The 72,089-nt window shown below is 36.5% G+C and overlaps 1 long non-coding RNA gene across 1 annotated transcript; it reads left to right on the top strand.

The window, feature by feature from the left end:
• Window positions 1-18,300: 18,300 nt before the first annotated feature.
• Window positions 18,301-24,357, top strand: LOC145677226 (uncharacterized). The gene is made up of 3 exons (XR_014129704.1): window positions 18,301-18,452; window positions 19,607-19,746; window positions 23,262-24,357. It is a non-coding gene; the product is annotated as an uncharacterized LOC145677226 (long non-coding RNA).
• Window positions 24,358-72,089: the final 47,732 nt, after the last annotated feature.

Here is a 72,089-nt window from a genome sequence, read left to right as displayed (position 1 = left end):
CATTGTCTTACATACAGAACAATACATTAGTTATTAATGCATGTCTGAAATAATAGTGCTTCGTATAGAATTTTACTTCATTCAAACGTAATAGCACGAAGATAAAAAAATATTGCGAAAGATAATTTTCTTATTACAGAGAAAAAGAGTTGAAATGACTTAACAGTAACAAACATTTTCTTTAAACAGAGACAATATTTTATTCTAATTTATGGAAGAAAGAAATAATTTGTAGTACAGTATCTTTATTAGGGTTATATGTTCGTACAAAAGAATGTAAGTACAATTGGGTCTGTCTTCAGAAAGGACGTACTTTTAGCCACAACCTACACTGCTTCTTTTCACTGTCTTTCAAGCAGAATCCTGGTTTGATGCACGAAATACCTGAAACAAAAATCAGAAAACATTTAAAATGTTACATTCAGTGTGCTCAACTTGGTTGTACTTAACAATACAAAGTATCTTAACATTTTTGAGATTAAATGGACAAAATCTGTTCGGTCAAGTATGGACTTTTAGGTTGCACATAGAAAAATTACGAAGTGTTTATTGATGCTGAATAACAACTCAAAATGTATTACTATTCAAAAGTAAGTGGGTACCCCAATGGTGTTCGGGGTACCATGGGGTATCTAATGTCTGTATTTTTTTAGATATATGGAAATGTATGTCTCTAAAATGTAAGGAACTGACATCTGTTTACCGAAAACCTCAACTCGGTAAGCCTTATGGATATTGAGATATGGTAAAATAAAGAGCGACACCATAGAAGTGTGGGGTTTGAGTACTAGATGGTGCAGTTTCGGAAATGTAATTACGAGGGCTTACAACAACCTCAAAAGTAATTTCAATTAAATACACTACACACACGCCCTGATGGGGCTTTTCGGGTACCATGATATTCGCAGAACTCTCATTTCTAAATATTCTAAAATATGTCTTAATAACGTTTTAAAGAACGTTAGAGGTGTGTGTTTGCCGAAACTGCAAGTCGGTACGCCTAACAGTTACCGAAATATGGTGAAATAAAAAGCGACACCATAGGTACGTGGAGCTTGCATATTAGACAGTACAATTTAGAAAATTAATTAAAATATGACTATCAAGATATTGTCAAATAAAGGGAGGATCCATACAGTTATGGGATTTTCGTGTTAGGTGGTAAAGTTTCCGAAACCGGTCATGGAAAGTTAATAAGCATCAGTAGCAATTTCATCTTAAAGTAATTAGGTACTTCCATGGAGTTTAAGAACATCATGGGGTCTACCAAGGTTAAATTTTAAAAGCTTTGGAAAATATATTTTGACATTTGTAAAGAGTATTAGAAATATGTATTTACCTAAAATTTCCAGCTAGTACATCTAGCAGCTAGAGAGACACCATACAATAAAAGCGTATTAGATCTTGAAATTTCAGAAAACAATTATTGATCCTAACAAAAGTTAAATAAGATGGTACTTCTATGGGTTAAGTGACTACCTCAGACTTGTCAGTACAATTTCGATCGAAAGATTAATTCAGCTCTAAATTTTCTTTGGACAATTCCAAGCGTTCATCGGGCTCTGAAATAAGTGAACATTTTTTGTCAATATCTAATATAGCAAGCGAGATATAAGAAATTATTTTATGACGTCGTAAAAATAGAGACCCACATGGATTTGTACTTTTGAGTCTTTGCTGTAAGAAGAAATTTCAGAAAACAACCGTATATACCTTAATAGAAAATTAAATGGGCGGGAGCACGGTGGCTTAGTGGTAGAGTGCTTACCTCTGGTGTATTGGGTTCGTGGTTCGATCCGCGGCCGTCAGTTTGTAGTGGACATCGTATTCGTGGGTTTTCTAGGGGTACTACCTCTCCTCCCACCTTTGCATTCCATCAATTCTGTCAACAACATTCACTTGCTTTAATCGTAATCTCCCTGAGACTAAAATGCATAATCGTGGGTCGCTACACTGAAATATTTCCTTTTATTTAATTTTAAAATGAAATAGGGAGTTAAGTATGATCGTATCTCTATGGGATAAGTGAAAACTCCAATAGTTTCTGCAAAAGAAGACTAGTTAAAAACCCTACCACTAAGCTACTGTATCCCCGTCCATTGAATTGTCTATTAAGGTATATACAGTAGTTTCCTGATTTTTTTTCTTATGGGAAAGACCCAAAAGTACAAATCCATAAAGATCTATTTTTACGTCATAAAATATATAATTCCTTATATCTTCTCGACTATCTTAGATATTGACAGCGACTTTTCATTCTTTTGCACAGCTCGATGAACCCTTGGAATTGCCTGAAGAAAACCTAGGACTGAACTAAATTTTCGATCGAAATTGTACTAAGGTACTCATTTAACCCATAGAAGTACCCATCTGATTTAATTTTGTTGCGACCAATAATTGTTTCCGAAATTTCAAGATCTCATACGCTTTTATTTCAGTGTTTCTCCAGATGTTAGATGTACTAGCTGGAAGTTTTGGGTAAACACATATTTCAAATATTGTTTACAAATGTCAGATTATATTTTCAAAAGCTTTTAAAATTTAATTTTGGTAGACTCCATGATGTTCTAACACCCCCTGAAGATATCTAATTACTTCAAGATGAAATTGCTACTGGTGTTTATTAACTTTCTATGACCGATTTCGGAAATTTTAGTATCTAACACTAAAACCCCTTAACTGTGTTGGTCCTCCCTTTATTTGACAACATCTTGATAGCCGTTAGTCATATTTTAATTCAATTTCCGAATTCTAGCGTCAAGTATGCAAGTCCCACATACCTATAGTATCGCTCTTTATTTTCCCATATCTCGGTATCCATAAGGCTTACCGAGTTGCAGTTTTCAGTTTAAAAAAAAAATCAGTTGTTTACATTTTAGAGACATGTATTTCCAAATATCTAAAATGCAGAAATTAGGTACCGCATTGGAACCCCATTGGAGTACTCACTTACTTTTGCATAGCAGGGTAAAAACGCCAATGGTTCTCACTTTAAGGTTGAAAACATACTATTTTGTCTCTTCTCTGAGCATCGTGAATCTGTCGGAGCTGTACCATAGTTGGAAGGACTCACTGATCCTTCCTATAATGACCATATAGTCAGAATTCAAAAAGGAGTAGCCGTTGAAGGAAAAACAATATTTTAAAATCCTTGCACCAGTAGTCGTCACCTTAAAATCAAAATGTTCCAGTAGTAGTCAGGATTTTCTACCAGTATTCGTCACTCAAATAACTTGATATAATTTATTCAAAAACGCACTGTGTATCAGTTTAGGGTTAAGAATACAATATAAAGTAGTAAGCTTAATAACTTTGCATCACTTTTAGCACTCAAAGAAAATAGAAACGTTTTTACATACTTTTTAAAGCAATTTCAGAAAGAAAAATGTTAACTGAATTCAAAAGTTAACTGTATATCACTTTCACGTTAAGAGTACAATATTAAATACTATGTTTAATAACTATACATCACTTTAAACACTCAAGAATGAAAATAAACGTTTGTACATTCATTTTAAAAACAATCTGAGAAATAAAATAAGTTAACTGAATTCAAAATTTAATTATACATCACCTTAAGCTTAAGAATACACTATAAAATACTGAGATTAATAAAAAATGAAATCTTTAACGTCCCACGGTATTGCTGGTTAGGCTAAAGGAGACGGTGATAATGAGAAATGACTGAAATGGTGGAATAAAGAAAGTGGCAGGAAATGGGAGAACCCCGAGAAAACCCACGAGCACGGTGTTTGTCCACCACAAAGTCCACACGGCGCGAGCTGGGATCGAACCAGGGACCCCCTGCACCGGAGGTGAACGCTCTACCACTGAGCCACCGAAGAGTAGACGACTGAAGGCGCAAGTAGCATACAAATTTATGATGCTGAAGGCGTTATTTTTCACAGCTATGGAGGAAAGAGATAGAAACAAAAAAAAAAATAACAGGAAATCTTTGTTTTACGTCCTACGAATATGCTATGTAGGTTGACGGTCAGAATTGAGTAATGAAAATTGATGATCTTGGAATACGATTTGGCCGAATAACGAGGGAGAAAATAATCATTGATTAAATATTAAATTGAAAAGAATTAAGAACCTAACGCTTAAATACTTATCTATCCGGCACCCATCTTGATCCCCATAAAATATCATGAAGTGCTTGATTGATTCTAAACCCAATAATAGTAATAGTAATTTAACAAGAAACACAGAATATATAATTTACGCACCTTGAAATGTAGAAATTAATGATTGTAATCCCCAGCTTTCCAATAGACCTTTGATTTCTTCAAATGAAGATTCGGATATCTTGTTTCTTCTCAAGCAATAATGGGTTACAATAATCAGTTGCAGTCCAAAGCCAAGTCACTAAGTGAAGCATGAATATAAAAGAATTCATTAGTTAGATGCATACAAAATCCTACGCATGTAAATCCGAATCTACTTGTATTAAATTGTAAATTTAAACAAACTAAATTATACTACAGTTATAGTGACATAAAACATACATTAAATAAGGTATACAGGGTGTCTCAAAAGTCCCCTGACATAGGGTAACTCTGTTATTATCAGAGTTACAACAAAATGTAGGAGAGGAAAGCATCTCCAAATATGATGTGTTCAATCTAAAGTGAAGGAATTTTTAAAATCGGATGACTCGTTTGCGCTGTACACTCTTTATGCGCCTAATGTGAAATGAAAATGCAACGTTGCCATTTACCTGGACCTACAACATAAGTGAATGAAGTTACTTTCTTTTGCGCTAACATTTCGATGGCCAGCCCCCGTTTCAAACAGGAACTTCATTCACTTATGTTGTGGGTCCAGGTAAATGACAACGTTGCATTTTCATTTAAATTTGGGTGCATAAAGAGTATACAGCACAAATATCTCGTCCGATTTTTTTTGAAAAAAAAAAAGTGTTCACTTTAGATTGAAAACGTCATATTTCGATATGATTTTTCCTCTTACATTTTGCTGTAACTCTGATAATAACAGAGTTACCCTATGTCAGGGAACTTTTGAGACATACTGTATACATCATAAGAAGTTCCTTTCTAAATTCTACACGGATGTGGTTTCATTGAATGTGAGGTGGGTGATACACATTAGGCCTTTTGGGAGTACATCACACGGACAACCGTAATTTTGTGTTCAAAATTTTTATTATGAACTGGTGGGATATGTGATACATATGGCCACGGGCTAGAATTTTCTCAGTATGTCAAAAATGCAATCAGATTTCATGCAGCTTAATTTGGTGAAAAGCTATTGCCAATTGAACGTTACATTTACCTCTTTCTTGCAGATGTTAAACCATGCCGTTAGCACGTGAGGAATGGATCGAAATAATAAAACTGTGGGACTGGAGGAGTATATGTGCAGTGGTTGCCGATTGCAGAGTCATCCACAATGTGACTCTGTGTCACATGTTTCAGTGCTACAGTAATTAACTAAATTTGAGAAGACGAGCACATTCGTGAACATACATCGTAACGGTTCAAACTCGCGGGCCCTTTTTCCTTCCCCATTTTGAACCGGTACATGAAAATGCCATTTTCTCTATGTTTGCCTGCGCCGATTTTGAAAATTCCTTCACTAATCGATTTCTCTCGACGAGTACTACAAGAATCAGTTAAAATCGCACGGGCCCTTTTTTCTTCCCCATTTTGAACCGGTACATGAAAATGCGTTTTTCTTCATGCTTGCCTGCGCCGATTTTGAAAATTTCTTCACTAGTCGATTTCTCTCGTTGAGTACTACAAGAATCAGTTAAAATTTCGCGGCCCTTTTTCTTCCCCATTTTGATCCGGTACATGAAAATGGGTTTTTCTTCATGCTTGCCTGCGCCGATTTTGAAAATTCCCTCACTAGTCGATTTCTCTCGTTGAGTACTACAAGAATCAGTTAAAATCTCGCGGGCCCTTTTTCCTTCCCCATTTTGAACAGGTACATGAAAATATGATTTTCTCCATATTTGCCTGCGCCGATTTTGAAAATTCTTTCAGTAATCGATTTCTGTCGTCGAGTACTACAAGAATCAGTTAAAATCTCGCGGGCCCTTTTTTCTTTCCCAACCCAATATTTTTATATATTTTGAATGTATTCAAGTATGGAACAAAAGTGTTTAATTAATTCCCTTAGTAGGCTTCTCAACTTAATATTTTTCAACTTAAATTTTATTTGTTTTGATTATTTATTTTCTTGTGACTCAATATTTAATTGCAATCGTTCATTGGGGAGAAGGGTGGCCATTCTCAAATATATAAATATAGTATTCTTAAAATTTATGTCTTCTCGTATTATTAGTTTCTTCCACTAGACCTGGAAATTGCAAAATTAATACCTGGAAAACCTGGAAAATTCAGGGAAATTGAGTTCCATATTTATGTATGAACCCTGCTATTTACATTTTTTTTCGAATAGGGAGAATTGTACAAAAGGGTGTTTTGGGAATGGTATAACAGTAGGTTTCTGGGGGTGTTGTTCGAAATGAAATAAAATCTTTAAGTTTTACGTCCCACTATTATGCTTGCTAGGCTACAGATGACTTGGTGTTGTTCGGTGGGGGTCAATGTTGCCAATTTTGGGAAAAGTCACTAAATCAGGGGAATTCGACCTCAACGATAGCGTAGGGTGACCATAAAATTTTCAGTTAATAACGGGATAGGTTCTGGCTTTTAGATCTACCTTTGTTCTTACCAGTGCCTTGGGGCCGCGGTGGCTCAGTGGTAGAGCGTTCACCTCTGGTGCTTGGGGTTCCGGGTTCAAACCCTGCTCCCGCCAAGTGAACTTTGTGGTGTACAAACACCGTGTGCGTGGGTTTTCTCGGGGTTCTCCCGTTTCCTCCCACTTTCTTCATTCCACCATTTCATTCATCTCTCATCATCACCGTCTCCTTTAGCCTAATCGGCATAACCGTGGGACGTAAAACTCAAAAATTTCATTTCATTTCATTTATCAGTGCCTTGATATCAGAGTTCCCCCTCTCTCTCTCTTTGTTACTGAGCGGGTACTTATGAAAAAGGAAAGACACGTTGAAGTTTGTTCAACACACAACCAACTGCTAAATCTCTGCTGTCTTTCGAGCAGTACTACGAACTATAGAGTATGTTTAATATAGGGAATTTCAGTTCAATTTTTGCCTCTTTGTTGTTATTAATACTTTTAAAAGGAGTAAAGGTACTGGGTTTGTTATTTACTTCTTTCATTTACATAAAATGGGACGAATACTACTTTTTTCCATCTACTGACGGGAAGGCCGGGAAACGCCCCTAAAACGGGACTGTCCCGGTCAAAACGGGACGTATGGTCGCCCTACGAATAATTTTTCCGATTGGAGACTTTTATGGGTGATTTTTAAATGACGATTCAGCTACTTATACATTTAGCGACTTTTTGCTGCAAACAAAATTTTCATCTGTAGAGAAGCATTATTAGTTCAAAACAGTTTTTGAACTAATAATGCTTCTGTTTGTTCTTTTTTCTGTTTGTTTGTTTTAATCAGCGCAAGTGATGAAGAGTTTGGAAATACAGCGTACCCACTGGCCCACAATCCTGCATTGTTATGTTGCCCTTGTCCTCTAACGAAGAAGAACTACAAACTTGATGTCCTTTAGTTCGCAGTTTCCGTTGAGAGACACACGTAATACATCTTTACCGATAGCAAAAAGATTAGCTATAGATGCGTGAATAAAGGCGATGTGGATGTTTGTTATATTTGTTCTTTGGGGTCTTTTAATTATTCTGCAGTTTTTCTTTTACAAAAAATTGCTTAACGTAAGTACTGTAGTGTTAATTATTTCGGAACTATTTTGACTCCACAATATGAACAAAAGTACCCGAAACAATCTGAAATGATCCCTGAATTCAAGGATTGGTTGCGCCCTGTTTACAAAGATGTGAGTAGAGCCAGCGGCGCAAATCTGTCTTCAACATTGGGGGGGAAGGGTAAGACCGTTACCATACTTTTTATTTTGCGATGTCCAAAATAGTTATGAAGTTGAAAAACAATGTTGTGGAGTATCAGAGTTGTCTTCAGCATTGGGAAGCTGCAGATTTGAGGCTTATTCTGGGAGACGTCTATTTTATCTCACGTTCCTTTGTAGCAATTGGACAAAAATCATCAAATTTCTCCCAAAAAACACATTTCAAATCGGATTATTGGGGAAAACTCCCCCTCAGTTCCAAGATTGGAGGGGACATGTATCCGTCATCCCCCCCCCGGGATTTGCGGCAGTGAGTAGAACATATTGTTTAGTTTACATCTACAACTTAAAACAATGCTTATAGACAATGAATTTCTCGATTATTTTTTATAGCGACTTTTCACCCAAAATTCGAGTCGCCACCTCTCGTTTCGCAAACTTATTGTCAACATTTTGGCAACACTGGTTGCGGGGAGAGCTACAATGGAAATGAAAATGAAATGAAATCTTTGAGTTTTATGTCTCACGGTTATGCCGGTTAGGCTAAAGGAGACGGTGATGATGAGCAATGAATGAAATGGTGGAATGAAGAAAGTGGGAGGAAACGGGAAAATCCCGAGGAAACCCACGCACGCAGTGTTTGATCACCACAAAGTTCATTTGGCGGGAGCTGGGATCGAACCCGGGACCCCAAGCACCAGAGGTGAACGCTCTACCATTGAGCCACCGCGGCCCTAAGAGATTGAGAGTCATAAACTTAGTCACTTTCAATTTTGTAATATATATATATATACTGTATATATATATTACAGTATATATTACTGTATATATATATTACATCACTGACTGATAACTAAAATGCTTGGATTGTATATATAAAAGTCACCCCCTGCCCGTAAAAAGCTCCATTCAAACTCGGAATCGAACAATTGCATCTGTAAAGCAGTGCTGAGTTGATTTTAACGTTCCTTTCAGCAGCAAGGCTGTATGAGACATGGACTTACAGATTAACGTGAAATCCGAACCACATAAGCTCCGGCCGGGAATCGAACCCGGGTGTCCCACGCCAAAGGCGTGTACACTAACCACTTAGCCACGAGGGAACCCATCTGGGTAATAGTTAAGAACAGGTACTTCTCATCTCCCGTGCACGAGGATACATCTTATTGTTGCACTACCTAAACACCCTAAGTACAAGGGCAAGAACTCAGTCTATTACCTGCTTTTTAACATCCTAGATCAGCGTTTCCTAACCTTTTTCAACTTGCGGCACACTACGGATGTAACTTGAATTCTCGCGGCGCACTCATAGATATTATTATTTGTAAATATAAAACTACTATTTTTTCTGCGATTATTGATCTCCTTCTCACAGAGAAGAAAGCTCAATCACTGTTTTTTTCCCCGTGGTAAATTATTATGCTTATTTTTCATTCTAATTTAAAAATATAAAACAATTGCAATGAAATATTGGACTCAGGTTTTTAAAACTAAGCTTTCTTGTTCGAAAACTGTATCCAACCTTTCACTAAGAAGTAAGATCACTAAATAACGAACGAACAAACAAATCTTTTTTACTTTTAAAATACAAATGTATTTAATTTGTCGAAAGGATTGAATGTTATTTTAAATTTTCAAGTTACAAAATAGTCTGCAACAATAAAGAAGCAATAATAGTTACAACAATGATAACCAATATATATTTTCAACATTAAAAATGTACAGAAAAGTAACACGGTATGAAACTTAAAGTTGTAGATTCATAGTAGAGGTTCATAGTAATGTGAAATAAAAATATACATTTTTCCTTCGTCTTGCAATTTGATTGCTATAGAATTAATAATTTGCTTCGACTTCCTCGCGGCACACTAGCGGCCCATTCACGGCACACCAGTGTGCCGCGGCGCACCGGTTGGGAAACGCTGTCCTAGATAGTCAATGAATAATTCCTGAAAGTATGGCGTTTCTCGTCCTTCCCTAAATGGGAAGTACGGCTCCTTAACTATAACCCTCATCTGTAAGGCAGTGTAAGCAACAAAAAAATTAAAAAAAAAAAAAAAACGCACACTGGATGTTTGCGCAACTGAGGATCAAAACATCCTCAATGGAGTATGAGAAATCGTAAACGTCAATCAAAGTGTGTTTTTGCTTATTCATTACTTCGTTAATAGTTAATTCCTTCTAGAAATAGTGAAACAATACTATGAAGAAACACTAATTAAACTAATAACTATTACGTTGTGTTTCTTACCATACCGTTTTTACCAGCCATAGAATTTGAACCTAGTACTATACTGCATTAGTCACGCCGGAACGAAGGGTGAAATTCAAACGCCTGGCACTCGTAGGTGTTGAAGCTGTGTTGTAGTTACGCGGCCTGCGTTGGTACTCCTCAACATAAATACGTCACTGCCCAAAACCAGGAAACATCACAGACAGAAGACAGGGGCACAATCAGTGCCTGACACTTCACGAACTCAAACCCGCCAAGACTCAACTCAACATGACCTTCAATTACGTTCTACAGTAGAAACCAAACCAATGCTAAGGCACAAACTTACCAACTTCCTATATGAAAACACAAGAAAAAAAAATTCAAACTTTTTGGTTCCAAAGTGATGCCATAACAATAATACTAAAAAGGTTTTAATTCTCAGTAACCCAAACATTAATTAACTAGGGAACATAACAAGCAAAAATAAATAAATAGAAATCAAATCAAATTAAATTTAAAAAATAAAAACCTGACAAGTAAGCTCTCCCTGACTACTTTTTTTTAAAATTTCAGTGAGGCTGTAAAATATATCAATATCTTCGTCAAATATATATATATTTCAATGTAAACAAGTTCTTTAAACAAAAGAAAGCTCTGTAGTAGAGCGCTTACCTCTGACCTGTTAGGTCCCTGGTTCGATTCCTGCTCCCGACAAATAGCCTTTTGGTGAACACTGTAGGTGTGGTTATTCTTAAGACTTTCCAGTTTCCTTACATTTTCTTGATTCCACCATTATCATGTATCTCATCGTCACCTTCTCACTTACGTTTATGTACAATCATGGGGCGTTAAACTAAAAGTAAAAAAAAAAAGGCAAATATCCTAATAAAAATGAGTTTTCTAGACTACACAAGTGGCCCCGCGTAGCGTAGTTGCTAAAGCTCTCGCCTTCGGTGCGAACGGTCCCGGGTTCGATCCCGTTGGGGATCGATTTCCTCAGTCGAAAAAGTATCAAAAGATTTTAAGTCCAGCCATCCTGAATGAGATTTCCTTGGGTTTTCCTCATTCACAGCAGGAAAATGCCGGAGTGGTACCTAACATATAGGTCCCAGGCCGTTTTCTTCCTTCCCCAATCCTTTCTTCCCTTCCTTTACCCGGATAGTGTGCTCATCGAGGGACGTCATCCCTCATATGTGACGGGCTAACAAGGCCATTGATGCCGAAAGCCCAGAGACCTAAAGCCTAAATCTTCACTACACAAGAGAATTTTCGCGCTGAAAACGGTTTCTTAGCAATTATGTTAAGCAGTCCTGTAGTAACTCTGCACCACGTAATAAATCGTCACATATAAAACGGAATGAATAAACACATAACATTCATTTTGCTACCTTGTAACGTAAAATGTTTCAAAACATTAATATTCAAAGATTTCTCAAAATTCAGATTCACTCATTCCATTCTCCTCAATCATTAACGAGTTGTAGTCATAAACTATATTACTTACTTAGTACTATACTAAAGCAAGTTACACTAAAAGAATATATAATTAATGGAATATTTAACTAAAGTAATAGTTAACTAGTGCACTTACCCAGGTTTTTGTTTCCTTCCTGTCTTCTTTTCAGATTGTAACAACCTCGTTTCGCAAGCAAAAGACGGTAGTTCAATGACGCCAGGCCAAAGAAAGAGTGTCTATAGGCGGTCTGGATCTCACGTACAGATGGACGTATATAACGTATAACTGAAGTACTTAACATACGTATATGTATGTAAAATACAGAAGATTGTTAGATATCAGACATCCTGCAGCGAAATGATGTAATATCTAAGCGGGTAAAAGGCAGTACCTGTGTAGTATATGGATAAAGTACGCTCCGTACAGATTTCCTTAGTAAACATAACGAATCCTTGTATTTGTACAATATACCGCTGTCCGGATAATGGATTTTTCTCAGTGTACATTAAAAAAATCCTTTAATTGCCTACTACATAATGTCAGCAGACAAAGGGCGAAATGTAAGGCACACCACAATTTCGATTACACCCGTTATTAGTGCGTCGTTAGTACTCGTTAGTCCCAATATTCCATCGTTAGTGCTCTACAGATAACGGCCACATTTTTAAGAAGGCATTATTGGCCTGCTCACTTCATGCCAGAAGATCACGAACGAAAACTACGACAGACCACAATTTCGATTACACTCGTCATTAGTGCTTCGTTACTGCTCGTTAGTGCTGCATATCGCATTGCTAGTGCTCAAGAGATAATGGCTACATTATTTCAAAAAAATCCATTTTCCACTCCTAATTTCATACCAACACGCAAGGAACGAAACCTACAGCAGACCACCATTTTGATTACACCGGACATTAGTGCTTCGTTAGTGCTTGTTAGAGCTGCATACCCAACCATCTGTGCTTCACAGATAACGGCTACATTCTTGAAGAAAACCATTAAGGCCTGGTAACTTCATGCCAACCGTCGAGGGATGAAAGAGACTTCAACCCACAAGTTTGATTACATCTGTCACTAGTACTTCGTTAGTGCTTGTTAGTGCAACACATCCCATCCTTAATTTTCGTTTGTGCTGCACATCCCATCGTTAGTACTGCACAAATAACTCATTGTTAGTCCTTCACAAATAGTTCTAGGCCTACATTTCTTAAGAAGCCAGTATTGTCCTGCTAACTTGATGCCGGCAGACCAGTTACGAAATCTACGACCAGAAGATCACGAACGAAATCTACGACAGACCACAATTTCGATTACACTCGTCATTAGTGCTTCGTTACTGCTCGTTAGTGCTGCATATCACATTGCTAGTGCTCAAGAGATAATGGCTACATTATTTCAAAAAATCCATTTTCGACTCCTAATTTCATACCAACACGCAAGGAACGAAACCTACAGCAGACCACCATTTTGATTACACCGAACATTAGTGCTTCGTTAGTGCTTGTTAGAGATGCATACCCAACCATCTGTGCTTCACAGATAACGGCTACATTCTTGAAGAAAACCATTAAGGTCTGGTAACTTCATGCCAACCGTCGAGGGATGAAAGAGACTTCAACCCACAAGTTTGATTATATCTATCACTAGTCCTTCTTTAGTGCTTGTTAGTGCAACACATCCCATCGGTAGTGTTCGCTAGTGCTGCATATCCCATCGTTGGTACTGCACACATAACGGCTACATTTTTTAAGACAGCCATTATTGGCCTTCTAACTTCATTAAAGCATACCAGAGACGAAATCTACTGCAGAAAATTCAATTTTTATTACATAATTCATGAGTGCCTTGTTAGTGCTGCATATCCCATCCTTAGTGCACAATAAATAACATTTACATTTTAAAATAAAATCCATTTTCGCCTTCTAATTTCATGCCAACTCACAATAGAAGAAACCATCATCAGACCCCAATTTTGATTACACCCGACATTAACGCTTAGTTAGTGCTTGTAAGTACCGCATATCCCACCGCTAGTGCTTCACATATAACGTATACATTCTTAAAGAGAGACATTATTGGCTTTTTAATTTCATGCCAGCAGACCGGGGACGAAATATAGGTCAGATCACTACTTTTATTACATCCTTTATTAGTGCTTCGCTAGTGCTCGTTAGTCCTGTGGTTGGTGCTTCAGAGATAACGGCTACATTTCTAAAAAAAAAAGAGTCCAATTTCACCCAATTTCATGCCAAGAATCCATGCACGAATCCTACAGCAGACCACAATTTTGATTACACCGGTCATTAGTTCTTCGCCAGTGCTCGTTAGTGCCGCATATTTCATTGCTAGTACTGACAAGAGTAACAGCTACATTTTTGAAGAAGGAAGTATTGGCCCGGTAACTTCATGCCATCAGAACAAGGACGAAATTTACGACAAGGCTACAATTTAGATTACACTCGTCCTTACTGCCTCATTAGTGCTCGCTAGTGTCGCATATCAGACGGTTGCGACACAGATAACCTCACAGATGCCTCACAGATAACGGTTACATATTTCAAGAAAGACATATTTTGCCTACTAAATTCTTGCCAGCACATCAGGGACGAAATCGACGGCTGACCAGAATTTTGATGACATGTCATTAGTGCTTCCTTAGTGATCTTTAGTGCCGCACATCCAACCGTTAGTATCTGTTAGTACTCCATATCTGATAATAAGTACTCCACATACATTGGCTACGTTTTTAAGATAGATGTTATTGCCCTGCTAACTTTATGGCAGAAGACCAGTTTCGAAATCTACGGCAGGCCATAATTTACATTACATTTTTAATTAGTACTTAGTTAGTGCCCGTTAGTGTTGTATATCCCACCGTTTGTGCTTCAAAGATAACGGGCACATTTTTCAAGAAAGCCATTCTTGTCCTGCTAACATCATGACAGCAGACCAGGGACGAAATATAAGGTAGACCACAATTTTTATTTCACCCGTCATTAGTGCTCGTTAGTGCTGCATATCTTATCGTTAATGCTAAACAGATAACACCTACATATTCAAAACATCTATTTTCCCCTCCTAACTTCGTGCCAACACGCCATGCACAAGAGCTACAGGAGACCACAATTTTGATTTTATCTATCATTAGTGTTTCATTAGTACTCGTTAATGCTGTTTATCATATCGTTAGTGCTCACACATAACGGACTCATTTTTTAAGAAACCATTGTTTACCTGGTAACTTCGTTACAACAGACCAGGGACAAACCTGCTTTTAATCACAATTTCATTTACAGCCGTCGTTAATACTTCGTTAGTGCTTGTTAGTGCAGAATATTACATCGTTACTGCTCCATACATAACAGCTACGACTAGATCGTTCCGGCCTTGATAAGCAGCGTACAGCATCATTAGTGCTCACATATAATGCCTATGTTTTTTAAAAAATCCATTATTGGCCTTCTAACTTCCTGCCAACAGACCTGGCACGACACTTACTTCAAAACATAATTTCAATTTCACACATCATTAGTGGCTCGTTAGTGCTCGTTAGTTCCTCAAATTTCATCGTTAATGCACCAGTGAGAAAACCTGTATATTTTTTAAAAAAATCATCATTGGCCTACTAACTTCTAGTCAAAGGGCAGGCAGGCATTACACCTAATTCAGAGCACGATTTCGATTTCACACGTCGTTAATGCTTCATTAGTACTCGTTGGTGATGCATCTCATTGCAAGTGCTACACAGATGACGCCTACATTTTTTTTAAATATCATTATATGCTTTAAACTTCATTTGGACGGATCTGACATTCTACCTACATCGGATATTTTTTATCTTACACACCGTTAGTATTTGGTTACTGCTCCTTAGTGTCTCAAATTGCAGTGTTAGTGCTTCACCTATTACGTCAACTAACCAATAATTAACAATATGTGAAACCAGAATTGTGATCCGCTGTAGGTGGTTTGCCAATCCTGTTGGTACAAAGCTAGAAAGCCGATAATGATGTTTTAAAAAGTGAGTGTTACTTGTGGAGGACTAACAATGAGATTTGCGGCAAGAACGATGTATAATGAAGCACTAACGATATATGCATTCGAAATCGAGGTGTGCTGTAGATGGCTTGCCAGAAATCGCCATAAAAGTAGCCGGTAAATAGATTCTGTTAACAAGTTGGGAGTTATCCCCGGAAAACTAACGATGGAATTTGTGACACAAACGAGCAATAACCAAGCATTAACAGTGTGAAATCAAAATTGCGGTGGTCGTCTGCAGAAATTAGTATCAACTTGGCCCCAACACTTTTGCATGAAAAAATAATACCATTCTGTTGTGATACGTTAGTGCAGGTTAGTGCCCAAATAAAAATGCTAGTGCTATCAAAATAACAATGTTATGAACAATTTAAACTTTGTATCCAACTTGACGTCAAGTTGGCCCCGGATTATTCCCTAATTGAGAAACAATTGATATTCTAATTCCAAACGTTTGTGCTACGTTAGTGCTGGTTAGTGCCCAAATTTCTGCCATAACCGTTATAACGGAATTAATTAACGTAAAGCTGGCCCCGCTTTTCTCCTTAATTGAATTAGAATTGATTTGCTAACGTCAAACCTTTGTGGTACGTTAGTGCTCAAATTTCAGCGTTAGTGTATTCAAATAACGCCGTTATAATAAAATTAATTTCCATCTATTCGTTTTTTCACGAAGCTTTGCAGCTCTTGTAAACAACGCAGACGGCAGTGTGTAAATGTTGCCAACTAACAGACTAAAAAGTTTATAGAAAACCTCGAGCTAACAAATTAAGAAACAAACCGAAGACCGAGAGATTGAAAATGAAATGGCATGGACTTCTGATAGATTACCAAGATACATTTTCTCTCTCCAAGATTACCAAGATACACTGTTGTTTTACTTGATGTATTATGTGCCCTCGTGTATCAAAATATTGTGTATTCGCGACTGAGTTTGTGTGTCGGTCTTTTGCCCTCCCCCCCCCCCCATGGAATCAGTATTTTACCTCCTTGAAAAAGTCCTGCGGACGTCCATGCCTGGAAGTCGGGCTGGACAATCTCTTAAATTTTTCCTGTAACTGCAAATCATGGCTAATTGTGGTTGACCATAAATCTTCGTCCTCTGTATATCAGGGAGTTCGCATTAATGGTTCAAAATATTCAATCTATCACTACTAAATTTTATTTAGCCTGCCCATAGCGTCAAGGGATAACATGGAAAATTAGAATCAGAACTATTGGATCTTACTATGTTCTCTAGTCTTTGTTGTCTTACTATAGTTATTAGCTTGACTAGCAGATGTACTAAAACATGTGCTCTTTTACCCCCATCCATTTCAAAACTGAGTTTCGGATCACTACGTGACTCTCAAGTAGAGCCAAGAGAACATGTGGATCAAGTAATTGTTCATTTTTTTTTAAATAAAGATATTAATTATTGAATAGATTACAATTTTAGTATCCCTTGAAGATTTTTTAAAGATATTTAGTTACTCCTGAGAACGGACAATCATTCTTGCGATTCTTAAATGTTCATGTAACCCTTAACGTACCAAGTCTAACTCGTCAAGGTTGTTTACCAAGTTGGGGTCTTCTGCGGACCCCAAGTATTATTTTAATTTCTCAACATAGTATTGCAACTCAAAATTATTATTTTTTGGGTGTCTAAAAGCATACCTAAGTTAAATGAGCATTGTTGACATCAAATATTATGTTTACTTGAGCAATATTCAGTTTTTCGTACAATTTTATACTTTTGTGTTCGTAAATCTGAAATACAAATTTAACAATGGAGCTTTTACATTTTCAAGTGTGTTTTTATTTTTTGTATTTTTTTTAACGAACGCATCGTTGATATATTTATGTAATAGATAGTATATTCCAAACGGATGCAGTACACACATAAACATCCAGAATAAATTGATTATTATAGTTGCAGGAGTATCACCAAATATCGCCCTCTGGGGTTCCTAGAGGACCCCGCTTGGTATGTTAAGAGTTAAACCCGATCGTTTCTTTTAATCGATATGCGAATTATAACCAGGGGTAAAAGTGGGAGAACGAGGAAGAACGCCATCCCCGACCTTGGAAAAATATGTACGACGTCCCCCAGTTCTTCAGAAATTAAAATGGGCAAGGATAGGCGGGGGAACGGCGTGACTTCATGCCGCTTGCTACCGTCCCCCTACCTTTTCAGATCCACTTTTACCCCTGATTATAACATACAGAATTAACATCAGACGTTACGCTACTTCGAATCGGTGAAATTGCTTTTATCTTTATTTCTTACTTATCTTTAGAATAATAGGCCTACAACTTTTTATATACAATGAAAGGCTCTCCAATTATCTGAAGTATAATGCATTTAATATTTTAAATACACTCTTAAAAATTCAGGTGGTTTCGCAGAAAATTCACTGTAAAGTTTACAGGTCTTTTAGCAGAATTGACATTTCAGGTGAAATTTCCGTAAATTTTGAACAGTGTATCCAGCAATTGACCAAAGTTCTTTCGAGTTGTTTGAAGTTGTTATCATATTTCGAATAATAGAATGAAAATTAAGTTATACGAAAGAAAATAACTTTCAAAGATGTTTTTCATTATTTCTTCTGGTTTAATTGCAAAATAATTTGAAGAATTATTAAATACTTTTAGCCTTATATTTAGTGGTTGCAGACACTGTCGTAAGATACCTTTATGACAAATGAAAGTTGTTTCCGCAACTGAAGCATTTAAGACAGAAAAAAATCTTGCCAGTAATGAGATTGTTTGTGTTGTGTGTATTCCAATGTTAGAAACTGTTGATCATACGTTTTCTTCATTTACATTATAGGTGAGTACATTTGTTATTATTATTTTAAGTATATTTATAAGGTTCTTATTGCTCATATTTTACGGATTGGAGTTCAAATTTCTTTTAGTATTTCATGATCGTCTTCTATGTAAAGTTTTAACCGGTGAAGCACCTCGGTTTTTTGCATCCAAAGTTTGAGCGCATGTTCAGTGTACAAATAACGCACTGACGTTCAAGTCGCATATTATGCAACATTACATAAGGAAAAGTACGTTCGGAACTGTCTAGTGCATGTAGTAATGTGTGCCGTCAATTTAAGTGCAAGGAAAAAATTGGGCCTTTGTGCCGTAGAGTAGATCCAGTATTTTCAGGCCTATAAACGTTAAAATTTTATTATTTATCAAGAAATTCAGTGTCACTACCTTAGAAATTGTTTCTTGGTGCGCATTCAATTTAAGAGGACCTCACCGTTTGTGTGTAAATACTGCGTCCGGATATATGTTATAAAACTGCAGTAACCTGTGCTGGGTGGCCACTAAACGGACGAATGCCATGTAATAGAGTCAGGACAGGGCAGCCCGAGTGATAGCAAGGGGTGCGTGCGTAGGTAGCAGGCGTGTCAGCGATGGTAGGTATTCGCGTAAACAAGGATGTCGTTGAAAACACTTAGATAAATTTGGTTATTATCTTAACACGCGATTACTTACCTTTGCGATTTGTACAATGCCGACACTGCATTTAGGAAACTATAAACAACTAACTGGTTTGTGGTAGAGGACTTGAATTCCTCTGATAACCTTTCATGTGCTTACTTTTCTCACATCATTAACACATTTGAATATACGTATGACTGTTTCTACATTTCTTTATTTTCAATGTTTTTCTACATTGGTCATATTTTCTGCTCAATTTCAATAATACGTACCGGTCCACAACATATAATAACTCTTTTCTTCACAACACACATTCTTATAACACTCAAAATCGAAATTGAACACCGAGTTGCCATCTTTGAATACGCCGAACTAATTTCCTCATTATACCCTAATGTCTCATGTCAGCATGCATCCACTGAAAATAGTACCAGCAGCACGCAGATTTTCACGTCTGAAAATATTACATTAAACTATCTAGCGTGAATTTAAAAAATACTATGTCTTTCCTTGAAAATTTACGTATTTTTCATATTTCAGGTTCTACTCTCACGCACTTAACTCGAAATTCTCTGTGGATGCTTCGTTATACATTTTAACCAGTTAATGAAAATAGTGGAGATCGGAATATGACTTCGCTTTCGTGCCTTTCTCCAACAGTTGATTGCAAGGAAAAAAAGGTGAGTAAGGCTAGGGAAATTAAGGTTACAAATTTTACAGTAGCCCTGTAAACATACTTTTTTTTGGTAAGAAGTTTTCAATTTAATACACTGCTTTGCTGAACATTCAAAATTTATCGGACATATTAATCAGCATATTGAGTTGCTGGCTAAGACACACCAACTTCATTTGCTTTATACAATAATTATTGCTTTTTATAATTATCGTTGTTATTTAGCAACAGTTAAACTCTCTTTAACGTAAAGTGTTTCATGCTTATTTTCAATGTTCCGATGTATAGTTATCTCATAAATTTTGCATGGCACAACTTATCAATAACTATTACTCTTCAATCCTTATTCTTAATATAAGCTTAAATTATTGCATGGTAGTGTGCATTTTGAATACAACTCTTGAACTTTAACAAATAATTTTCTATGAGTTGAGTATATTTTTCTATGAAATGCGAGATTTTTTTAAAAATATGATTGTCTTTAGGTATTTATAAAGGAATAATTTTTAAAATCATGAAAGACTGAAAATTTCAAATAATATGGAAAGATTGGCAATTTATCCATAAAAATGAACACATTATTTAAAATATTTACAGCTCATACTGAACTGAACTACATCTTTGATAACTTTTTTTTTCTTTCCTTATTATGAAACAATGGTATGGTGTGGCTACTTGGCAGTTGTTACCATTTGCTCTGCATCAACATAAAACCTCGGTTTACTAATTGCTACATTATGATCCTCTTGTTTTCATTACTGTCTGTACGCTGTAAGTTGAAATCATTCCTAATGCTGTAGCGATATTTTCTTACATTCTTTTTTTATATATAATTATTTTGCTCACCAAATACCACACATCCATACCATATATTAATGATTTACTTTTTTTTGCACTTATTCAAGGGTTTCATTATAAACAACTTTTCGCTGAAGATAGAGTTAATATGTGCCGAAATATTAGAGATCATCTATCTTGAATCTACAGTATAACGTTGCTTAGTGCTTTTATATAATTGACCCTGATTCAGTAGTGAGATGATTCGCTTTTATAAGAACAATGTCTTAACATTAGTAGATCTCACTTCAATTTTTTTAAGATTAAAATAAATAAATATGGCAGGGCTTCCGGTTAGCCGAATAATCAGCACGCGTGCCTTCTGCAAAATACGTATGCAATAATTTCTCCATACTTCTGCCTATAATTTTATGAAATAAAAGGTTTTTTAAAACGAAGTCATTTGCTGATATTTGAACAAAGAAGTCAACAAATAAATAAAAGTAAATGAAATGAAATCTTTGAGTTTTACATCCCATGGTTATGCCGGCTAGGCTAAAGAAAACGGTAATGAGGAGAAATGAAAGAAATTGTGGAATGAAGAAAGTGGAAGAAAACGGGAGAATCCCGAGAAAACCCACTCACACGGTGTTTGTCTAACACAAAGCTCACTTTCCGCGAGCTGGAATCGATCTAAGGACCCCATGCACTAGATGTGAACGCTCTACCACTAAGCCACCGCGACACCCTAAAGAAATGAAGACTACAAACTAACCAATTACATTTTTTAACCAGTAGGTTGAAATTTTATTAAGTTGTTGCACGTTCAGTTTAGTAAGTTATTGCATCGAAATTGAACTAAAGTGATGTGAAAATAAACCTGTATTGTACCATTCAACCCATACACTTCATAGTTGAAGTTCCGGAAAACAATTATTCATAATGTACATGTATTAACAGAGTTCTTCATAGATATGACAAAAAAAGCCTATAGCCACTAAGGTCAAAGAGTATTCCAGATTCGATAAAGAGGATGATAAGGTACTTTCAGACTTGTCACAACATTTTCATGCGTTCAAACACAGGTCAATGATATTAAAGTGCTACACAGAACAAATTCGTTCATTAAGAGGAATGTTTATGAATAGTTTTATACAAGAATGAACAACCTAGTTTGAATCTTGACAAAGACCACTTGAACAACAAACGAGTTAAAATAATCAACTGTCATCTGGCGCACAAACTTTAAAGTTTGAAGATTGTATGGCACAAAACAGGTTTATTTTCACACAGCTTTATTTCCGGGCATATTTATAATTTGGTTAAGTGGTTGGTGTTTTAATGAAGACGGGAGTTCCTATCGAAAATTTCGGCAGTTACTTATATGACTGACGTATACAAGATTAGTTCAAGTTAACAACGATTCTCTCTTGTTGCGTGATCCAGTGACGTCGCTCCATACACCAAGTAAAGTGTCTTCACAACATTTGTCGGAGTAAAATTACTTATGGGTAGCTACTTGGCCATAAGACCTAAGTTTTCACATCATGTGCCGAACACTTACGGTGAATAGAACCTGATACACTGTGAGCGTGGCGATAGATGATTGCAATTCCACAGAACAATCCATTTAAACGCTCTACAGTTCTGGAGGCCAAAATGCGAGGTCGTCCTCGCTGCTTTTGTGTTCAGGAACGTCGCACCACTTTTTTTCTTCACTGCAACAACATAAGTAAGTCTCTGGGTTATATATATATATATATAAAGAGCTTAAGTATCCTGAACCAGTTACACATTGGATTTGGCATGCAACCATCTCACCACGTTGGACGTTCGTGAAATGCACAGTTTTACTCATTCGGTTCTCTCACCCATTTAGTACGATTATGAATATTGTCCATATCTATGTATCCCAGACACTAAAGGCGGATTTTCATGCCCGCGTTAGAACGGAAGCATCACATGTAGCGTATTCACCGTAAATTATTTTCGTTTTCATACATCCGTGCGTGTATTGCGCCAAATTACTACTCCCTAGCTAATGCGCATGCGTAAAATAGAAAGTTTGCGACTTCCGCCATGTTAGTCAGTGAATACAATAGTGTACGCGCGCTACTTCCGTCAGAATTGAACAAATTTCTACTCTGACGCGAGTGTAGCGCGCCATCTCCGATGCGTGATTTCATTGGCTGTTTAGCACAATCGCTCGCAACTCACGGAGGTAAAGGACACATGAAAATCCGCCTATATGGTTTCCCTTTGTAACTGAAAAACACACTTCTTGTGTTTGATACCACTATTAGGTGAAATCTGTAATACTGATGATAATACACTACTTTTTGTTACCTTTTATGGTGCGAAATTGTTAATCGTTTTCCACAAATACAAACCTGTTTTCGAGACTTCTATATATCTTAATCCACAGTTCTTATGCCAGCTTCACGGATGTGAAATAGTGCAAAATGAGAATGGTTAGTGTTAATCAAAACTTAAGTAAATTTATAGAATAGTTAATGCAAATGTATATGAATAATTCATAGTATTGTTTATGAAACAGAGAAGAGTTTGTCTTAAAAAAAATCGTACAGGAAAGGAAAATGTAATGGTATGAGAGACATAAGAGAAACACCATTAAGCATGATATTGCGCTCAGAGTTACATAAGTCAATTTACAACTTGAAAGAAATAAAAATAGGTTTTGCCTATTTTTCTCTAGCTTCGAAATATATTTGTTTCTGATTTCAGGTGTTTTGTTGGAATTAATCCAGAAATTGAATCCATTCCGCGGAAAGCGAGGGAAGATACGGCAACATGATACTTCTAAGGATTATCCGTAGCAAATTTTTGATTTCCATGAAATAACTCATTGTCAGTTTATAAACGGAATATTGACTAGACTGATCATTTCTTTTTTATTTCATGTACTATCATTTGAGAATTAAATATGATGAGATATTTAAGAATATATTGTTTTCATTTGGTTTTTACTACATCCTGTTAATTTATGTTTAAATCTTTAAGTATTTTTTTTTTCAGTAGCGTCATTTCAGACTTTGCCAGATAGGAGTAAGTTAGTCCATCAACATGAGAGTTTTACCTTTTGAATTAGTATTTTAGTATACAATTTATTGAAGAGCATGTGATTCTCAAACCCAGGGGGGTAATTATCCTCCTTGCCCTTCCCAAATGATTCCCTGCTTCTCTCTCTCTGAAAACCTTCTTCTGATTTCTGTACATGTAGACTTAATTCTGGTTGTATTACTGTTACAAAGAAAAAGTGTCGTGAATACATACACGTTTTTGTATACAAACTACTGTATATTCCTGAATGCAAGACTAGGTATTTTGCCGCAATTTTGTAACCGAAAATATGGAGTAGTCTTGCTTTTGCGACATATCATGTAGAGTTTTTCTTCACTGAACAGAATCACGAGATTCCATTAAACGATAAATTTACCCATTTCCTTGACTACCGCTTTAGCCTTCAATGTTTGCAGATTCACTGCAGAGGCATCATGTGGGAAGGGTAGGGGCAATTGCACCCCACTTAGCACTTAGTTTGACAAATAGACGCTTTTTAATAAATTGTGTACTAATATTGTAATGAAAAAACGTGAAACTCTTATGTCAGTGAACAGTTTTGTTCCTCCTGCCCAAACCTGAAATAACGCTATTGATCCAGTGGACCCTTCTAATGAGAAAGAGTAAGTGAGGTTTCTATTTGATTTGATTTTTAATGTAGTTTTGAAAATATGTCCTGTATGTGCTATAGATGTATTTGTGTAATCCTTTGTTAAAAATATGGTGGCTCGTCTTAGTAATTATGTGTGAATTTGCAGGAGGAAATAAAATTTAAAGTAATCCTAACATACTTGTGAAAAATGTTCTTATTTGTACCTCTATCAGTAAATACTCTACAATATCTACAATATCCTTACCTACAATATCCTATCTTGTACCTACAATATTCTTACTTGTAACTCTATCAGTAATAGTCACAATAATTGATTATTTATTAATATTATTTTTTCCCTTTTCCTGCTCGCAAAGTTGAATCTTGTACTTCAGTTATCGAAGACATTAGAGAAAGTGTTGTCTAAAGAATGTGAATATTGGTTTGCTGTCTTGTGAAAATGCAGATGATAGGAAAAGAAAGAGCGTAAACGCATTGTTCATTGTATTACATTGTCCAGAAAGAAAACCAAGTTGTTAGTAGTAGGGGCCGATCTGGATAAATGGATGTTTAGATCGTTAGCGATGTCAAACATGTCAGTCTTGCTCGAATTTTGCCATAATGTAATCCATTTTGGCTGCGAGAAGCATCTTGGACATTGAAATTTCCTGATTGATAGTAACTGAACTATATTTCAGTTCTTGCTTTTGATAACGTATCTTGCCCGCATTTTCGGCCAAGGAACAAGAGTTGATTCTATATTTCACTTTATAATTTATGGAAGAACTCGCCTAAGCCTATTCACTGTAAAATTGTTTTCTTGAGGTGCTTTCTTGAATTTGATGTTGAAAAATCTCAACTTAAGTCTATAAGAATTTAAGCGATTAATTCATATTGCGTCGCATTTAACTTCTCCGATGTAGTTTTTTTTTTTTTTTTTTTTTGCCAGATAATAGTTACACAACCTTTTTACATCGTAGCTGCTCCGGTAAGTTGGCAAACTTGACGAGGAAGAATGTGTCTTAAGGCCATCAGTGTAATTGGTCTCTTAAGCAGTACCGATAAAAAATATTTCTTTGTTAAATGAACGCACCAATAACTTCAAAGCTTGTTGAAGAGTACCGCAAATAAATACATTAAATCATCACTGTGCAAACTACTCTCATGCTGATTTGTTGCTCTAAACTGAACACGAAATCACATAAATATATCTAGTTTTTAACCATAATGATTTCCAATCAATCTGTGTGGCAGTTTCAAATGGCTGTGGAAAACAGATGTCCAACGTTTTGGTGAAATTACGGAACTTTTCAGGAGAAGTTTCTGTAAATTGTTAAATGAAATTCATGCAACATATCCGTTGAAATATCTGTAAATTTTTGTGTGAAATATCTAGCACTTGAGGTTATGTATATGCTATAATTCCCGTAAATTCTATAATACACAAAGAGTGAAAAAGTGATCAACTGGACAGAGACTCGACCCGGGGACCTCCGACATACCGTGTCGATGCGTTAACCACTATGTCATCCAGTTCGTCTCCCAGAACAGTCACTCACTCTCGAGGTCGATGGTCTACACCCAGACCATGGATTGTACCAGAGAACCATTGCTGTTCTCGGACAATACCTGTATCCGTACATTGAGCACCTATGACGGTTATGATTTCATATAGATGTTAATGAAAGAGGAAAAAACATATTTTTTAACACACCAGTTCCTCTGTAGATGTGAATTCTACAATGCACAAAGAATGAAAAACTGACCCACTAGGCCAAGACTCAAACCCGGGATCTCCGGCATGTCGTGCCGATGCGTTAAGCACTATGCTACCCCGGCCGCCTCCCAAAACAGCTACTCACTCTCGAGATCGGTGGTTCCCACTCGGACTCCGTATAACCCACGTGCTTCGAGTGGAGAGCACTGACTTCGAGAGTGAGTGGCTGTTATGGAAGGCGGACTGGGTGGTATAATGGTTAACGCATCGATACGGTATGCCAGAGGTCCCGGGTCCGAGTTTCGATCCAGTCGGTCATTTTTCCACTTTTTGTGGGGTATAGAATTCACATCTACATAGGATGTGGTATGTTAAAAAAAGTGGTTGTTTCCTCTTTCATTAATATCTATATTCCGGCAAAATTACCAGAAAATTTCCGTTAAAATATTTGAAAGTCCAGGCGAAATTTATGGAATTATTCCGGTGAAATTACTGTAAATGTTTCAGTAAGATATCTACAGGTCAGGTGAAATTCATGGAATTATCCAGGTGAAGTTACTGCAAATTTTCCGGTGAAATGTCTGAAGATGAGGGGAAATTCATGCAAATATTCCGGTGAAATTACTAAAATTTTCCGGTGAAATGTCTAAAGCTCAGGTGAAATTCCTGGAATATTCCGGTGAAATTACTGCAAAATTTCCGGTGAAAATATGGCATCCCCGATTGCCATATATTTCACCGTAAAAATTCCGGTATTTTTTTAAGAGTGTAGAAATTTAGCACAAGGGCTCAGTTTTTCCTTTGGGTAACATAATGAACATTTGCATCCCAGTTCTGTGAAACTGACTAAACAGTCTGACTACGATTCTTCAAAAAAAAAAAAAAAAAAAATATATATATATATATAATCAGAAGTGAGCAACACTTGCAATGAGCCAAATGCCCATTATTCTTCCATAAGAAAATAGACCCCAAGAAATTCCACTTGTTCAACCTAAGCAGCAATTATTGTATTTTTAGATCACACTAAGAACATTTTAGTTTCAATTAAAAGCACATCTCTATATGTGGGTTGACATCTTACACAAAAATTTAAATTTAACAGAAAACAGTTACACCCACTGACAAATACGCAGAGCGCGCGCTATATTTGATGATGGCCATGCAGGCAGGAAGGTTACCAGTGAAGGATTACATGCACGTGCAGAAGCAGAAATATTGCGGGAAACAGACGAAGCATTTTCTCCTGCAACAATCGCTGTATACTCGTGTGCGGAGTGATACAAATTGAGTTACGCGGTTTGTTTTTGAAGAGTGCAAAGGTTTGTGAAAAAGCGAGTAGTTAGCCCTGCTTTTTCCCCTAATTGAAGTAGAATTAATTTTGTAATGCCAAGCGTTTGTGCTACTTTAGTGCTTGGTTTTGCATGCATTTTTCCGATAGTTGTGTTGAAATTACACATCGGTGAACATGGCCCCCACTTGAAGCACTAACGATAAAATTAGTGTCATTACTTTCTGCATCTTTAGTGCTTTTAGCAAACACTAATAGTTTTGTTATTCATTCACTATTGGTGTAGTTATGGCAAATTACATGTCACGAAACTCCCATAAGAAATACATATGACATTTTTGATTGCGTCAATCTTCCGCCAAATTTAAAAGCACTAATGATATCTTCTAGTGCAATCTTTAGTACACAATTGTGCCTCTTAGTGCAACATCCAACGTTAGTGTTTCATTAGTGTAGGTGCTACAAATAAAATATCTTTGGAGGGCCAACGTGAACTTGGATTCCATTTTAAGCACTAACGAAAAATTCATTGTCATTCGTTAGTGCATTGCTAGTGCTTCTAGAAATCACTAATAGTTTCGTTAGTGTTTCATTGTTAGTGTAGTTATGGGTAATTTATTGTTGCGAAAATTTCCCGCCAAATTCAAGAGCGCTAATGATCTCTTCTAGTGTAATTGGTAGTGCTACTTAATACATCAACCTCTAACGTTTGTGCTTCATTAATGTAGGCGCTACAAGTAAAAAAAACTTTTGGGGATCAAGTTCATGCTTCTCCCACTTCTAGCACTAACGAAAATATTGCCGTTTGTTATTGCATTGTTAGTGTTTCTTAATGCACCAACCACTAACGTAAATGCTTATTAGTGTAGGTTCTAGAGCCAAGAAATGGTAAAGGTTAAGTACAGGCTGCCCCCACTTCTAGCACTAACGAAAAAAGTAGTGTCATTTGTTAGTCGATTGTTAGTGCTTCTTAGTGCAATAACTCCTAATGTTAGTGTTTCATTAGTGTAGTCTCTAAAGCCAAAACATGATAGTGTGTAATTACACTCTGGCCCCCACTTTAAACACTAACGAAAAAATTATTTCCATTCGTTATTTCGTCGTTGGTGCTTCTAGAAAACACTAATATTTTTCTTAGTACTTCACTAATAGTGTAGATATGTCCAATTACATGTCACGAAACTTCCGTAAAAATAAATTGATAATTTTTCATTGGCTCAAATTTTGGTCATATTCAAAACACTAATGATCTCTTTTAATGCAATCGTTATTGCTTCGTTAGTGTTTCTTAGAGCACCAACTCAAAACATTAGTGCTTGAATAGGCTGGACGGTAGAAGCAAAAATCTTTAGCACCCAAGAAAGTGATAACAACGAAACTTAGTGAAATCTATAGTGCATCATTAGTGTTTCTAAAAGAAACTAATAGTTTCGTTAGTGCTTCACCATTATTGTAGATATGGCCAATTACGTGTCACGGAACTTCCATAAGAAAGACAAGGGGAATTTTCATTGTCTCAAATTTCCAGCAAATTCAAAAGCACTAATATTCTCTTCTAGTGCATACGTTAGTGCTTCATGGAGCATTAACTCCCAACATTAATGGTTCAATTGTTTGAATGCCAGAAGAAAAAAAACTTTGGTAGGAATAACTGCATGTTAGCCTCTCGAGAAAGCACCAACGGTGGAACCTAGTGCATCGGTCGTTCTTCTAGAGTACGGTAATACTTTCGTTACTGCTTCACTAGTAGTGCAGATATAATCAATTATATTACGAAATTACCATAAGAAATACATCGGGAATTTTTTACTGTGTCAAATTCCCACCAAATTCAAAAGTGGTAATGATCTCTTCTAGTGCAAACGTTAGTATTTGCTAGTGCACCAACTCCAAACATTAGTGCTTCTTGTCGTGAATAATTTTGTGGTGACGGGCTAGCGTGTAATTAGCTTCCCCTAAGTTTCATCTTTTACCGTCCACACAATTGCAGCACTAATATTTGGAGTTCTGCAATAATACCCACTAATGTAAGTTACCATTACATTACATATGTTCATTAGTGCTTTTAAATTTGGCGTAAATTTTACAAAATGGAAATTGCCACTTGTCTAAATTTAGCCCCGCACACATCTGAATTACTACCAAACCATTTCGCATGGTTAGTGCTTCATTAGTGCACATTAGTTCACTAAACACTAAAATTAGTGCTATGACTGTTTAGGAGTTATTAGTGGATAGCTCTCGTGGGTCTAAATTGAAATTTATTGAATTCTACAATAATTGTCTTACAAAGGTGGGATAAACTTCAAAAGTTAGTGCATCGTTATTGCTTGCCGAAACCTCCAGCACTGATGCTAGTGCTATCATAGTTTAGGAGTTATTGGTGAATAACTCGGACGAAACTCAATTAAGATTTATTGAATTTTATACTAACTATGTAAAAGTTAAAAAAGAAAACTGATTTTAGCCCCGCCGAGATATTTATTAATAGCTCCTAAACAGTGATGGCAGTGACGTTAGTGTTTAGCGTTTTATGGAGCACCAAGAGTGCACTAAGATTTGTCGGTTATTCCACTTCTGTGGGACAATTAGTGTAAAATTGCATAATTGAAAAATCTAATGTGAATCTAATGTAAAATGAATAGCCCTGCTTGAGGTATTCATTAACAACCCCTAAAATGTGATAATACTAACGTTAGTTCCTAGTATTTTTTTGAATGCTAAGGATGCACAAACCTTTAGCATTTATCCTACCTTTGTGAAAGAATTAGACTAAAATTCGATAATTCTAAATTCAGTCCCGTCCGAGTTATTCATTAATAACTCGTAAACTATGATAGCAGTAACGTTAGTGTGTGTTACATGTAGCACTAACGATGCACTAATCTTTAGCATTTGTCCTAAATTTATGCAGAATTAGTGTAAAATTTAACAAGTTTCAATTCTGTACCGTCAGCGTAATTTAATAATAAATCCTAAATTATGATAACACTAACGTTATTGCCTAGTGTTTAATGGAGGCCTAACAATATAAGTATATTCCGCAGACCTTACGATCAAGGCTGAGACCTGCAAGGTGGATTTTTTTTTAGCCCAATCCGAGTAGTGTTGTCAACCGGCTCTTATTGATTCAACTGAGTGAAGAGCTCTAGCCGGCTCTGTTATGATGGGATATCGACTCGGTTCAACTGAGCCAGTGCCTCGAGCCAGGTCAGTTAGGGTGAGCCATCAGCTCGGTTCGGTTCGGCTTGGGTCAGGCATCGGATCGCACCCGGCTCAGTTGGGTGAGCAATTTGGTCGGTTAACTTCTCGGTTCGGCTCGATAGTGAATGAACTATGAGCCGAGCCACTCGAGCCGTTGACAACCCTAAACCCGGGCCGAGCAGTTTTGAACATGTTTGGCCGGCGTCCTATAACATTTAACAATTTTTGGCATGAGCCCGAATACTTGCTCATCCGGAATTCAAACCCAGAACCTCCTAACGATGTCCTTGCCTCCTGAAGATTTCTCGACGACCGAGATCGGCTGTCAACTAGCTTTTAGTATTTAGATTCAAACCGCCTATCTTTCATGGTTATACACGGTGTTATATAATAATAATAATAATAATAATAATAATAATAATAATAATAATAATAATAATAATAATAATAATAATAATAATAATCTGTATGTCTGTGTGTGTATCTGTTATTTGCGATATTTTCAATTTTGAACCTTACATTCGATAGAGCATCAAAAACTATCTAAGAAAGTGATTGAATTTTTCGCGTCACTCTTACCGTTCTTGAAATATTGGCCAAAAAGTGGCCGATTTCCGGAGATTAATATCTCGGTAATCATTAGTTATAGAGAGATGATATTGGTGTTGGTCAATACGTAAGAGAATGGTAAACATTTTGGAACCAAAGAGTAACCGGTGGACACTGGTATGACAAGTGGCCACTTGGCTAGTGGCCACCAGTTAATATCTGTACCAAAATGTTTACCATCCTCTTAGGCATTAATCAACACGAATATCATCTCTCTATGACTTACCGTTCCCCTGATATTGGCCAAAAATTGTTCTAATTTCGGGAGATTTAAGACGCCATTTCTGGGAAAATTTAAGTTATAGAGAGATGATATTTGGCGAGAAACAGAACAAGGTGTGGATAAAAAGATTTACTTTTACTTATAAGAACAATCACAGTTATCCTTCCCGTTCCATCTCTCCATTATTTTTAAGATCGTTCTGGCAATGTTCTTGGAGCATTCTCAACTGGTTTTATCTGAAGTTCTCTTCAAATCTTGATACTTTGTGATTAGTATTACTGCTCCTATTTTCTTTGTTCGACAGACGAAATTATTACGACTCATTTTCACTCCAATTTTTACTTTCAATCAAGCAGAGAAGGACGGTAATCGTAAAAATAAATAAATAAATAAATAAATAAATAGATTAAATAATCGAATTCGAGAGTTTTAACGAATTTACAAGTTTCGTGGGCCATAGATACACGAGAAGGGATTTTTCGACATCAGTCCGTCTGTTCGTTTGTTCGTCTATTCGTTCTAATGTACAGTCCCCTAGAGGCTATACCGTCTAATATATCTCAAGCAAAGAGCATGGAGGAAAACACATTAAAATTTTTATACGAAAGGGAAACAATGTTAGACATGGAGTTGGTGGTCGCTGGTGGTGACGTTGGAAAGCTGGTCCCTTAAGCACAGCGGTAATGAAAAATTGGTCCCTGGCCTTGAAGTTCCAGAAATTTTGGGCTGAAGTCCAATCTATTTCTCCTTAAGCATGGAGTTGTTGGATGCGGATTGTAGCGTTGGATAGGGTCCTCTTACCACATTGGTGATGTCAGGGATAGGATCTGGAGGAATACGGACAAAACCTCGCGGCCGAAACATCGCCGCCCAAAATCTCGCCGGCCAAAACCTCGCGGGACAAAATCTCGCCGGGCCAAAACCTCGCAGGACAAAATCTCGCCGGACCAAAACCTCTGTATATATATATATATATATATATATATATATATATATATATATATATATATATATATATATATCCCACTCCCCCTCCCTTTTGTTGTGCCGAAAAAAGTGAAATTATAAAAGACATCCTAGGCTCAAACCTCATCTATGTTGAAAATTTGATTGAAATCGGTAGTATGGCTCAAGAGGTATAATGTAACAAACATAGTCATTTAATTTTTATATATATAGATTTCCAAAGCATGCATTAGAATTTTTCTTGTCATTATTTTAATGTAATTATGTGTTATTACTAAATATATACATATAGTAAAATATAGAACATTCTACATTGAAGAAATCGTCATGAAGAAGTTTTATCGTGACGACATTTCTTCCCAGGCGACACTACGTCTCGCTTAATTTAGACCAGGCGAGATTCTGTGTCGCGAGATCATTACAACGAGGTTTTGATCAGGCGAGCTTTTGGGTATGGCGATATTTTGGGGCGCGAGGTTTTGGCAAGGCGAGGTTTTGGCAAGGCGAGGTTTTGGGAGGCGAGGTTTTGGCCCCGCGAGATTTTTGCCCGCGACGTTTTGGGTGGCGAGGTTTGGCCAGGCGGGGTTTTGGCCAGGCGAGATTTTGTCCCGCGAGGTTTTGGGCGGCGAGGTTTTCGCCAGGCGAGGTTTCGGCCCGGCGAGGTTTTGGACCGCGAGGTTTTGACCAGGCGAGGTTTTGGTCCGCGAGGTTCTGGCTGCGAGATTTTGTACCCAAACCGGATCTGGATCCTGGATCACAGGAATGAGGTCTCAAAATTTTGGGTGCTAGTGTCTTTTGTTTGTCTATTAAATATGGAGTTGTTGTACTAATGTGGTGGCGTTTGAAAGTTCGGGATCGTTTAAGCACAGCAGTATTGTCAGAAATCAGGCACTGGCCTCGAACCCCAGAAATGAGATCCCGAAAATATCGTGTTCATGATTTCTTTTGAAAATTCCCTGTTTCCAACCACAAAACTATGCGAAGCCTACTTTTTCAGTCATTCTGTTCCTATGACAGGCATGCGGTTCCGAATTTGATTCCAGGTCGTGCCAAAGTTCGAAAATTCATTTAAATTTCCTTGGATGGCTTTCTTTTGAAGCGGAGAGCAGAACTGGAAGTTGCTTTGATGAAAGCGGTAGAAAATTAACATAACAGAAACTAATAATTTGACATTCGTCTGAAGGAGACTTGTTAGTTACGCTTTCTGTTAAAGTTTAGTAGTCGCAGCATTAAAAATTTTCTAAGTTATAAGTCAAATAAAGAGTTAGAAAGTATGTTTTGATCGTTCTCCACTCTACAGTAAAGAAATTAAGTTCTTAGTACATTACGCGCAATTAAGTATGAATTTTTAAATTAGAAAGAAATCCGTTCTGAGAGCTGTAAAATTATTCAAGAAAAAAAGTCGGTATCAGATTCCTTGCAATAAAGTACAGTTCTTCAAATTAGAAATAAATATCATTATAACGTTGAGAAAATTAATTATTTTCTTCAAGAAGGAGGAAACGTGGTTAGATCATAATTCAATTTGGTCTATGCTAGAGCACTAGATTTTCTGTCAGAGGTATCTGCTTCGATAACCTATCACGCAAAAGGGTATCCTTAATTATTTCGTGTACTGGTTCCCTTTCGGAGGTCTCTGTTTCCTTCCACATAATTATAAGAAGCACTTCTCTTTGGTGGTCCAGTGGCTATGACAAGATTTTTTACAGCATGGTATAACTAATTCGATTTTCGATCATGCCAAATTGGAAAAAGCGTTAATTTGCTTCTGTTGGTTTTGTTTTAAAAACGAGAGCGCAAATGGTAATGACTTGGATGAAAAGTTAAAAAAATAAATAAACAGAACTCAATAATTTGGAGAAAACAAGTTTCTCATGGTTTCTGTTAGAGTGTCGCAGTTGTAGCATTAGTAGTTTTGTTAGTTATAAATATTAAGATGGATCTCGCAGAGATAGGAATACAAAGTAGAAACTGGATGCAGTTAGCTAAGGATAGAAGTCAGTGGAGAGCTTTTGTGAACGCGGCATTGAACCTCCGGGTTTCATAGGTCATAGTTAGTTTAGTTAGTTATAAAAAAAGTATCAAGTTACGTAGTGTGTATGGATAGTTCGATACTCTACAGCAAAGAAAATAAGTCCATAGCAGATTGCCTGCAATTAAGTACAAATGTTCAAATTAGAAAGAAATCCGTTATGAATGCTGTAAGATTCTTCAAAAAAGAAAACAAAATCGTTAGCAGATTCCTTGCAATAAAGTACAGTTCTTCAAATTAGAAAGAAATATCGTTATAAGGTTGAGAAAACTACATTGTTTTCTTCAAGAAGGAAAAACCGTCGTTACTTCATCATTCACTTTTCTCTGTGGTATTATTATTATTAAGTCCTTTCGGCAGGTCCTGGGACTAATGAGGATTTTTTTTTTCAATTTTACATTTGGGCCTGGAAATGTTTTTTCCACTTTTCTCGATCTTCACCTTCCTCCTTTAACTCCCAATATTTTCTCCTATCAGCTGTGTTCTTCTTCTTCCTATTCCTCGCTTTCCTTCCATCTTTCCTTCTATGGTGGTGTGAAGAAGATAATTTCTTTGCAAGATGTGTCCAATCCATTTGGTCTTTCTACGAATGATGGTGGCTAGAAGTGTCCTCTTCTATCCTATCCGTTTTAAAACATCTTTGTTTGTTGCTCTCTCTCTCTATTTTATCTTCTCCATCTTCCTCCTACACCACATTTCGAAGCTCTCTGAATATTTCTTGTCTAACTTCCGTAATGCTCAATTCTCTCAACCATACAGTCCAATGCTCCATAGAGCGTTAGATTTGATGTGAAGGGTCCTTGCTTTAAAAACTCACCACGCAAGGTTATTCTCAATTGTATCGTGTCCTTGACTTCTCTTCCTGCAGTTGAAAGGTGTACCCAGAAATTCCACAGTGTCCGAATCCCACAAAACTCCTTAAATCTGCAAAATAATATACTTGTAGTTTGTTTACACCAAAGAAGACACAATAATCCGGTTTGGACCACAATCATTTTTTAAAGTATTTCCGAAAAAAAAAGAAAAAATCTGGATGCACTCCTGCCGCAGTTGAGACATCCCACTTTAATTTTCTGCAGCATTTCTCAATAATAGAAGCATTCCACATGACTGAAGTCTGGTCACTCTTACTAATATTATTGAAATAAACAATAATATTAATAATACACAAATACATAATGATATAATTTAATATTGATATTGTTAACACAAGACAATTTACTATAGTAGTTATAGAGTGGCCTCGCGTAGCGTCGCCGCTAACGCTCTTGAATTCTGTGCGAGCGCTTCCGGGTTCGATTCCCGGTAGGGGCCCTCGGTCGAAAAAGTGTAAAAAAATTCTTCAGCAGAGCCATCTTGAATGAAGTCTTCCTGGATTTTCCTCATTTACACAAGGCAAATGCCGGGGTGGTACCTAACCTTACTTTGCGTTATGTTAAGAAACTTTTACAAAGCCTGGTAAGGAATAATACACTTTGTTAGTACGAATATCGACTCCCCGGAGCCATTAAACCTTATGCACAGTCGTTTGACGTATGATTAGCATCATACTAAAGATCTGACATCTGCAGGAACACATACGTTAGTCGAAATCTTTAGTATGATACTAGGGTGCAGCGTTTTACCTTTTTTTTCTCGGAATGAAATGTAATACTTGACAAAACTGGCCAATCCACATGGACATTTCAGGTATAGAATTTTTTTCAAATCAGATAATATCTTCTGTGAGAACTATTGCCTCAAAGTTTCAAAATTTACCTGAAAATTACAAAAAATACCAAAGTTGTTCATAAATTTTAGTTATGTTAAAGTAAACATATTTTTTTGTTAAATACATATCATTTGCTATGAAAACTGACATTCAAGTATAAAAATGCCAGTTATATGCCCTTGGGGGGAATAGGGGTGCCTCCTCTGGGGCCAGTAAAGGGGGCAAATTCAGTACAGTTAAGCGGTTGTGCAGCTCATCGCTCACCTGGCAATATAGCCTGGCCAAGTGACCCAGAGCCCACCATGTAGAGGTGGCTGCACCTAGGGCTCCTCTGCTAGGCCTATCCAATCAACCAACCATATGTTGGGCCGGATGAACTGATCCGATTAGTCACTGTCAGGAAAAATTGTCACAAATTGGGACTTTGATTGAAATTTAGACGCAGCTTGCCTAGAAAGTAAAGTTGACCTGATTATTCTGCCTCTAGCATCACTGGCACATACTCGGCTTCTTCAGTGACAAATTCACTATCCGTTCTACTGCCACCGTGTGGCACGGATGGACGGTGAAGGACCATCTGGCACAGTGTTGTCAGGAAGTGAAAGTTTGACCATGAGCTGTTTGTTTGGTACCGTCCATAGAACTTACTGGTAGTACAGTTATTGAAACATCAGTGCTTTCCCAAAAGATCATTGCAGTGTAATCGTTTGCCTCAAAATTCAGTCTGGGAATGATATCTAATGGAGTTATGGAGATTTCCTGCTTCGTATTCTCGAGCACTAAGAATCTTATGTAATGCATCTTGTCGGACAGCAAGTCGACCATCAGTCATCATGGCGAGAAGAAATTTTTTGGGAGTGCAAAGAAAGCATTCGTCTAAATGGATGAACGGATTACAGCCTGGTATTCCCTTGGTAAGTGTCTAGACCTTGAATGGCCTCAAAGACGTGAGAGGACCATCAGCAATGGAAGACTATGTTCTGATACGGCATTGCATAACCACGCAGACTCTAAGTATGAATGTCGCAATTTCTATTAATTTCTTGGTAGTTTTTTTTGTTGCAATACACAATGTTAAAATTCTTTTTGCACTAGTAAACCAGCTAGCTTTGTATGATTTAGCGTCATCCCCTCTATCATCAAAATATAGGATTTTAATTTTATCATCATTTCTAAAACTTTCTTTTAAATGCCGAGCAAGTTTAAGTTTCGCACGCCTTATTTGGTTCCTATCTACAGTTAAAGCAGATGTTATGTCGCTAGATTTTTTAGAAGTTATAATTCCAGCCTTTGAAGCTGCCTGAAGCACAGTTGTTATATGTGCCGCAGCCCTCTCGCTTACATTGTATCTCTGAACAATCATAACAGTTTCAGTCAAATCTACGAAAGTCGTTCCCAAAGTAATGCATCCTTTTTTTATGGAAACTAATGGAGATACATAACTAAACAGAGCAATATTTCAGCTACAGACTCATTTTTCCACATAGTTCTCATTATTTGTTATACACTATTGCCAACGATGAACCAGAGCCTGCATGTCGCCCTTGTAAAACTCGGCATTCCATGGTCTGTCTTCTGGATTCCGGTTCGTAGTGATAACACCACGTATCATCTCCAGTGACGATGCTATCCAAAAAATTGTCACGTTCATCTTCATATTGGTTCAGCAGGTCCCGAAGGAAAAGGCAAGGACAAAAAAAAAAAAAAAAGTTGTAGATACGCTTAATTGTACTGAACTTACCCTCTTTTCCGGCCCCAGAGGAGGCACCCCTATACACCCCAAGGGCATATAACTGGCATTTTGAGACTGGAATGTCAGTTTTCATAGCATCTGGCATGTATAAACCCAAAAATATGTTTACTTTAACATAACAAAAAAATGAACAATTTTGGTATTTTTTTTTTTTTTTTTTTTTGGCAATTTTCAGGTAAATTTTGAAACTTTGAAACTTTGTTCTCACAGAAGATATTATCTGATTTGAAAAAAAATCTATACCTGAAATGTCCATGTGGATTGGCCACTTTTGCCAGGTATTACATTTCGTTCCGAAGAAAAAGTGGCAAAACGACCCACCCTAGTATGATACTAATCACGCGTCAGAACGACTCTGCATGAGACACATTTATTTCTAACTTTCCACACAATGTCGGAGTCTGCTATCTGTTAATGCAATTGCCTTATTGTGGCAAGATTACCTCACGAAAATTTTAGAAGTGAAAGGGACGAAATAGATTTCTGGGCATCCATGACCATGTTAGCCCTTCACGTGTAAGGGATGATGTCCCTCAGAGATCACACTATACGAGGAAAAGAGGGAGAAAGGAATGAGGAAGGAAGGAAGTGGAATCGGACCAATATTTTACGTACCACCCCGTTATTTGCCTGGTGTGAATGAGGAAAATCCATGAAAATTTCACTCAATATGTCTCATTTCATAGTGAAGCACAGTAACGATTTAATTCTAACGTTGTACTCAGAAGCATCATTTCCGATTTTGTCATGAGGGAGGACCAGAGTGTCAACTGATATAAGAGTTTCATCTGCTTAATTTGTATACTGGTATACAATGTAGTAAAAAGAAAGAAAAAAGTTTGTGTTTCTTAACCCTTTTAAATTATTTTTTTTTTAGGTATTTTGTAGACTTTCACTCAATCATCTATTGCGTCAAGACTATTTATTGTAGGATCATGATTTATACCCCGTTTTGTTTCTAATAAAGCAGTGTTTTTAACTGTGTCCGTAAAAGTTCCCTAGACTGTACCAAATGTGGGAAATTTCCGCTCAAAGTGGGAAAAAGGGATTTTCTATTTTTTTAAATCCCTTTTTCATCGCAAATAGCTCCTCTTTTGTATAGGATACGATCATGTGAATGCTACTAAAAACACTTTGCTTTATGGTGAAGATAATGAGATACAAAGAGTGGCCCTGGGATGAATAGTTTTGATTCTACAGCCGATTTACATATTTTCCCTTGATAATACCTTTTTAGTGAATTTTTATATCATGATCATCATCATCATCAAGACTGTTCATTGTGGGAGTATGAATTGTACCTGGTTTTCTTTGCCATGGATCAGTCTTTCAAACAGTACCACTCGCATGTCTCTAGCATGTACCATAGTGGAGAAAATTTGAGAAAAATGGAAATTTTTGTCAAACAATCCCTTTTTCCCCGATTTTGGGCCTCTCTACTATGTTACATGCTAGAGACATGCAAGTGGTTCCGTTTGAAAGACTGGTTCATGCCAAAGATAACGATGAACGTATCATGACTTTAGGATAAATAGTGATAATACTGTAGATACTTTACTAAAGTAATTGACTAAAAATGTGTAAAAAATGAAAAAAAAATAAAGAAATCGAGATTTTTTTGACATACGTCTTTTGACTCTAACAACATGAGTCATATCTCCTTCTCTTTAGCGTAAGGCTGCCTTTCAAATGGTACCACTCAAATTTCGCTTTCGTGTACCTGCAAAGACAAAAATGGGGGAAGGGGAGTTGTTCTTTAAAAAAATCCCCTTTTTTCCATTTTGGACAAAATTTCCCCGCTTCTGGTACACGATAGGGAAATTTGAGTGGTACATTTCAAAAGCCTGTCTCATAGAAACCAACGAGGTACAGACCATGATCCTAGAGTAAATAGTAATTTGTCAGGGATTTTTTGAAAAAAAAAAAAACTTCTCAAATATACCCTTTTTTTAAACCCATTGTCCATGTTTCTGACGTCACAGCCCTCAGAAAGAGCACGCGAGGCTGCAAAATGCTCATAAAATGTGTTCTATGATGCTTTCACATTTGAATGAATGCAATAAACCCGGTCTAAAAAGCTTTACTATTGACTTATAAGGCAAATTTCGAAGGTTGACGCCATGGCACAGGTGTTGTGCCATCATAATTTAAAAGGTTTAAACTCATAGAGGGTAATTGCCCCCTGTCCTCCTCAAATGTTGCCCCTGGTTGTACTTCGGTTTGTACCCTGATACACACCACAACATCTATTTTCAAATTCCCAGATGAAATGCACATTACACTGTGTTTATTTATTAGGTTTAGTACGCCATTAGTGTATTGTAATTCTGGGAAAGACGCGCATCATTTCTTCTTCTTCTTCTTCTTGTTCTTCTTCTTCTTCTTCTTCTTCTTCTTATTATTATTATTATTATTATTATTATTATTATTATTATTATGTGTTGCATCAGAACCTTCGAGAAATTATCAAGTTCTGATTGCTTTTATAGAAACCTAAAACTTATAAAATTAAAATTATAAAAATTCTACTTTATCATCCAGTCATTACCCTAGACTTAAAACAAAAGACACCAGAGGAGATATTATAACAGTCGCGTATTCGATGTTTAATGAGAATTTCAGTTTCTTCTGCTTCAGAGAAGGAATATATTTCTTTATAGCAAAGGAACGAAATAAAGGAATCAGGGAAACTCATTTTTATATAACAAAAGGCTTTACAAACTGTTAAAACGAATACAATTAATAGATTTCGTCCTATCTAGAAATCATAACGCTCTGCCACCTGTTGAACAACGGGAGAAAAGTAGAAATTAGTGTTTACAAGGATTTACTTTTTCTTATTAGATGCTGCGTAAATATCTGTTGAACCAAATCAAATCAGGTTGTTGTTACCAATTTCATAAAATTTCATTCTTACCGTACAAAATTGAATATCTACCAATCTGGAATCCGTGCAGATAAAGAATATGGATACAACAAGAAATACAATTTCTTAGTAATTTCACAAAATTGGCGTCGCCTTAAAAAGATCTAAATGTTTAACTCAGACGAAATTTTTACTTTTGCGTCCCATTATACCTTTGGGCTAAGGAAAACGAATGATGAATCAGCGTAAATTATTGTCAAATGATTGGTGAAATGAGAAAAAGGAATTAATTGTAAAAACTCCGCGAAAATCCATAGATACGATGCTGTACGGGGTTCGAACCAGATACCCCTCGCACCTGAGGTGAGGGTTCTACTGCTGAGTTTCCGTGCCACTACTTTATATTAAGTCTTTCCTAGTAGTTACGATAATGTTCTAGACCCTACTAAGTTCACTTTTTTTCTTATTTCAGCGGGAGAACAGGAACTGTTTCGTTTGCCTGAACGCCAGACCGGGGTTCAATTACTGGCGGAAGCTCGTGTGGTTTGGGTCCCGCATTAAGCTGTAGGTTCACATCTCATATATATATATACAGGGTGTTAATGAACTGGACTGACAAACTAAAACAGGTAATTCCTTACATTAAAAGAAGGAAAAAAATGTTCATATGGACCTGTGTTCTAAAGTGCATATTTTCAGAGCTAGGACCATCCAAAACCGAGGGAAAATGAACTTTGGGGGCGAATATCTCCAAAACTATTAGCTACTGAGCTGAGGATGCATGTTATTGTCTTACACTTGTAATCTACTCTATCCAAAAATAAATGATTCTGAATCGTTCAGTGGCGGCGCAAGGGAGTACCCCACAGGAAGTGAGGATCCCAGATATCTCGTTAGGACAGATGGGTCCGATTCATGACAGGTAGAACAACGTATCATCAAGTATCAAAAAATTGTTGAAAGACCATCAATATTTTGAATAAAATGAAGATGGCAAAGGATTTTTGATGTGTTGTGCGTGGTTGCATAACAGCTTTTGGGCTGAATGTAGCGGACAAGAGGGAATTAAATAAAATCATCACATCTGTGGGTTTATGACTCACAGTCATGATCTGTGAGCAAAAGGAGACAGACAATTATAATACGTAATGATTTTGGAAGAATTAATTCAACGAGGATTTTTTAGAAATTGGGAGTAACCCCCCCCCAAAAAAATAACGAAAATAACAATAATAGATACAATCTTCTTCGTCACAAACTCACTTTGTCGTAGATCTAAAGTAGAACCCTTTGCCATATAGGTGCACACTAGCACTGAGTTACCATGTACCACTTTCCCCCCCTCTCACCTAGGGAACAACATATTATTTTCAACGTATGGGAGCTGATGACACATGAAAGCTAAAATACTGGTTATGTAACACAAAGAAGAAAAAGCCGTGATAGGAAGGTAGATATCTCGAGAAGAGTTTATCCTTTCGGATTTATTTGAAACAAAATGACATTCCACAGTGTTACCTCTTAAGCTAAAGGAGGCGAATAAGTAAAGAAATATGAAATGAGTTTAGGGAATTAAAATATGCCATACAATGGGAGAACCGAGAGGAAATCCATGGACACTTCTGGAAAGACATCTGTTCATTCCAATGACCAACATGGAAAGTTCCTTCCTTGTAGTTAGTAATAGGTAGTAATCAGGCCCGTGCTGGCCCACCGGGACAGCGGGACGTGTCCCGGTGCGCCCTCCGAAATATCACAGTATAAATAGAGGTACAAGTTTTTAGTAATAAATTCTTACAGTTTTATTGGTAAAGAACCCGTGAAAGGTACAGTGCGCCCTTTGCATAAGGCGCCCTACGAAACATCACATTATAGATAAGTGGTTTTAGTTATCCTGTATACCAGCTTTGTATAATAAATTCAAATACTGGCTGGTAGTACAGAACCTGTGAAGAATACAAGGCGCCCTTTACATAAGATGCCCTGCGAAATATAACATTATATATATATATATATATATATATATATATATATATATATATATATATATATATATATATATATATATATATATATATATATTAATTTTATTCTTCTGTATTTCAGTTTTGTATTATAAATTCATACAGTTGCTATTAGCAGAGAACAGGTAAAGAGTATAATCACTTATTATAAAGTTATGTAGCTATAAAACGAAACAATGTGATACATCAAGAATAGTTCGGATAGTCAAACGTACGATGCATTTATGTAATACTACAGTGACACTAGTCTCTAATTTACGATTTTTACGGCATTGAAACTTTCACAGTCTTAATACGCATCCATATATCCGAGCATATTGATTGTTCCTGTGTGTTTTAAAGCAGTGTTCGGATAATCAGTACCTATTGTATTTCTGAAATATAGCTATATTAATTTCCGTAAAATGTGGTCTTCCTGTCACCACGGCATGTCGTGTCCTCAGGTTGTGGATCGAGGAGATGGCCTCTGGGATATAGAGATTAGCTGCGAATATACTGAATAAGCAGTTGCGGAGAGACAAGGGTGATTCTCCACCTTGGGGATTTGGTGTGGGGCTAACAACCTCATCCTGTAAAAAAAAAATGTTCAGATAAGTTCGCAGAATCCCCAGATCAGAACTGATAACTTGGCACGAACTTAGCAAAGTAAAATCGACATGAGATTTGGAACATGGAATATAAGAAGTCTCTAGAAAAATAAAGGCCAGGCGCGTTGAAATTTGTGAAGAATGAGTTTAGAAATAGAGGATGGACCTAGTGGGATATCAGGAAGTTAGATGAGAGGAAATGGAGGAGTCAAGTAGGGAAATTTTACGTTCTTTGACGGGGAACGGATTAAAAACAGGAACAGGGATTTCCAACTAGGAACAGAGCTTTTCGTTCACAAACGAATACGTAATATCAGCAATTACATGGGTTGAATCTCTTAATGATACATTTTCATTTACTTCTCTTAAGAGTCGGTGGTGTAATATTATTGTTTTAAACGCACATGCCCAACAGAAAATAAGGATGGCGATAAAAAAAATACAGTTTTTACGAAAGAATAGAACGGGTAGTTGATCATCTCCTGCATTACCATATGAAAATTCTGTTAGGCGATTTGAATGCGAAGGTAGGACAAGAGGGTATTTTCAAACCGATTATAGGGAATAAATGTTTGCATAAGGAAGGTTGTGGCAACGGCTTTCGACTCGTGAACTGTGCAACGTCCAGAAACCTTATCGTGAAGATTACAAAATTCCAACATCGCGACATTCATAAATATACTTGGACTTCATCAGATGGAAAAACACATAATCAAACTGATCATGTTTTAGTAGATAGAAGAAAACAGTCTAGCACAACTGATGTTCGGTCGTTCAGAGGAATTGATTGTGATAGTAAGAGACAGACTATCGTTGAATAAAGGAAATATTCAATATCTGAAAACGGAGCGGTTTAATGTTTTAAAAAATAGAGGAGAGTCAGGTGAGAGGGGAACCAGATTGAAGTGTCGAATAGATTCTCGGTTTTAGAAGGTTTGGAGTGCAATAGTGTTCAGGATACTTGATTGAAATTAGAGATAACATTAAAATTTCAGCAAAACAAATATTGGGGCACGCAGAAATACGTACGAACAAACATGGTTCAACCAGGAATACACTAAAGTAGCAGAGAAGAGAAAACAGAAAAAATAGCCTTGGCTACAAAATCCGAACGAAATAACTACATAAAATTTCGTTGTCATCTAGCAGAAAACTTCCAAAACTTTTAGAACATAGAAACGCGACGTTTGAAAGTTAAAATTATTTAACTTGAAGATAATAGTGAAAACAAAAACATTCGGGACATGTATAAATGCATCAACGAACTTAAAGGAGTAGTTCGAGTTAAAAACAAGTTTGGTGCAATAGAAAGAGTAACAAAAAAATAAGAAACCCGTATTTTTTATATCTTGATAGGCCGTCTTGTTCAGCTTCTACAAACATTTGTTTTTGATGAAACGTAAATGGTGACGTCACTGGTGGGATACGCGAGAAACTCAATGTGAGTCAGCAACCACTCCCTTGTACGCAGCTGATAAACCTTTAATGGTGCATTGGATTTAATAGACATGTTGTGTTTTGGATTTGTTAGCAGTCTTGCTCTGTATTGAATTCTTGAGGAAGTTTTTGTTAGTTGTTTTTCCTATAGCATTAGTATATAAAAGAGTAGAGAGAGAAGAGTAATTACGTTTGTTGTGCGAAACAGTGTTTCTTCCAGACATGTTTTTAGGGTGGCACTGTCTCCCGGAGCTCTGAGAGATTCCCCTGGAGGAGACCAAAATATTACGTCTATATTGTAATAAATATAATAGTACTGTGTAAAAGTAATGTGCCTCTCCGAATACTAAGTGTCCCTTTGCCCTCCCCCGGATTTTTTTTCTGAAAGAAACACTAGTGTGAAATAGAAAACACGTGTTAGTACAGCGCGTGCTGTGTCTGTGAAGTGAAGTAGAAATGCCTAACACCTGCTGTGTTTTCTTTTGTAATTATTGTGCAATTGAAGCTGAGGACGTAAAGGATCTTTTCTTACGTTTCTAAGCCGTGAGAAATCACCAGATCGACATAAATTATGGCTCAAGAAAATCAATGGGAAAAAATGTATCAAATAAAATCACTCGTATTCCAAACATCTTGAAGAACCTGCCTTCGAGAAGTCAAGTTTACTGAAAGAAAAGTTAATGCCAGTGGCGGATCTAGGATGGGGCCCGGAGCCTAGGCTCTCAAGTTTTTGAGTGATAAAATTGATTTAAGCTATTATTTAGATATTTTTGAAAGTTTTTAGTAAACATGATATACATATCATAGTCTGGGTTCTGACTCCCCCTTCCCTGAGTTTTTACCGTCTAGATCCACTTCTGGCGAATGCCAGGAGAATTATTTACACACAAACTGAGAATGAATGCTGTTCCAAGTATATTATTGAAAGGTTTAAAATCCGAGCCATTGAACAAGCACCGATCTATGTCCAGTTACCAACATACAAATATCGTACAAGACGCAATTGACGGTTGTAGTCAAGATGAGGCATTAGAGGGTAATAGAGACGATGTCACTCATGATTCTGAAGATACTGCTTTAGAAATAAGCTATACAATGTGAATTAGGGAGTGAAATATACCGGCTTGTAGAAGGAATCAGTGACAATGATTGTTCCTCAAAACATTGATTCATCATTTAATTTCTCTGTATCATGTGACAATGATGATGAAACGGGTGATGAGAGTTGTTCCGCGGACAGCTATGAGAATAAAAGAAATTTAACCGGTGAAGTGTTTTTCGTATTCTGGCAAACTTTAAAGATGTTATTTCATTTTTGCCTCATATGTTGCGTTCCTATACATACCTTGAAGCACAAAATTATAGGGTCAGCGTTAAAAATTGCAACAAAACGTGAAAATGAACATACTTATGTTTGGGAATCGGAAGAATGCTTAAAGAAAAGGTACTTAGGTGTTGCAGCAATTTCGTCCGCCATCTATTTACATATTGGTTTCGATTTTTTTTGAAACGCTGAACTCATGCTTTATAGGATACATTTTATAATATTATAAAAACGTTTGTACAGCCCACCATGAGATATCATTTTCTACATGCAGATGATATTGTAAGTCTTTGCAATCAGTTCTGGAAAAGGAAACCGCACTTAGAACGTGCCACCGCACGTTTCACAAGCGAAATGCTTGGCACTGTGTAGTGTGTAAGCTTGCTCTCGCTCCTTGCCCACCTATGACGTCATCACAAAATCTTTCTTCCTCTGTTACTCGCTAACGACTGAACGTATCGCGATCAAACAAACACCATTCCTTTTAGAATTTTCAACTCTACAAATGGAAATAAATTGTAAAAAATGCATTTCTAAGTCGAACTGCTCCTTTAAGAAAGGCCATCAACCTCGTGCTTATATATTAAATAAAGCTACTAATAGTTCTCACTGATCAGGATAGCATCTTAAATAGATGGAAAGATTTCTCTGACGATTTTCTTAACACATAGCCAAAACCTAATGCGCATGGAGAAAGTGAAATGCATACAGCATACCCGTATATTCCAGAACCTAACCAGACAGAAATAGAAATCGCTATTCAAAAAAATTAAAGAAACACACATCTCCGGGTGCAGACGAAATTCTGGTTGACTTAATTTTAGCTGGAGGGGAAAATGTAGAGCATGATACACAAACTCATTCTCCTTATCTGGAACAAGGAGGAATCACCACAAGAGTGAAAAGAAGCAATCATTGTTCCAGTTCAGAAGAAAAGCAACAAAACAGATTTAATACTTATTGAGGCATTTCTCTTCTGTCAACATCCAATAAATTCTCATAGACATTCTATTAGCATGATTTACTCCATACGCAGATGAAATTATTGGAGATTATCAGAGCGGATGTAGGTAAAATCGATCAACTATCGACCAGATATTTAGCATTCGACTAATACTTGAAAAGAAATGAGAATACAATATCCTGGCACATCAATTATTGACTTTAGACACGTGTAGGAGGGAAACATTGTACAACATGCTTACAGAATTTGCAACACCGAAAAAGGTAGATCAATTAAGATATGTTTAAATGAATCAAAAAGTAAGGTTCAAAGAGAGAAATTCTTGTTCACGAGCTTTCACGTTGAGAATGGCCTGAAACAAGGAGATGCGTTGTCGCCATTGTTCTGGAGAACTTTGTTCAGGAGAACACTATAAGGAAAATCAAAGACGGCAATCATGTGCTAGAGCTGAATTGTATTTGCCAGGTTATGGTGTATGCTGATTATGTAAATTTAATAGGGGATGATAAAACAATAGAAAGGAATGCAGAAATCTTAATTAACGCTTGCAGGGATATAGGCTTAAAAGTAAATGCAGAGAAAACTAAATAAATGGAAGTTTGTCGGGATCGTAACACTGCATTTTATGGATGCGTTAAAATACCAAATAATATTTACTTTCGACAAAGTGGATACATTCAAATATCTAGTATCATTATTAACAGACCAAAACCATAATCACTGCCTGTTGTGCTGTATGGTTGCGAGACATGGTCACTGACTCTGAGGGAAAATCATAGATTGAAAGTATTTGAAAACAAGATTCTTAAACCAATATTCGAACTCCAAGAGGAACGGGAATGGGGAAAGGCGGAAACTTCATAAGGAGGAACTGCATAATTTTATACCGTTTACCAAACATTGTTATGGTCGTCAAGTCTAGGAGGCTCAAATGGACAGGTTATGTAGCCAGAATGGAAGAAATTAGAAACGTTTTAAAAGTTGTAATTGGAAATCCAAATAGGAAAACGACCATTAGGATGACTGAGGCGCAGATAGGAGGAAATATTAAAATGGTTCTCGCAGAGATTGGAATATAAAGTAGAAACTGGGTCCAGTTGGCTAAGGACAGAAATCAATGTAGAGCTTTTGTAAATGTGGCACTGAACCTCCTGCGTCCATAGGCCATAGAGCTATATTATGTTGTTGATACATTTAGCTTCTTTTTATTTGAAAGAAATTTTATTACAGGAACTAACAAGCTTTTCTTTAGTAAAGAGGATTTCGATTCGAGGTTAGCTATTTACGTTAATACTAAAACTAATTTGGTGATGATTTTGATATAAAATGGCACCCATACTTTCTTTCAAAGTCTCTCTCTCTCTCTCTCTCTACACACACACACACACACATATATATATATATATATATATATATATATATATATATATATATATATATATATATATATATATATATATATATATATATATATATATATATATATATATATATTCCCGTTTGTATGGGCGCCCTTTTAGTAGACTTGTCCACCGCCCTCTTTGTATCCCAGCACGGCCCTGGTAGTAATGAGCAAATGTAAGACCAAGATCAAGACCCTGGTGGTATTGGTCTTGGTCTTGCACTGGAACACTTGGTCTTGGTCATGGTCTTGCTTGCAACAGTCGTGCAAGTCTTGCTTTTAAGAGAACTTCTGCTTTTCATAGGCAGATTTTACTCTGGATATAAGGGAAAATAAATTCCACAATGCGTCAATAGTAACGAAAATACAATGTATGTTTCTAAATGCAATATGGTTTACCTTCGTGTAACTATGATGATAGTGTGCAACATAGGTGATGACCTTTATTTTTTTAATGGGTGCTCACGCTTCACTACTTTAAGATAAATCACAACATTCGTAATATTTTTATATTTTTTAACAAATCCAACACTCCACTGGTTCCCAAACTGGGAATGCTATCCCCGAAACGCATGAAAGAAAACCAACACGGCACAACAGAATATTGAAATACCATGAACTGCAAAACTATTTTTACACTCTAAAAACGTCAGATTGTTTTTCTTTTAAACTAAGATTAGCTAATTTTTGTATTGAACAAACTTCCATTTAAATATTGAGAGTTTGTTTTACTGATTCAGATATATATTCCTTGGGGCAGAAACATGGACATTTACGCAAAAGCGATGAAAAAATTGCAGGCTTTCGAAACATGGGCATGAATACAAAAGAAAAGAATTAACTGACTTGAACGGAAAACGAATGAGAATGTATTAGAAATATTAGCAAAAGGGGAAAAAGAAGTATTTTTTAGATGTTGTTAAGAGGAGGAAGAGGAACTGGTTGGGATACTGGCTGAGGAGGAATTGTATTATCAGGGACGTGCTAGAGAGTATGGTGGAAGGAAAGAGAGGGAGAGAGCGAAGGCGACTGTTGTTGAAGGAAAGTATTAAAACAGACAATTGCTACGTCAAGACGAACTGACTAGCTGAGGGCCAGGATGCATCGAAGCTTCTCAGTTGCAGCAAGTGGCCTGCCAATAATGGTAGAATAGCTAAGATGATGATGATATGTTTAGCAATATTGGCCAAAAAAGAGAGAGAAAAATTAATAATTATTATAATCAAAGCTCTTAATATTTTAGAATAATTTGAGTGAAAACTGAAAACAACCCATTTGTGTATGTCTTGTGTGTAATCTCAATTTATACAATACTTTTGACCTATATTAGAAATACAAAATAACTGCATCAAACTCCAAGTTATTGGATATAACTGTACAAAATCACTCTCACTTGTGAATATAGATTATTTATTGCTGTATAATGTTATATCGCTCAATCCTCGATATGCCGTATACCTAAGGAGGCTCTATAATGATAAGCAATTGTTCAATATACTGTATAAACATCCGCCCATGCAATCAAACTTACGGTCACATGCACAAGTTTTTTTTTTTTTTCAATGTCATGAAAATGTTATTTTGATATTAATTTTATAAGCACACGCTAAACATTTCCAACCTATGCTTGAGCCTGGAAGCCAAGGCGATAATCATGTAGTCGACACCTATGGTGTACGGAATTACCGAAGTTCAATACTGCATTTATCTTTAGTTTTGGAAGAAGAAAACCACTAATATGTTTTGAAATGAAACAAAATGTCTAGTTTAACGTCCAACGATTATGCACCGAGGCTAAGGGGGACGGAGATGAGGAATTAAATGATGGAATGAAGAAAGTAGGAGGAAACGAAAAAAAATCCGAGGAAATCCACATGCACTGTGTTTGTCCACCAAAAAAAGCTCACATGGCACGAGTTGGGATCGAACCAGGGATCGCCTGCAGAAAAGGTAAACGCTTTACCACTGAGCCATGTAACGAAAGGTTGAGTAAGTTTTTTTTTATATTTTTTTCTCTCTCTCTGGAATCTTTATGGGCGCGTTACAACCACCGCGCCCGTAACTCTTTAGTTTACTTTTCGCGTATCCGCTTCTTATGGACATAACTATTCTTCGTATGATTTCCCAAAATCCAACTATGTTTTATCGTAAACGAATCAAATAATGGCCAAAGTGAATCAGACACTGAAGTTCTTAGTATATACCTTGTGACAATTCATAGAATTATGCTCTCGGTCGTCTTCTAATCAGGAATGCATCGTAATTCAACACCAATGACACATTTCTTTGTGTGCAACAAGTTTTGATTGGAATGACATCTGTGTGCCTTGAAAACGTGTAATAACTACAGAAAACGTGAACAACCGATTCAGAAAACGAAATACTTTAGATGTATGCTATAGGAGCAGAAGAACTCACATGGATTGTATAGCTGTTGAGAATACATTCACTCCAGTGCATTTTTACTGATGCCAAAAAACTCAAGTGAAAGATGTAATGATTTTCCCCTTCCTTTTTACATTCTATATATATAAAATATCAAGTAGTAAAGGTACTTGTGCAAGACTCTTGGTCATTGTTCTCTCTTCAATCATAAAAATAAAGACATTGATATTTTGAGTTTATTTCTACACATCGCAGTCATTTTAGGCTAAACCAAAAGACAAAAAATAAATTTATATGAACTATTATGCCACATCTGCACAAAACAAACAGGGATTAAGAGAATTATTTTGTTTGATTCTCAGCACCTCATTAAATCTTGAAATTTTATACCATTAACAAATATTTCTAAGATAAGCCTCGTCCCATTCTCAAATGTGCAAAACGGAAAATGAATGTCCAGTTTTATTATTCCTCTACACAGGTCAAAAATTTAAAAATTAAACAAGCTTTGTTCACTCGCGTAAATCCTTCTAGGGTAAAAGCAAAACCGAAAAACAGGATTTTATAAAAGTATCTGCACACTCTGCTCCTCCCAAATACAAGAGAAAAAATTTCAAAAAAATATTTCTGTCTTCAGTACGTCACTCTGACTAATATTTATGAGTTTTATGCAATTTAAAACTTTTTTAGGGTTTTGCCCCCATCCCCCTTTGAATTTGCAAATGGAAAATTTAATTTCTTCGCGGTTTTATTGCTGTCTGATGGGATATGAATCCTTCAAGTTTCGTTCCAATCGTTCAACTCCTTCTAGGCTAGACCCAAGAGCCGAAACATAGGATTTTATGAAGGAATATGCCCCCTCTTTTCTCTTCAAACACCAGTAGATTTTTTTTTTAAAAAAAAACTTTCTCTCTTCAGTACGTTACTCTGATTAATATTTATGAGCGCTGTGCCATTTGGACAATTTTTTAGTGTTTTACCCCCCGTCCATCCTTTGTGTTTGCAAATGGAACATTTATTTTTTTCACGGTTGGTTGTTGTTCAATGGGCTATGAATTCTACAAGTTTCGTTCCAATCGTTCAACTCTTTCTAGGCTAGACCCAAGAGCCGAACCATAGGATTTTATAAAGAATATACCCCCTCTTTTCTCTTCAAACAGCAGTAGAAAAATTAAAAAAAAAATGTCTCTCTTCAGTACGTTATTCTGATTAATATTTATGAGTGCTGTGCCATTTGGACAAGTTTTTAGTCTTTTGCCCCCCGTACCCCCTTTGTATTTGCAAATGAAAAATTTCTTTTTTCCGCGGTTTGGTTGCTACGAATTGGGCTATGAATTCTACAAGTTTTGTTCCAATCGTTCAACTATTTCTAGGTTAGATCCAAGAACGGAACAATAGGATTTTATGGATGAATGTGCCCCCTCTGCTCCCTCCAAATAGCAGTAGAAAAATTTTAAAAAATATTTCTGTCTTCAGTACGTTAATCAGATTACTATTTGTGAGTTTTGTGTCATTTGGACAATTTTTTAGGATTTTGCCCTCGTCCCCCTTTGTGTTTGCAAATGGAAAACTTAATTTTTTCGCGGTTTGGTTGTTGCCCAATGGCATAGTAATCCTGCAAGTTTCGTTCCAATCGCTCAGCTCCCTTTAGGCTAGACCAAAGAGCCGAACCATAGGAATTTATGGAGGAATATGCCCCCTCTGCTCCCTTGAAACCGCAGTAGAACATTTTTAAAAATTATTCTGTCTTCAGTACGTTACTCTGATTAATATTTATGAGTTTTGAGCCATTTGGACAATTTTTTTAGGGTTTTGTCCCCGTCGTTCCTTTACATTTGCAAATGGAAAATTTATTTTTTTCGCGGTTTGGTTGCTGCCCAATGGGATATTAATCCTGCAAGTTTCGTTCCAATTGCTCAGCTCCTTCTAGTCTTGACCCAAGAGCCGAACCATAGGATTTTATTAAGGAATATGCCCCTTCTGCTCCATTGAAACAGTAGTAGAATTTTTTAAAAAATTATTTCTGTCTTCAGTACGTTACTCTGATTAATATTTATGAGTTTTTAGCCATTTGGACAATTTTTTAGGGTTTTCCCCCGTCCCCCCTTTGTATTTGCAAATGGAAAATTTATTTTTTTCGCGGTTTGGTTGTTGCCCAATGGGATATTAATCCTGCAAATTTTGTTCCAATTGCTGAGGTTTTTTCTAGGCTTGACCCAAGAGTCGAACCCTTACAAAACTCGATGTTTATGATATTATAGCGCCGTTAGTTTGCAACACTGTATGACCAGTGTGGTATTCTTTCCACATGTATATTCGAAATGTGTAATGTGTCATAAAATGTGTAATGTATAATAAGTTGACCTAGTACTATTTGAGAGAATAAAACCTTATGCTGAGTTGACAACACTGTTATTTTTTGCCCCACTGCTGATATTTTCATTGTACAAGATCGAAGCTGTTATTTTTGTCTATTCATTTAAAAGTTACAAGGCGTATCAGGATAAACGGTCCACTCTGTTGAAGTAATTTTAAAACATAGAATTAAAAATTATGCCGATGTGAAATTAGACTTTTAAAATAATTATCATACAAAGTGACAACATCTCTGTGACCTTCTGCCCACCGCCCCTCTTATTTGGCGCCCATTAGCATATAATTAAAGGAGCAGTTCGAGTTAAAAACAAGTTTGGTGCAATAGAAAGAGAAACAAAAAATAAAGAGACCCGTATTTTTTTATATCTTGATAGGCCGTCTCGTTCAGCTTCTACAGGCATTTGTTTTTGATGAATCGTAAATGGTGACGTCATTGGTGGGACGCGAGAAACTCAATGTGAGTCAGCAACCACTCCCTTGTACGCAGCTGATAAACCTTTAATAGAGCAGTGGATTTAATAGATTGTGTTTTGGATTTGTTAGCAGTCTTGCTCTGTGTTTAATTCTTGAGGGAATTTTTGTTAGTTGTTTTTCCTATAGCATTAGTTTAAAAAAGAGTAGAGAGAGAGCAGTAATTACGTTTGTTGTGCGAAACAGTGTTTCTCCAGACATGTTTTTAGGGTGGCACTGTCTCCCGGAGCTCTGAGAGATTCCCCCGGAGGAGACCAAAATAATACGTCTATAATGTAATAAATATAATAGTACTGTGAAAAATTATGTGCCTCTCCGAATACTAAGTGTCCCGCCCCCCGGATTTTTTTTCCTGAAAGAAACACTAGTGTGAAGTAGAAAACACATGTTAGTACAGCGCGTGCTGTGTCTGTGAAGTGAAGTAGAAATGCCTAACACCTGCTGTGTTTTCGGTTGTAATTCTTGTGCAATTAAAGCTGAGGACGTAAAGTATCTTTCCTTACGTTTCTAAGTTGTGAGAAATCACCAGATTGATATAAATTATGGCCCAAGAAAATCAATGAAAAAAAAAAGAAAAAAGAAAGAAACCAAATAAAATTACGTGTTCCAAACATCTTGAAGAGCTTGTCTTCGAGAAGTCAAGTTTAATGAAAGAAAAGTTAATGCCAGTGGCGGATCTAGGCTGGGGCCGAGGGCCTAGGCCCCCCAGTTTTTGAGTGACAAAATTGATTTAAGCTATTATTTAGATATTTTTGAAAGTTTTTAGTAAACATGATGTACATATCATAGTCTTAGTTCTGACCCCCCCCCCCTGAGTTTTTACCGTCTACATCCACTTCTGGCTAATGCCAGGATAATTATTTACACGCAAACTGATGAAGAATGCTGTTCCAACTATATTATTGAAAGGTTTAAAATCCGAGCCATTGAACAAGCACCGATCTTTGTCCAGTTACCAACATACAAATATCGTACAAGACGCAATTGATGGTTGTAGTCAAGACGAAGCATTAGAGGGTAATAGAGACGATGTCACTCATGATTCTGAAGATATTGCTTTAGAAATAAGCTATACAATATGAATTAGGGAGTGAAATATACCGGCTTGTAGAAGGAATCAGTGACGATGACTGTTCCTCAAGACATTGATCCATCGTTTAATTTCTCTGTATCATGTGACAATGATGATGAAACGGGTGATGAGAGTTGTTCCGGGGACAGCTATGAGAATAAAAGAAATTTAACCGGTGAAGTGTTTTTCGTATTCTGGCAAACTTTACAGATGTTATTTCATTTTTGCCTCATATGTTACGCTCCTGTACATACCTTGAAGCACAAAATTATAAGGTCAGCGTTAAAAATTGCAACAAAACGTGAAAATGAACATACTTGTATTTGGGAATCGGAAGAATGATTAAAGAAAAGGTACTTAGGTGTTGCAGCAATCTCGTCCGCCATCTATTTACATATTGGTTTCGATTTTTTTTTTTTTTTGAAACGCTGAAGTCATGCTTTATAGGATACGTTTTATAATATAAAAACGTTTGTACAGCCCAGCATCAGATATCATTTTCTACATGCAGATGATATTTCTAAGTCTTTGCAATCTGTTCTGGAAAAGGAAACCGCACTTAGAACGTGCCACCGCACCTCTCACAAACGAAATGCTTGGCACTGTGTAGTATGTAAGCCTGCTCTCGCTCTTTGCCCACCTATGACGTCATCACAAAATCTTTCTTCCTCTCTTACTCGCTAACGACTGAACGTATCGCGATCAAACAAACACCATTCCTTTTAGAATTTTCAACTCTACAAATGGAAATGAATTGTAAAAAATGCATTTCTAAGTCGAACTGCTCCTTTAAGAAGGCCATCCTATTAATTAGGATCGAAGATTTCGTTTATTTTCATCGAAGTCTGTTATTCGTATTGACAATGCTGGGATTCAATGTTACGTTAATGGCAATGTAACCAATGAATCCTAACTAGCTCACTAGGTGGTGGGGAAAGTTGTGTATTTACAGATCAACTTCTAAGTGAACTGACATTTGATGGAGATCGTTCAATATTTGCAATTACTGTAACATAGGGGGTAATTTACCATTTATTATTTATATCTGAAAATATTTCATTATTATTATTAATAATAAAATAAAAAAAATAGCTCACTGAAAATTTGTTACTCAACATGCAGAAAAGCTCTCCAGTGTGACGGTTTGTTGAATACAAAAACATCATACCCTGTAACTATCTGTAAAAGATCTCTTAAGATTTATAGAGTTTTTATGATTGTCTTTACATTTAATAAGTCTAATTAATACAAGGCATCAGTGATGTTAGCAGAAAAACATCAAGGGCGCTCATAGACATTAGCATATATATATATATATATATATATATATATATATATATATATATATATATATATATATATATCTATGTGTGTGTGTGTGTGTGTGTGTGTATTCCACTCATTCTATGATTACCCTTTAACAAACGGTTCTATAATATGACCAATATAGAAAGTGGATTGAATATTATTATTATTATTATTATTATTATTATTATTATTATTATTATTATTATTATTATTATTATTATTATTATTATTATTATTGTATCCAATGATATTAGTGATACTAACTTAGAATAAATCATATAGCACCTTTACACTTGATATTTTGTATATTAATTTTTAAAAATAGTATTTGAAATGTTTCTTTGTAAATACTGGATGTAGAGCTAGAGAAACAACACTTAACAACCAGTTGGAAGGAGCTGACAAAATTTAACTAGTTCAAGCAAACCGTTGAGAACTGACTGAATGACACCATTGTATATAGGCCTATTTTAGGAGTGAATTTTTGAATTTTAATTTTGGTAAAAGGCATTTGCTTAAATTAAATCTGTGCGAGAAAAATGGGGACTGGGTCTGAAATGTCGTGCTCTCTCTCTCTCTCTCTCTCTCTCTCTCTCTCTATATATATATATATATATATATATATATATATATATATATATATATATATATGTATATATATATATATATATATATATATATAGGTGGATCCAGGATTCTCTGAGCGGGAATTCATCAATAACTACCAGTACATTTGAATTAAATTTGAGTTTATTAAATGTCTTTAAGTATCTGTGATGTGAATGAGGAATTCCTTTAGAAATGCTAAGTGTCTGCTCTCGATGAATTCTTTTTCTTCAACCTTCAGAAAATTGACTTAAATTGATGATTTTGCAAAACTCACAGCTAGCTTCTCACTTTAGGTAGTGTAAGCTAAGCGGAAGCTCAGTAATACAGAATGTTCCAAAAGTCCCTTAACAGCCGTGCTAAAGACGTGTTGTTCAGAGATTGCCACATTTGACGATATAGTAATACTGTACGGGGAAGGAGAACTTGATTGGTGATTGTCCATGAACTTGGCAGGCCATCTATGGCAGGCCACAATTTCGATTTCGCACATCATTAGCGCTTAGTTAGTGCTCGTTAGTGCCGCGTATCATATCGTTAGTGCTCCATAAATATTTGTTGCATTTTTTAAAAACGCCTTTAATGGCTTGCAGCATAATGCCAGCAGACAAAGAACGGAATGTAAGGAAGGCCACAATTCTATTACACCCGTCGTTAGTACTCGTTAGTGTCTCATATTTCGTCATTAGTGCTTCACAGATAACGGCCATATTTTTAAGAAGTCATTATTGACCTGCTAACTTCATGCCAGTAGATCACGGCCGAAATCTACGGTAGACCACAATTTCAATTACACGCATCATTAGTGCTTCGTTAGTGTTCGCTATTGCTGCATATCTCACCGTTGGTGCTCCAGAGATAATGGCAACATTTTTTTAAAAAAAAATTCAATTTCCACTCCTAATTTCATACAAACACGTAAGGAACGAAACCTACAGAAGACCACAATTTTGATGACACGGGACATTAAAGAAGGAATAGCCTGCTAACTTGATGCCATTAGAACAAGGACGAAATCTACAAGGACGGCAGGCTACAATTTAGATTACACTCGTCATTACTGCTTCATTAGTGCTCGTTAGTGTCACATATCAGACCGTTGCACAGTGGACAAATCAGGCAATCTAGCCGAAGAAAGTGTCCGAAAACTGTTTTCATGATTCGAACGTCATATACCGCGTGATGATGTCACATATAAAGGTCTTCATGTTTTCGATACACTTAACCACAAGAAATAAACAATGGCACGATTAGGACCCTCCAATGTTGACTTTTCTGTTAGGATGTTTCATATACTTTTACCACATGCGTATCAATGTTTGTTTTCGACTGTATGTGGCGGAAGAAACTATTAGAAAGTATACAATTTCTAGCCTTGTTATTTCTCATACACATATTTACTTTCAATATAGCTCATATACAGTTACCACACTTAGCTTTAGTGTCTACGACATACACCAACTTCGTATCCCATGAAATAAACCTATAAAACGAAGCTTCTCGGTCTTCATGTAGAGTTATATTTCGAATGGCATTATAAATGTTACAAAATTGTTTTGCTGAAGTGCCCACCTTTAAGTTGTTGAAACAAATATTTGTCCCTAACTGCCCCTTTTCCCTGTACTTCTTTGGAGATGCAGAAATCCGCATCTGCGATGATGGTTTCGGTGACACGACGTAAGCTGCTCAACTTTCTACAGAACAACATAGAGGCCAAGGATATGCTTGCAACTTATGTCTGCGAGAAAGTGGGAACAGACGACGCTGCAGAAGACATACTGAGCTGTAAACATGTAGTTGTGCGGACATTCTTCAATGATTTTAGCAAGAGGTGGAAGAAATGTTCCAGAACAAAAGACCGATTTCTCATGGTGTTAATGATCGGCTTGATAAACCATTAAAATTTGCCCTAAAAGTGGGTGTTTTGTTCGAATGTTCAACTACTACACCTGGTCTATCAAAAGTTGGAAGATCCAAGGAAGTATTTGAGCAATGCGCAGAAGGAGGAAAGCAAAAGAAAGTGAAACTGTTTGTAGAATCACACAGCCAGAAATAAATTTTATACACTCTAAAATATTCTCTCAAACTTCGGTTCACCGGTACTCAGCCACCTTGTAAAAGAGGTTGCACAAACCAGACCTCGGAGAGCTACAAAGATTAAAAACGCTTATAAATTCCCTATGCTTTTTCCAGTGCCATACAGAGAAGATAAACTGCAAACCTTATCTGCTAATTTGGCTGTAACTGGCCAAAGTGAACACAGACATTTGCAAATAATATTGCTCAAAGTGAAGTTGAATTTATTTCTAATCTCAATGGTACCTTTATTGTGACCAAGAATAGAACAAAAAGCTGATATTGTGGGAACACTCAAATGTTTCGTAGACAAGATTGTGTTGTGTAATCAAACTAATGTACAAAAAGAAGACAAACGAATCAGCAAGGCAAGAAATACACATCATTGAACGACAGGTATCAGAACTTCACCCAACAACAGTGAACGAAATGGATGTATCTATGGCAACACACATGATAATGACTATAGAGATGAGAATAATTTGATATTCTCTCACAATATTGCTATGTGTAAGGAGCTAAGCCATCTACAATGAACAATTTGGACTTGGCAAACAAGCAAAGGGAACATGACCCGGGAAAATTTTTCGTTTTGGCCTGTTTGAGTTGCATACCTGGATGCAATTATTTGAATGAATTATCTTCATTTCACACAGGCTTAAGGTGAGTAAGTGGTAAATGAGAAGTTTACCTGGCAGTAACGCCTATGAAACATGAAAACATCAAAAATGGTTTTGGTCGTCGATAAACCAAAACCAAGAGGTAGCAGGTCCACGAATGACGGCAACACAATTCGACATTTTTAATTTCAGAATTTTCAGTTAGCTTCAGACTGTTCAGTAACCTTATGTTTTTGTTCTTTAGTTGCATACGTATATTCTTATTTAAATGTATATTCAAATTCATTTGTAGAAACCCGGGTTCGATTCCCGGCTGGAGCTCATGAGGTTCGGATTCCACGTTAATCAGTAGGTCCCGTCTCATATAGCCTTGCTGCTGAAAGGGCCGTTAAATTCAAAATCAAGTCAACTCAAATTCATTTGTATTATTATTTGGATTACTGTGTCTGTATTATATTTGTGGCTACATTTATATTTTTTCAGACTATGTTTCTAATTACATGCAGTAGATAATTAAAAAAGAAACTGTAAGACGTTTCCCAGAACATTTGTCACTTTATTGACTCAGAAAGACTATGCATATAGTTTTCAACACAATCCAAAATTCACCAGAAGTACACGAAGATGTGGTCCAGTCGTACTATAAGACACCATACATGCGTAGATAAGACTACATATTCAATATAAATTACTACTACAAATTACATAATAGGCTCAATGCCTGTCCATTTATTATGCACATCAGATTTTTTTTCCCAGCTAGATCCTTATTTTTGCCATCTGTGAGTTTGTGCTTCGCAGATAACGACTTTCACAGGTAACATTTGTATGCTAAATTCGTGTCAACAGACCAGAGACGAAATCTACGGCAGAGTACAATTTTGATTAAATGTCATTAGTGCTTCTTTAGTGCCGCACATCGAATCGTTAGTGTTGGTTAGTACTGTATATCTTGTACTAAGTACTCCACATATATCGGCTACACCTTTTAAGAAAAATATTGGCCTGCTAACTTTTTGGCAAGAGACCAGAGACGAAATCCACAGCAGAACACAATTTTGATTACACCCGTAATTAGTGCTTCGTAAGTACTTGTCAGTGCCTCATATTCCACCGTTAGTAATCCACCGATAACGGCTACATTTATTTTAAGAATGCCATTAGTGGTCTGCTAACTTTATGGCAGGACATCAGGGACGAAATCTACGGCAGAATACATTTTTGAGTTCATCTTCAATTAGTATTTAGTTAGTGCTCATTAGTGCCGCATATCCAACCGTTTGTGCTTCAAAGATAACGGATACATTTTTCAAGAAACCCATTCTTGTCCTGCTAACTTGATGCTAGCAAACTAGGGACGAAATCTAAAGCAGACCACAATTTTTAATACACCCATCATTAGTGTTCGTTAGTGCTGCGTATCTTATCGTTAATGCTCCACAGATAACGCCTGCATTTCTAAAACATTCATTTTCCTTTTCTAATTTCATGCCAAAACGCCAATTACGAAATCTACAGCAGACCACAATTTTGATTTTATCTATCACTAGCAGAAATTATCCGCTTTGTTGGTTAAATTACGAAAAAATAGTAACATGTTCCGTTAGTCAGTCAATTTCTACTATTACTAAAACGCTCTCTGGTATCAGTCATTTTCGATTATTTTTATATATCCTCCTCCCCTCCCCATGTTGTGGGGCACGGCATCGGAAGTGTCAATGTTCATCTCAGCGACCCCGAAATCTGAATTCGATACTGATATTGGTCATTTTAATTATATATATATATATATATATATATATATATATATATATATATATATATATATATATATATGTGTGTGTGTGTGTGTGTGTGTGTGTGTGTGTGTGTGGATCCGCTGTAATTGTTCAGCACAAAGGCTCCCATCCACAGCACGGTCACATGGATCGAGTTCCACAACACTGGTTGACTCGATTTTGAGTTTAACGTCCCTTTCAGCAGCGAGGTTATGCGAGACGGAACCTACTAATGTGGAATCCGAACCACATGAGCTCCCGCCGGGAATCGAGTTTCCACAACACTGCGTTATCGATACTCATTCATGAGCATAATATTACCTTCGTTTCAAAGTTCCTTTCTGATTGATTGAGTAGGGCTTAACGGGGACGTCAGCACTGAGACTACTTGTTCCACATCATCGTCAACAGAACTGCTCAAAAACGAACTGCCTTAAATAACATTTAAAAATGAATATAGTAAAATATAAGGAGAAAAATGCTGCAAATTAGAAATAAAACGTTGGGCAGTATTCCTCTTGTGTCGATAAATAAATATAAAAATAACGAATATACAGGGTGGCCCAAAAGTAGATATACACCCCTGCATTGATCAAGTATAACATTCTAGTTTATGGATTTATTTGCTTCGACTGTTCTGGGCTTAAGTTATAAGTAAAATTACGTTAAGAACAAATAATAAAGAAGCTAGGTCTATCTGTTTGATAAAAATAAGAAATGATATAAAATACAGTGAACTGATCAGTACGGGACTGTATACCTACTTTTGGGCCACCCTGTATAATATTAATAAAAATAATAATAACAGTAACAATAGATAAAAAATATAATAACAATGAATAGTAATAATAGGAAGAAATATTAACGTTTGAGGCGAACTTTTCCACGTGGGCCAAGTACCGTCCACTCACTATCCATCAGATCGTCTTCCATGTCAAATTTCAAAGAAACTGCAGTTTTTTTTTTAACTACTCTGGGCCTGGTTGTAGCCACTGATGACTAGCGACAAAATATCACAAAAAGATCCATGTTTAATCACCTAGAACGATCCAACTCCAAAATCTATCTGTCGTTACGACCATTGTTGGCACTAGCAATTGTTGTATACGAATAACAACTTGCTAAGCTCCATGTTTGAACTGTTTGACCATAATGCAGAAACGAGTTGTGTCAATCTCTACAGAGTTTGTCCTGAAAGTAATGTCAGTAAGTCTATTAAAAATCATTTATTGAAATTATCGTTACAAGTATTTAAAAAATTTCGAAATAGTCTCCTTTTGCGTCGATACATTGGCTCCAGCGGGACTTCCAGCTCTTGGATGCGTTGCAGTAGTCGTCCTCCGGAATGTCCTTTAATGCTGCGGTGCAAACTGCTTTAATCTCGTTCCCTGTCTCAAAATGCCTGCCTTTCAGGAGTGTTTTGAGGCGTTGAAAAAGAAAAAATGTCGGGGGAGCCAAGTCCGGGCTGTACGGGAGCTGGGAGATCGTTGGCATCCCTACTTTGACCAGGTAGTCGGTAGCGATGAATCATTGTTATAACGAGCGCTGCATTTTCACTTGCACAAGATCAAAAAATATTTAACGGACACGCCCGTCCTCACTCTCCGGATGCTCGGAGCACACAGACAGAGCGCTGCTTAGCTGAATTCCATCACTATCAGCTTAAACCGGTTAGACCGCGCTCCGACGTACAGTCGCGTCACAATAAATTCACTGACATTACTTTCAGGGCATACCCTGTATATGATGACTATCGCGTAATCCCTGACCCTGTAATCCACGTAATTTCTTGTCTTTATTCCCAACGATTCGGAAGAAACCTTCCATCTCTCCGCTGCGTCCACCATATTGAATTCGTCCTTCACCACGGACCTGTTGAACTTCTTTAATTCATGGGAATAGAAACGTGTACCTATTCAGGATACAGAGAAAGCCTTAGTTCACAAAATTTCGTACGTGGTATTCTACCTAAATCCATGGGTCCGCCATTTTGAATTCGCCTATTAGTCCCTTTCGAGAGGAATTTCTCAAATCAATGATATATTTTGTGTTCTGTAAATCAAAAGCTTCTATGTACCAAATTTTGTTCATTTGTATTAGGAAAAACATTTTTTTCTGCGAATCCGCCATATTGATTTTACTTCTCTTCATTTTGGGGGATGGATTTCCCAAAACATAGTGTAATGAGTGTAATGTTAGGTTTCTGTATATCGAAAAGCCCTCATATAGAAAGTTGCGTGACCATAAATCTATCGGTTGAAAACAAGCTCTTCCCTTCTCCCTGTGGCCGACATATTGAATTCCTGTAAATATGTATTTTGTGCCTCAAAAAGTTCTCTTTAAATAAATTTTGTGACTTCATATTTAACGAGCGAGTAGCGAATGTAATACTAATAAAATAGTCCATGTAATAGTAACAATACACGCTTTTCCAATACCTTGTTCTACCTTTCACGTTATTGGTCATTTCCATGGAACAAAAGGAAATTGATAGCAGGACTGTAAATACACTTACGTTTAATTGAACGTATTGGTAAAAGTCTCATTGAAATCGACCAAGTAGTTTTTGAGCTATTAAAGGACAAATATACCTACTCCTCTTCATTAGAATTCTAATAGTATTGATATATAATAAGCTTTATGTAATTAATAGATGGCATAAGCTTTGTTATAGGTACAGGTGAATAATTTTGGAGATTAGATGTGGTATAGAAGAAATATGTAGATGGTAATTAGGACCCTAAATAAGCTTCACAATAAAAAAAATTGTACACTGAAATATACTGTAGTGACGTGTTTTTAGATTTTATCTTCAGTGCTCACAGTTAGTTTATATGCATTTTGCTATATAACAGCTCGAAGGGTGTCTCATGATATCCACAAATCGCAGTAATGTGTTGCATCGATTTTTCTTTTTGGAAGAGAGATTGCCGACTTCCTTCTTCGAAGGGAGATGGCGACTCACTGTTAATTAACATAACAAAGGAATTAAAGTTTTTTTAATGACACACAGTATTGTCGAAGATTCTGGACTTTTGAAATAAAGTGAAATAAAAGTTACACGTTCCACAGGTGTGTCCTTTAGGTTAAAGAAGACTGTTGAATGGTTATGAAAAACTGTAGTGACAAGCATGTGGGAGGAAAAGGAAAAACCTACGAACACGATATTGCCCACCAGAAACTAGCATGGTCTGGGATCGAACCAGGGATCGCAGAGATTATTCTCGAGTCCTGTTCCTATACCTAGATGCAGATCTTACTACAAAATACTACTTCGTTATTGCTATTAGGTATAGGATTGGAAACGTATGGAAGTGGTTGTTAAGTTTAGCGCCCCATTCAGCAGCGAGGCTATATGACACGTGGACCTACTGATTAACGTGGAATCCAAACTACATAGCTCTTGCAGGGAATCGAACCCGGGTCTCCCACACCAAAGGCGCGTACGCTAACCACTTAGCCACGACGAAACTCACGTACGGAAGTACTGGTACTTTCAGCACTTGGCTAACATTAACATGATATAAAAAAATTCTCACTCCAAAAATGATCACCAAATATGACTTTTAAACTTACCGAAGAGCTCGTCCGAAAGAATTAAACTCCTGTTAATGGCAATGTTGCCGAAGATAATGGATTTTTTTTATTTCCTGGTACACTTTAGCGGAGGGAAAAAAAATTACGAGATATCAACAAGAGATTACAGTAAAATGTCATTGCAGCGAACTTCAGTTTAACTTTTTCATGACGAGCGGATCAAGGGTTAAGCCAGCAGTTTAAACCTCCATAGTTCGGACCCTAATTAACCTAGAGTGATGATTTAGGTGTATTTCTTCAGGAAGGACGAAACTTTCCAACGGTATGCATTTCTATTACATAGGGAGTCCCACAGCGGAAGGGAGGAGGGGAAAATTTCGCTGTCTTAGTTTCCCCTCCCCCTCAGCATTTGGGAGGGGGGAAACTTGTTCCTAATTGTCACAGAGATATAAGACATATCTCGTTGGAAAGCATAGAAGACAGATTCCAATGAGGTAACTTTTGTGCCACTCATGACCAACCCTTAAAAGAAGAGAAAGTCAAAAATTGGGAAAAAGAACTTTTTCAAAGTTTGTGCGGCTATAGCAACACTATTATTTGTCATACGCAAGGAGGGCACCAAAATTACCTTGTTGAAATCTATGTTCATTTTGCTTTAAATGAGGTATAACTCATATCTCTGTGACAATTAGGGGCGTCGCAAGGGCTGCCATCGAAAAATATACAGGATGGTTCACTTAGGTATGATGTTCCGAAGTTTTTTGCTCCTTTGTTATACGTCCTTCATTTTTTGTACAATAGTCACTAATGTCTGGCGTATATGTGAGAACTATTGTTTCCTGCGTACGACAAATAACAGTGTTGCCCTAGTCCCACAAGCTTCGATTTTTTTTCAAATATTTTGATTTTTTTTACGGCTTGGGCACGGGTGGCATAAAAGTTACCTCGTTAAAATCTGTATCCCACAAGATTTCCAACGAGGTATGGGTTATACCTCTGTAACCATTAGGGGCGTCGCTAAGGCTGCCAACGTTAGAGTAGACCAAAATGTCGAAAAAATTGTACAGAGCGATTCCCGTTGAAAACACGTTCGGAACTTGGTATTGAACTTTCGCTCTTAATTTTCTTGCATGATTATACCCAACGTCTGGCGTACTCGTGAAAATATTTTTTCCTGTGTACGACAAGTAACAGTGTTGCCAGCCTCTCACAAATTTCCAGAAACATTTTTCTTTTAATTTTGTATAGATTGTCCAGTTCACATTCAAATTTCCAGAAACCCTGTCGTTATTGTTCTATTCAACATTTTAGGGGCCGTTTTGAACCCATAAATTTAACATTGTTGCAGGCCGAAACTATGGAGTTAGGCAACCAGTGGAGAAGTTACGTATGGCGGGTTGACAGACGTTGCACGCGCTTTCCTTAAATCTGAATGGCAAAACCTATTACATGCTGGTAACTCCTAAGGCCTCAAGAAACACAGTGAGAGGTACTCGGACGGATATAGATTTATTAGAGAAAAAAAAAAAACATTTCCGCTTGATATCGTGTTACTTCTACGAATTTGCTACAAACTCATTCCAACATATACACATAGCAATTCACTTCCTTTGTGAGTCTCCTATCCTTTACTTGTGTAAGGAGACATGCACAGTGGGAAGGAGATTCATGGTCATAACAGAACGATGCGCTGAGTAGATAGCACAGGTTCAGCTAGTAATAATGAAAACAGGAAAAGAGAACAATGCATTGAAAGTTCGATATATACGCCGTTTTGTTCTAATAACCACCTTCGATTTTCACTATATACCAGAATAACTTTTCTTTTTTTTTCCTCCGTCAATATTTTTGTTAAAATATATTCGCTTTAAAACTAGAGTAGCTTTTGCGTCATGAAAAATTAAATGTTACCAATAACTATATAATTAACGTTCCTTCATGAGCTATATTGTTTTCATCGTTTTCGGGGTCGATGAAATGAACAGTGACATACTCAACGGTGTTTAAGTCCAAATGAAATGAAAGGAAAGGAAACCCATACACACGGTATTTGTCCACCAAAAAGTTCACTTGGCGCAAGCTGGGATCGAACCAGGGATCCTTGCACCAGGGGTGAACGCTCTACCACTGGGCCACCGCGGCCCTAACGTTTAAGTCGAACTTTCTCCCCATTTGCAGAGGGTGAGCTGGGGGATGTGAAAAAATAAAATGGCAGATTTGTGTCGAATTTATAGTTTCACAGATCGAAAAAATGTCTGATCCGTTTGAAATTATACTTGCAAGATAGTTGTGTGCTCTGTTCTTCAAAAGAAAAACCGTCAAACTTAAATTAAACATGTTTTGGAAATTTGGGAACACTGGAGATCGACTTCTGAATTCCATGCAGTAAACAAGAGCTTCATAGCCACTGAACCGTCAAAGGGGAGGGCATTGTATAATTATGTGGGAGGAAAGATGGGAACTCCGAAAAGAAACTACGGACATGATATAATTGAGGATAACTTTACGTGGTTGGTTCTTGAAGCAAGGACTTCTACCAACAAAAGCAACGCTCCACCACAGAGCAAAGTGAGTGATGAAGTAACCACGGTTTTTCCTTCTTAAAGAAAATGATTTAGTTTTCTCAACGTTATAACGATATTTCTTTCTAATTTGGAGAACGGTAATTTATTGCAAGGAATCTGATAAAGATCTTTTTCTTTTTTGAAGAATCTTATAGCATTCATAACGGATTTCATTCTAATTTAAAAATTCCTACTTTATTGCACGCAATGTGCTAAGGACATATTTTCTTTGCTGTAAAATTGAGAACGATCCACACACACCTGGATTAATCGTTATTTTTAAGATATATCTGAAAATTATTAACCCTTGGGGGAAATACAGTGTTGTCTTTAACCATTTATTTACGTCCAATACCAAATATTTAAGTCGTATCTTTTATTGGTTAAGTCAGACATGTACTAAAGAACACCCCAGATGCATTCTGAAACCAGATGATCAATTTGCTGGCGCCAAATGGGGTGAGGCGTAACATCATTGTTGTTTGTTTGAGACAATTTTCAGAAACTTTTCCCGCCCTTACCTTTCAAGATATCATATTGAAATTCTGCATAAGCATTGTTTACACCCCTCACTTTTTATAATTTCTTGTAATCTCTTCGTCAACCCGCGCCCAGGCTCGAGAGGTTCAAGAATTTCAAAAAGATGATTTTCTTTCTGGAAATTTGCCAGACTTCCCCTAACTTTTCATTTCTGTTGTACGATATGGGCATGAGAGTGGTACTCTTTAAAAGGTTGTTTTATTCTTAAGAGAATAAAGCATTATCGTAACTACTAGGAAAGACTTAAGGTAAGTGCACGAGTAGCTGACACTGCTCCAAAAGCTGACACTTTTATCTTAAATTGAACATAATAAGGTTATTTGTGATCATTAATAGATTTCTCAGCGCACACACTTTTCTTGATGGTTTAGCAACATTTTGCTTAGTCGTGGTTAATTTGCGTGCCAACTAATAGAAGTATGACGAAGTTGAATTACGTGCTATGAAGAAATATGCAAAAATGAGAAGAATTCTTAAGAAATACGGTAAGCCTACTTACCTTGTTACTCTTATGTTAATTTATGATTTTTCTCTAGTTCAGCAGCATGTTGAATATGTATTCTGTTGGTGAAACAGTATAGTGAATTGCAGGAGGAAAATTTTGTTAAATTTCAAACTCTAAAACTTCAGGAGGGGGGTGTCAGGTATTGGTGTCCTTTTATGTAGGGTTATTCCAGTAGCTGACACTGCATGTCAGGTATTGGTAAACAGCATAACGGCATTAATTTATGAATTTCATACATAATTTACACGAGAAAGTAACACTTGTCTTCTGTTATCAATTTCACTAAATTTGGATATCTCGGTCCAAAAGCTGACAGGGGTTGTCACTTATTAGAACAGCAAAATACTGTTTTGTACCAAGACCTGACATAAAAATTTTCAATGGATTTGAGCAACACAATGATGCAAACATCATTTTACAGAAAAAATATTTTGTGGTTGTTGTGAAACAGATTTAAGACAAAATAAAAATTCGTGATCTGCTTCTTTTTCACTTTTCATTGATTAGAACACAGATAGACAGTGGCACTTTCTCCTGTAGTTGGAAACTAGATATGCCGAGGTGTGTGTGAACTTCTTGGAACAGCCAAGAGTGCGGTATTTTATCCAGGCACCTTAAGATATATCCAGAATTCTTAACGCAGACGAGATTGCATCCTCTTTGTTTCCGAAAGGAAAAAGGTGTTAGTTTGTAAGAAAAAACTATATACACATATGCAAGCAATGATGAAAAAGAATGTACGACAATGCTGATTACAACTAGTGCATGTATTTTGGTTCCCCCGATGGTTGTATAGAGTTGCAAATGAATACCAGCTTCTGTAGCTAATTCAATGCCTAAGAATTGGGGCATTGGTAGATCTGAGTAGATTGGATGACAGTAGAGACATTTTATGAATATATGACTAATGTGTTTCAACCATGGCTTGAAAAGTCAAATATCAAAACTCTTGTGTTGGTTTTCCTTGATGGTCATGCATAGCATCTCACTGAGCCTCTAAGCACTTTTTGTAGTAACAATGGTATTGTGCTTATAGCTTTGTATCCGAATTCCACTCATGTTTTTCAACCGATGGATGTTTCAGTTTTCCATCCACTCAAGAGCGCTTGGAAATGTGGTATGCATCAGTGGAGAATCAAACATGACGGTAGAAAGCTAAGAAATGAAGACTTTGCACCTCTTTTGGAAAAATACAATGAAAATGTCAGTAACTCCTACTGCAATACAAAATGGATTCAGAGCATGTGGTCTCTACGCATTTAATGCTGATAATATAGACTATCAAAAGTTCAGGAAAGGAGAAACAACTTGAGAGATATCTTCCGGAAATCTCTCCAATGAAACTCATCACGGCCAAATAAATTAATTCTTGTGTTTCCTAAAACAAAGAATCTGTACTGAGAAAGTTAAAAAAAATCTCCAATTGTTATGGCACGCTTTTAGGCAACATAGAAGATAAAAATCTTTTCCTCCTATGGATGCAGAGAAGTGTAGCAGACATGATCCTCCACCCAGAATAGCCAACAAACAAGTTACGGATGAAATATTTACTCAACAAAATACGAATGACATTACTAATATATCAATTCCAAGCACTTCGGAAATTACAGAAACACACGTTTCTACGCAAGAACAAGTTGCAGAAGTAACTAAAATTTCTACTCATCAAAATAGAAGTGAAACTATGCTTTCAATCCCAAGGACTTCGAAAACTACAGAAACTAACGTTCCTAACCATGAACAGGGAGCAAAGGAAAGTACTGATACTATTAATTCCCTCATCATTTAAAATAACTTTATTTTAGCCGCACCATACAATCACGCCTACCTTAAAGAGTAGGAGAGAGAAAAGAGCTTCAGTCGCAACATCGGCAGAGTGGAAGAAATATAATATTATATAAAAGTGAATATTTTCCAGAAAGGATTTTGAAGACTAAGCAAAACGAAGCTTTCGTCTAAGTTACGCTAAAGACTAGATATGGCTGGTGTTGGCCGAAAGTTGAAGACAAGCTATTGTATGCATATGAAGACATATTGAAAAAAAAATCAATTCACCTAAATATGATTTGAATCCAAGGTGGGAGCATATCTGATAGAAGAAATTGAGAATTATCGCGTTAGCAAAAGGTAAGAAATGTCTTGAAATTTTAAATGAATATACAGTAGAACCTAGATAATTCGAACTTCTGTAATTCGAAAATTTCTTTATTTCGAAGTTTTCTCTTGGTCCCTAGAATTTTATATACAAACAATACTTAAAAAATCATGGTTAATTCGAATTATAATCTGGATAATTCGAAGTTTTTGCCGTGTAAATCTAAAAGGAGGTCAAGTCATCGGATCGGATTTTCCAAGAAACGGATGAATATACGTACTGTAGCAGGCTTTCCGCTTTTCGCAGGCTCTGAGTGCGGCCGAGGCAGCGAAGCACATCACGCAACTCAGACGGTTTTTGGAAAGCAAAAATGAAGTAAGTGATGAACTATTCCGTTCCTTGAATTTGTTAGAATCGTTTGTAATGACCGAGAGACTAAATTCTAGGAAACAAGCAAAGATCTCAGCATTTTTTGAAAAATGATTTTTCGAGTCTCATGACAGTTATTTGTCTATTAATACAGTAATATTCTTTTCTGTTTTTATGATTTTTTCAATGTTCATACATAATACAGTGCTAGTGTATGTACGTACGTATTACAGTAGAGTATTTTACTTCATATTGTATTAACCTATGTTTTTTCTAGTTTTACAATGAGTGTATGGTACTTAAAACACTTATTATTAGCTCCAATAATGGTCTTTATGTTAAAACCTGAAGTTTGATTGTTTATTTCAACCATTTACAAAAACTTTTCTCATTCGAATTTTTCTACTGGTCCCTTGAGGTTCGAATTATCCAGGTTCCACTGTATTTGAATAAGTACTAAACAAAGAGCAGATTCTACCTATTATAAATCTGTTACTTCTGTTTAACCTATATTTTAAAAGAATACATGATGTTATTCTTACTAATAAATGATTTCATTATACACACATTCTTTAAAGTAAAACTGTCAGCTTTTGGTACATTACTATGTCAGGCATTGGATCATTGGTATTTTCTGCGTGTCAGCAACTGGTACAAGCGGGTTACGTTCCATATAAATTTCGGTAACTCATATATGTTTATATGAAGGCCTTATATCAATTGAAAACCTTTCCTTAAACTTAAACCTTTCAGTTACTAAAGGCATAATCTTTCTATGTTGTTTTATTTACAAACCAAAGCGTTACATTTAGAAATACATCCTTAAAGTGTCAGCTATTGGTGCACTTACCTTACTATATAGTAGTGGCACGGAAACTCAGCGGTAGAACCCTCACCTCAGGTGCGAGGGGTACCTGGTTCGAACCCCGTACAGCATCGTATCTATGGATTTTCGCGGAGTTTTTCCAATTATTTCCTCTTTTTCATACCACCAATACTTTCACAATAATTTACGCTGATTCGTCATTCGTTTTCCTTAGCCCAAAGGTATAATGGGACGCAAAACTAAAAATTTCATTTGAGTTAAACATTTAGAAGTTTTTAAGGCAACGTCAATTTTGTGAAATTACTAAGAAATTGTACTTCTTGTTGTATCCATATTCTTTATCTGCACAGATTCAAGATTGGTAGATATTCAATTTTGTACGGTAAGAATGAAATTTTATGAAATTGGTAAGAACAACCTGATTTAATTTGGTTCAACAGATATTTACGCAGCATCTAATAAGAAAAAGTAAATCCTTGTAAACACTAATTTCAACTTTTCTCCCGTTGTTCAACAGGTGGCAGAGCGTTATGATTTCTAGATAGGACGAACTCTATTAATTGTATTCGTTTTAACAGTTTGTAAAGCCTTTTGTTATATAACAATGAGTTTCCCTGACTCCTTTATTTTAATCCTTTGTTATAAAGAAATATATTCCTTCT

Source organism: Thermobia domestica, unplaced genomic scaffold (assembly GCF_964235325.1).
Source record: "Thermobia domestica unplaced genomic scaffold, izTheDome1.hap1.1 HAP1_SCAFFOLD_699, whole genome shotgun sequence".
NCBI classification, from domain to species: domain Eukaryota; kingdom Metazoa; phylum Arthropoda; class Insecta; order Zygentoma; family Lepismatidae; genus Thermobia; species Thermobia domestica.
This window is presented reverse-complemented; position numbering and strand designations above follow the sequence as displayed.